The 70199-nt window shown below is 38.4% G+C and overlaps 8 protein-coding genes and 2 long non-coding RNA genes across 17 annotated transcripts in view; 2 read left to right on the top strand and 8 right to left on the bottom strand.

Moving 5' to 3' along the window:
• LOC137200438 (interferon-inducible GTPase 5-like) overlaps positions 1-12954 on the bottom strand; it is a 14464-nt gene extending 1510 nt beyond the window's left edge. Inside the window, exons 1-2 of one of the 2 annotated variants that reach the window (XM_067615259.1) lie at positions 12838-12954; positions 263-826 (exon numbers count right to left, since the gene is read on the bottom strand). In XM_067615259.1, the coding sequence (XP_067471360.1) occupies positions 263-818 (556 nt within the window). In that variant the 5' untranslated portion in view covers positions 819-826; positions 12838-12954. Of the gene's footprint in view, positions 1-262; positions 827-1317; positions 1565-12837 lie in introns of those variants that run through there. The other variant, XM_067615258.1, reaches the window with a different exon arrangement.
• The window catches only part of LOC137200437 (interferon-inducible GTPase 5-like), a 20552-nt gene extending 7593 nt beyond the window's left edge, over positions 1-12959 (bottom strand). The window contains exon 1 of the mRNA XM_067615257.1: positions 12838-12959. The gene's annotated coding sequence lies outside the window, so the exon portion shown is untranslated. The remainder of the gene's footprint in view (positions 1-12837) is intronic.
• Positions 1337-2323, top strand: LOC137200440 (uncharacterized). Its single transcript, XR_010931958.1, has 2 exons — positions 1337-1376; positions 2196-2323. It is a non-coding gene; the product is annotated as an uncharacterized lncRNA (long non-coding RNA).
• On the bottom strand, positions 3714-12968 carry LOC137200436 (interferon-inducible GTPase 5-like). Of its 2 annotated transcripts, none has more exons than XM_067615254.1 (3): positions 12838-12968; positions 4988-5551; positions 3714-4633 (listed from the first exon to the last, which is right to left on the bottom strand). In XM_067615254.1, exons 2-3 carry the CDS (start codon positions 5541-5543, stop codon positions 3996-3998), a joined length of 1194 nt encoding a protein of 397 aa, XP_067471355.1. In that variant the 5' UTR covers positions 5544-5551; positions 12838-12968; the 3' UTR covers positions 3714-3995. The 2 variants fall into 2 exon arrangements, with proteins under 2 accessions (XP_067471355.1, XP_067471356.1); XM_067615255.1 differs by lacking the exon at positions 12838-12968 and adding an exon at positions 6030-6307.
• A 1839-nt stretch (positions 12969-14807) lies between these two features.
• LOC137200439 (interferon-gamma-inducible GTPase 10-like) lies at positions 14808-16559 on the bottom strand. The gene is made up of 3 exons (XM_067615260.1): positions 16520-16559; positions 15477-16040; positions 14808-15117 (listed from the first exon to the last, which is right to left on the bottom strand). The coding sequence occupies exons 2-3, from the start codon at positions 16030-16032 to the stop codon at positions 14954-14956; spliced, it is 720 nt and encodes a 239-aa protein (XP_067471361.1). The 5' UTR covers positions 16033-16040; positions 16520-16559; the 3' UTR covers positions 14808-14953.
• Positions 16560-22675: 6116 nt separating this feature from the next.
• Positions 22676-25343, bottom strand: LOC137200435 (interferon-inducible GTPase 5-like). The gene is made up of 2 exons (XM_067615253.1): positions 24760-25343; positions 22676-24402 (listed from the first exon to the last, which is right to left on the bottom strand). Exons 1-2 carry the CDS (start codon positions 25316-25318, stop codon positions 23765-23767), a joined length of 1197 nt encoding a protein of 398 aa, XP_067471354.1. The 5' UTR covers positions 25319-25343; the 3' UTR covers positions 22676-23764.
• Positions 25344-29172: 3829 nt separating this feature from the next.
• LOC137199621 (homeodomain-interacting protein kinase 4-like) lies at positions 29173-33497 on the top strand. Its single transcript, XM_067614030.1, has 9 exons — positions 29173-29386; positions 29831-30027; positions 30140-30331; positions 30547-30728; positions 30883-31006; positions 31140-31259; positions 31337-31420; positions 31531-31703; positions 31817-33497. Exons 1-9 carry the CDS (start codon positions 29308-29310, stop codon positions 33039-33041), a joined length of 2376 nt encoding a protein of 791 aa, XP_067470131.1. The 5' UTR covers positions 29173-29307; the 3' UTR covers positions 33042-33497.
• Positions 33498-35083: 1586 nt separating this feature from the next.
• Positions 35084-44115, bottom strand: LOC137199355 (cilia- and flagella-associated protein 100-like). 5 transcript variants are annotated; one of them, XM_067613593.1, is made up of 15 exons: positions 44010-44114; positions 42066-42134; positions 41689-41789; positions 41352-41499; positions 41210-41274; positions 39613-39776; positions 39437-39517; positions 39067-39236; positions 38667-38751; positions 37610-37652; positions 37348-37502; positions 37037-37166; positions 36620-36825; positions 35856-35949; positions 35084-35476 (listed from the first exon to the last, which is right to left on the bottom strand). In XM_067613593.1, the coding sequence occupies exons 1-15, from the start codon at positions 44017-44019 to the stop codon at positions 35351-35353; spliced, it is 1647 nt and encodes a 548-aa protein (XP_067469694.1). In that variant the 5' UTR covers positions 44020-44114; the 3' UTR covers positions 35084-35350. The 5 variants fall into 5 exon arrangements, with proteins under 5 accessions (XP_067469694.1, XP_067469695.1, XP_067469697.1 ...); XM_067613594.1 differs by having other exon boundaries at positions 41689-41786; XM_067613596.1 differs by lacking the exon at positions 37610-37652 and having other exon boundaries at positions 37348-37536; positions 44010-44115.
• A 727-nt stretch (positions 44116-44842) lies between these two features.
• On the bottom strand, positions 44843-57895 carry mocs1 (molybdenum cofactor synthesis 1). Of its 2 annotated transcripts, none has more exons than XM_067613591.1 (11): positions 57572-57895; positions 56218-56326; positions 53134-53301; positions 51478-51642; positions 50235-50296; positions 49136-49247; positions 48537-48649; positions 47971-48081; positions 47440-47560; positions 47230-47277; positions 44843-46952 (listed from the first exon to the last, which is right to left on the bottom strand). In XM_067613591.1, the coding sequence occupies exons 1-11, from the start codon at positions 57776-57778 to the stop codon at positions 45820-45822; spliced, it is 2349 nt and encodes a 782-aa protein (XP_067469692.1). In that variant the 5' UTR covers positions 57779-57895; the 3' UTR covers positions 44843-45819. The 2 variants fall into 2 exon arrangements, with proteins under 2 accessions (XP_067469692.1, XP_067469693.1); XM_067613592.1 differs by having other exon boundaries at positions 46812-46952; positions 47215-47277; positions 57572-57893.
• Positions 57896-60328: 2433 nt separating this feature from the next.
• On the bottom strand, positions 60329-63268 carry LOC137199577 (uncharacterized). Its single transcript, XR_010931807.1, has 3 exons — positions 63213-63268; positions 62027-63078; positions 60329-61631 (listed from the first exon to the last, which is right to left on the bottom strand). It is a non-coding gene; the product is annotated as an uncharacterized lncRNA (long non-coding RNA).
• Positions 63269-70199: the final 6931 nt, after the last annotated feature.

Genomic DNA, 70199 nt, shown 5'->3' with positions numbered 1-70199 from the left:
TGCCAATAATAGTGTACAACTAATTTTACATATTTTCTAAACTTGATCTACAGCCGGTTAATACTCAGCCACCACTTCAAATCCTACAGTCACAATCTGTTATAGGTGGCACAAATTCAGAAATCCTCACAAAAAAATAGATCTAGTAAATATAAACAGACAAATAACATCAAGGTAAGAAGTACATTGAGGCAAACATGGGTCAAATGGTGTCTGCAGGGTGATTATTATATTTAAAAATAGTATTATAAAAGCCTCTTACCTTGAATGCAGTTTTCCCTGATTTGTGCCAGAGTCCTTTCTGCATTGACCTTCCCATGACTTCTTCCCTCATTGTGTATATCGTTGTCAATCTTTGAGCGAACAAAGTAGAACTTTTTCCCCATCTTCCGAATCTCCTGAGCGAGCTTCACATCATTTTCTCTGAAGCGAGTGTCAGAGATGATGATGAAGAAGTCAAACTTCTCAAATTCAACATGCTCCAGGTACTTGTAAGCAGGAAAGTTGGTGGTGCCAATACCAGGGAGATCCCATAATGTAACATTGGGATAGTTTGGATGGTGGTAAGATTTAACCTCTGAGGTGGTCTCTACACAACCAGTAGGGGCGGCTCCCTTGTCATTGTTTTTTATGCCTCTGAAGGCATTCACAAAGGTGGATTTACCAGAACCAGACTCTCCTGTGATGCCAATATGTAGTGGAATGTTATTCTGCTGATCCAAATACTCTTGGATCTTTGCAACTGCTACGTCATGTTCATTGTTCTGCAGTGCTTCCTTTATTTCTTCTATTGGTTCATAAGCAAGTGGATTATCCATAGCACTCCCTGAAGAATAAAGAAAACCAGAGCATCATCACACTGTTTTATTAAAGAATATATGAGCCCACCCTCACCTAATCATGCATAAAAACAGAATATCAAGCAAAGTAGATGCATTTAATAATACAACATATATTTTCCAAAAATAAAATCTTGTGTAGTCTGTACTGTGTAGGCTACAGTGTGGCTGTCACTAATCTTTAATGGTAAAACTTATGGCAAAACCATCAAAACATGAAAAAATGAATTCAGAACAGTCTTGATTTTGCCTCTGTTCCCTTAAAAGACCATTAACTCATGACATTACACTGTTGGCTCACTACATACCGGTACACAAAGACAGCACAAAGTGTTACATAGGAGAAAGCTGCAGTGATGAGCAAAGAAAAATATAAGCTAAAGCTGAATATTACTCAGTTGCCTCCTTAATATTGAAACAGATGCAACTTTAACAATCAAACAAGCACACTGTAAATAAATGTGAATACATGACTTACTGTATGAGGTACTTTGAACGTTAAGCCCTGTAGACAGTCATGAAGGAAAACGCCCTGCTGTATAAACAGGAAACTGACTACAGAGAAGGAAATGTGTACGTGTGAGCTGAACCCTGTGACTTCTGCAGGTCCGTATTACGTCAAAAAAACATCTATGTTGTCTTATAACTTACTCTGTTTTTGAGCTTCTTGTCAAATTACTTTGAAAGTATGTTTAGTCTGTCTGAAAAGGTTTATTGTGGTCTTTGTCATGCTGTCACGTCCTATCAGGACTTTTTCTGTTTTTTGGACTCTTTGTGTTTTTTTTCTTTTGACTTCCTTGGTTTTTGTTATCCTTCTGATGCCCTCAGACTTTTTCTGTTTTTAGTTGGACTTTTGAGGGGCTCTTTCATTTGTGTTGCTTTTGTTTCCTGGTTTTGGTTTTCTCTGTTCCCTTGTGTGTTCCTCCTGTGTTTTTTGTGTCACCTGTTTGTTTACTTTAGTTCCTGTTTTATTTTGTAATATTTCCTCCTTGTGTCTGGTCACTTTACTTCCTGTGTTTGATTATTTCATGTGTCTCACCTGTGTCTCCTTTCCCTCACCTGTGTTTCATTTGCAATCACTCCCTGTGTATTTATAGTCCAGTTTTCAGTGCGGTCTTTGTCGAGTTGTCTGCTTCTGTCCGATGTTCCTGTGTCACCTGCGTTCTGGTTCGTTCCGGTTCGTTCCCATGACTTTTTGCTTTTTCTTTAAAAAATATCTACATCGGATTGTCCCTGCCTACCGTCTCTGCATTTGGGTCCACCTGCTCCACTCACCCACCCTGACACATGCTGGTTTGAGCAAAATTACAAGTGACCAAAAATATGAATATATCGGGGGAAATTAATTCATACAAGAGATCAGAAAATAAGTACAGCTGTATATAAGAGACATGCTGAGAAAAGTTGCACCCAGTTTTAGAGGTTGTATAATTGTGAGGAGTCAGTATTTTTATGGTTGGAAAATAAAAAGTATCCTCCACTAAAAGATGTTCAGTTGGAAAAAAACAGCATTTTGTACATCATTCTTGATGGTCCTGTAAATTGTACCTCTATTTATTTGCCTTATTTAGTTTGCTATATTTTGTATGTACACACAGCATTACAACAAAATGTTATATTAAAAATATGAATAATTAAACTGTGGTCTGTGTATGATGAGTAGTTTTGAGACTTGTATAAGTATGAGAATCTTTTTTTTCATTTCTATAATTTCATTTTTGTTTTGTATTTTTCTCACCCTGTGTCTTTTGTAGGGTTACAATAAACTTTTGTCCCTTACAGCTGATTGTTTATTCTTTTCTTCACAATCATTTGTTGAGATGAGAGTTTGAGTCACACGTGTATCGACACAGAAGGGCTTGATGGTGTGTGTTTATACAGGTGGAGAGAAGAATTTCTAAACACTTGCAAAACATACGTTTTATGCTATGAAGTTGGATTCTGTGATATCGATAGAGATCCTCTTAATTTAGTCTTTGATCTATAATAGGGATAAAACTATTAGTCGCTTAATCAATTAGTCGATCAACAGAAATCATTCTACAACAGTTTTGATAATGGATTCATGCTTTTAAGTCATTCATCCAGAAAAAGGCCAAACATTCTGCTGGTTTTTCACTGGTTTCAGATATTTTACAGACCAAATGTGTAACCAGTTGCAAAAAAACCCCGACAGTTGCGTAATTGATAATATGAATAATTGTCACTTGCAGCCCTAGTTTATGATCTAGACTTGATAAACCTACATGTGGGGTGTTCACACACAAAAGGAAAAATGCAGTGGGAACAGTTACCGTGATGTAGTTTAATCAGTAGCAACACTTAATTGCTCCATTCTACCAGCATCAAGTCAGAAAGAGTATCATTGTAATGGTGAAAATGTTCCAAATAAAAGAAAACTCACAGTGGTGTTTCTGATATTCTGTCCAGCCCACACATGTAAATAGAAGTGGATTAAGTGTTGGTATTTTACCCACTGAAGAATGAGGAGGTGTAGTAACTCATCTTGTATTAGAATGCATTAGATGTATATACTTTTTTTAAATGACAAGTGTATATCATAAATAAAACCTACAATAACATGTTTATTAGTGACACTGATAAAATGACAATGAATAATAATGATAAATATCACAGTTAATATCTATATTTTCTGTTGATTGACGTTGTGCTGCAGTTCCCCAATGTGGCCACTGAGAGGAAGTGAAAACTCATCACAACATCAAATCCACAGACGACATCATGCCACATGATGTTTATTATTCATAAAGATACAGTTAATAGCCTGCTAAATATGAAAACAACAATGCATCACAAAAATGATTCAAAAAGCAAAGCAATCAAATATTTCAAAGGCTCTTTTGCATTGTACAGTTTTATATATGGAAAATAAGAAAAAAATCCCTATATTGAAATAATAAAGAGAGAAGTTTCAGTGTACTACCAAGCTGCAACAAGTTGACTGTCATGAGACCTGCATGGAGGCCATTTGATAGACTGAAAATATACTCAAATGTGCAGCTAGGATACAAAACTTGTCATAACTTGTCTTACAAAAAATGTCATGCAAATTTAATCACGAAAAATAATTCAAAAGCTCTTTTGTACAGTTTTAAATGTGCCATTAAATGTCATATTTCCATTCACCTTATGATATCACACTGAGATGTTCAAACCCAGGGCCCTTCTAAATACTCTCTGTGCATCATCAGCGAGCATGTTGAGAAACATATTCAGAGCTCTGTAGGTTGAGGCAAAAGAGAAGCCCATTGCAATTGGGATCCCAATCACTGGAATGAATCTGGACCCTTCCTCTGCTGCCATTAATGCAGTTGTGGTTGCAAATTGCAATAACAGCTTGATGATAAGATCAGAGGTTATTTTTGTTGCAGCCAGTGGTGAAATGATGACAGCCATCAGATCTTTTAATGGCACACCTGTGGTTTGAGCAAGTCTCTCCAGTGATGGGATATCAAGACCTAACCCAACTGCAAATTTTATAACAACACAAACTATCACACTTATGTCAACAGCAAAAGAAAGCCCAGGGACTGGTACTGCTGCTACAAGTGCAGATAGTGTGGCAGAGTATTTTATTTGTGACTTTAAAGCCTTTTTCTTCTTGTTGATGATCTCTAGGTTGACAGTGGGCATGGCCAACAGCAGCGCATTCCTCTTGTGTGCAGGAAGTTCTCTCTCTAAGGTCTTCTCTAACAGATGGAAATCATACAGGTGGAGATCAAAGCTGGACACCAGGAAGACTTGTGGAGCATCAACACCTTGTTCTTGAAGACCTGTGTCACAGATGGTTAAAAAGGGTTAATTCAGTAGAACAAATTGTTATCTCAAGCTTTTTTTTTTTTTTTGAAAATTTGCAAATTGCAAAGTGCCAATAATTGTGTACAACTAATTTTACATATTTTCTAAACTTGATCTACAGCCGGTTAATACTCAGCCACCACTTCAAATCCTACAGTCACAATCTGTTATAGGTGGCACAAATTCAGAAATCCTCACAAAAAATAGATCTAGTAAATATAAACAGACAAATAACATCAAGGTAAGAAGTACAACAAGGCAAACATGGATCAAATGGTGTCTGCAGGGTGATTATTATATTTAAAAATAGTATTATAAAAGCCTCTTACCTTGAATGCAGTTTTTCCTGATTTGTGCCAGAGTCCTTTCTGCATTGAACTCCCTCTGACTTCTTTCCTCATCCTGTAAGTTATGGTCAATCTTTGAGCGAACAAAGTAGAACTTTTTCCTCATCTTCTGAATCTCCTGAGCGAGCTTCACATCATTTTCTCTGAAGCGAGTGTCAGAGATGATGATGAAGAAGTCAAACTTCTCAAATTCAACATGCTCCAGGTACTTGTCAGCAGGAAATTTGGTGGTGCCAATACCAGGGAGATCCCATAATGTAACATTGGGATAGTTTGGATGGTGGTAAGGTGTAGCCTCTGAGGTGGTCTCTACACAACCAGTAGGGGCGGCTCTCTCATCCTTGTTGTCTATGCCTCTGAAGGCATTCACAAAGGTGGATTTACCAGAACCAGACTCTCCTGTGATGCCAATATGTAGTGGAATCTTATCCTGCTGATCCAAATACTCTTGGATCTTTGCAACTGCTACGTCATGTTCATTGTTCTGCAGTGCTTCCTTTATTTCTTCTATTGGTTCATGACCAAATGGATTATCCATAGCACTCCCTGAAGAATAAAGAAAACCAGAGCATCATCACACTGTTTTATTAAAGAATATATGAGCCCACCCTCACCTAATCATGCATAAAAATAGAATATCAAGCAAAGTAGATGCATTTAATAATACAACATATATTTTCCAAAAATAAAATCTTGTGTAGTCTGTACTGTGTAGGCTACAGTGTGGCTGTCACTAATCTTTAATGGTAAAACTTATGGCAAAACCATCAAAACATGAAAAAATGAATTCAGAACAGTCTTGATTTTGCCTCTGTTCCCTTAAAAGACCATTAACTCATGCCATTACACTGTTGGCTCACTACATACCGGTACACAAAGACAGCACAAAGTGTTACATAGGAGAAAGCTGCAGTGATGAGCAAAGGTCTTATAAGAAAAATATAAGCTAAAGCTGAATATTACTCAGTTGCCTCCTTAATATCGAAACAACTACACTGTAAATAAATGTGAATACACGACTTACCGTATGAGGTACTTTGAACGTTAAGCCCTGTAGACAGTCATGAAGGAAAACGCCCTGCTGTATAAACAGGAAACTGACTACAGAGAAGGAAACGTGTACATGTGAGCTGAACCCTGTGACTTCTGCAGGTCCGTATTACGTCAAAAAAACATCTATGTTGTCTTATAACTTACTCTGTTTTTGAGCTTCTTGTCAAAGTACTTTGAAAGTATGTTCAGTCTGTCTGAAAAGGTTTATTGTGGTCTTTGTCATGCTGTCACGTCCTACCAGGACTTTTTCTGTTTTGTGGACTCTGTGTTTTTGTTCTTTTGACTTCCTTGGTTTTTGTTATCCTTCTGATGCCCTCAGACTTTTTCTGTTTTTAGTTGGACTTTTTGAGGGGCTCTTTCATATGTGTTGCTTTTGTTTCCTGGTTTTGGTTTTCTCTGTTCCCTTGTGTGTTCCTCCTGTGTTTTTTGTGTCACCTGTTTGTTTACTTTAGTTCCTGTTTTATTTTGTAATATTTCCTCCTTGTGTCTGGTCACTTTACTTCCTGTGTTTGATTATTTCATGTGTCTCACCTGTGTCTCCTTTCCCTCACCTGTGTTTCATTTGCAATCACTCCCTGTGTATTTATAGTCCAGTTTTCAGTGCGGTCTTTGTCGAGTTGTCTGCTTCTGTCCGATGTTCCTGTGTCACCTGCGTTCTGGTTCGTTCCGGTTCGTTCCGGTTCGTTCCGGTTCGTTCCCATGACTTTTTGCTTTTTCTTTAAAAAATATCTACATCGGATTGTCCCTGCCTACCGTCTCTGCATTTGGGTCCACCTGCTCCACTCACCCACCCTGACACATGCTGGTTTGAGCAAAATTACAAGTGACCAAAAATATGAATATATCGGGGGAAATTAATTTATACAAGAGATCAGACAATAAGTACAGCTGTATATAAGAGACATGCTGAGAAAAGTTGCACCCAGTTTTAGAGGTTGTATAATTGTGAGGAGTCAGTATTTTTATGGTTGGAAAATAAAAAGTATCCTCCACTAAAAGATGTTCAGTTGGAAAAAAACTGCATTTTGTACATCATTCTTGATGGTCCTGTAAATTGTACCTCTATTTATTTGCCTTATTTAGTTTGCTATATTTTGTATGTACACACAGCATTACAACAAAATGTTATATTAAAAATATGAATAATTAAACTGTGGTCTGTGTATGATGAGTAGTTTTGAGACTTGTATAAGTATGAGAATCTTTTTTTTTCATTTCTATAATTTCATTTTTGTTTTGTATTTTTCTCACCCTGTGTCTTTTGTAGGGTTACAATAAACTTTTGTCCCTTACAGCTGATTGTTTATTCTTTTCTTCACAATCATTTGTTGAGATGAGAGTTTGAGTCACACGTGTATCGACACAGAAGGGCTTGATGGTGTGTGTTTATACAGGTGGAGAGAAGGATTTCTAAACACTTGCAAAACATACGTTTTATGCTATGAAGTTGGTTATGTGTTATGTGTTTATTATAAATGCTGACACAACTATATTTACACATATTATTACATATATTATATTGTATCATATTATATTATATTATATTTATTTTTACATTATTAAAGTTTTTAGATGACAAAAACGCATGACAGACACAAACACACCTGCTGCAGGTCACAACAGCGCCCTCTTGGCCCAGTTTAATAATATAGTATAATATATACAATATAATAATATAAAGAGTTTCATATAATGACAACACAGCCAATCTCAGCTCATTCTAATGAAGAATTTTATTTGAAAACCCAAAGATATTTATTTCAACAACATGATGTAAATAGTTGGCAAACATCATATTTCCTGTTTTACACTCTATCGAAAAATGCAGAAAGATTACCAAACTATGTTTTGCATCCAGTACTTATAGTCAATTTTATTGATAAAACCCAAACTCACAAATCACAGATTTGTCTCTAATATCTGTGTATCTTCTGTTAATTGACGTTGTGTTGCAGTTCCCCAATGTGGCCACTGAAAGGAAGTGAAAACTCATCACAGCATCAAATCCACAGACGACATCATGCCACAAGGGTTTATTATTCATAAAGATACAGTTAATAGCCTGCTGAATATGATTATTAATATTAGTATTGATACAAATTTTAATATTCTTCTTCTCATCAGTGTTACTAACAACAAAAACAACAATGCATCACAAAAATAATTCAAAGAGCAAAGCAATCAAATATTTCAAAGGCTCTTGCAGTATACACGGTATTATATATGGAAAATAAGATAAAAATCCCTATTTGAAATGTTGAAATGTTGAAAGTTTCAATGCACTAAGCTGCAACAAGTTGATTGTCAATAATGTTTGTATTAATTAGAGTAAGTTAGACCTGCATGGAGGCCATTTGATAGACTGAAAATGCGCTAGGATATAAAACTTAGATTTTGTTTACAGCACTTATTACAAGTATCATGCAAATTTACTTACTTTTTTTACAATCTTAAATGTGCCATTAAATGCCGTATTTCCATTCACCATATGATATCACACCGAGGTGTTCAAACCCAGGGCCTTCTTAAATACTCTCTGTGCATCGTCAGCGAGCATGTTGAGGAAAGTATTCAGACTGTTGTAGGTGGAGGCAAAAGAGAGGGCCATTGCAGCTGGTGGTCTCTACACAACCAGTAGGGGCGGCTCTCTCATCCCTGTTGTCTATGCCTCTGAAGGCATTCACAAAGGAGGATTTACCAGAACCAGACTCTCCTGTGATGCCAATATGTAGTGGAATCTTATTCTGCTGATCCAAATACTCTTGGATCTTTGCAGCTGCTTCTGCAGGTTCATTGTTCTGCAGTGCTTCCTTCATATCTTCTATTGGTTCATAACCAAATGGATTATCTATATCACTCCCTGAAGAATCAATCAATCAACCAATCAATTTTTATTTATATAGCGCCAAATCACAACAAAAGTCATCTCAAGGCACTTTTCACATAGAGCAGGTCAAGACCGTACTCTTTAAGAACCCAGCTCTTGGTGGGCGGCCATCTGCTTTGACCGGTTGGGTTGAGAGAGAGAAAGAGGGAAAGGGGGGGGGGGGGGCAGAATAACAACAATCATAACGACAACAGCATCAGCAACAGCAACAGCCAGGGAAGGATGCCAACAGGACTGTGAAGGACTGCGAAGGCTCGGCCCAGAACCCAGGGTTTCTTGCAAGATGAGAAAGCACAAAAAAAAAAAAAACTCCGGGGAAGAAGCAAAGTTAGTGACATGCATTGATGTTACATGAATGCATACAGATGGAGAGGAGGAGGACGAGAGAGGAGCTCAGTGCATCATGGGAAGTCCCCCAGCAGTCTAGGCCTATAGCAGCATAACTAAGGACTGATCCAAGGTGAGCCTGGTTGGCCTTAACTATAAGCTTTATCAAAAAGGAAAGTTTTAAGCCTACTCTTAAACATAGAGAGGGTGTCTGCACCCCGGACTGAATCTGGAAGATGGTTCCACAGAAGAGGAGCCTGATAGCTGAAGGCTCTGCCTCCCATTCTACTTTTAAAGACTGTAGGAACCACCAGTAAGCCTGCATTCTAGGAGCGCAGTGTTCTAGTGGGATAATACGGTACTATGAGCTCTTCAAGATATGATGGTGCCTGACCATTAAGGGCTTTGTAAGTTAGGAGAAGGATTTTAAATTCTATTCTAGATTTTACAGGAAGCCAATGTAGCGAAGCTAAAATGGGAGAAATGTGATCTCTTTTTCTAGTTTTAGTCAGTACACGTGCAGCTGCATTCTGGACCAGCTGGAGAGTCTTTGGAGACATGTTAGAGCAGCCTGTTAATAAGGAATTGCAATAATCCAGCCTAGAAGTAACAAATGCGTGGACTAGTTTTTCTGCATCTTTTTGGGACAGGATGTGCCTGATTTTTGCAATATTACGTAAGTGAAAAAAGGTAGTCCTTGAGATTTGATTTATGTGGGAGTTAAAGGACATATCCTGATCAAAGATAACTCCCAGATTCCTTACGGTGGTGCTGGAGGCCAGGGTAATGCCATCCAGAGTAGCTATATCATTAGATAATGTGTTTCTAAGGTGTTTAGGGCCAAGCACAATAACTTCAGTTTTATCTGAGTTTAGTAGTAAAAAATTGCAGGTCATCCAGGTCTTTATGTCCTTAAGGCATGCTTGGAGTTTGTTTAACTGATTGGTTTCATCAGGCTTCATTGATAAATATAACTGGGTATCATCTGCATAACAATGAAAATTTATGGAGTGTTTCCTAATAATATTACCTAAAGGAAGCATATACAAGGTGAATAGAATTGGTCCAAGTACAGAACCTTGTGGAACTCCGTGTCTAACTTTTGCCTTCACGGAGGATTCATCATTGACATGTACAAACTGAAATCGGTCTGATAAATAGGACTTAAACCAGCTTAATGCAGTTCCATTAATGCCAATTAAATGTTCCAGTCTCTGCAAAAGGATTTGATGGTCAATTGTGTTGAATCCGGCACTAAGATCTAACAGGACAAGTATGGAGACAAATCCTTTGTCCGATGCAGTAAGGAGGACATTTGTGACTTTCACCAGTGCTGTCTCTGTGCTATGATGTGCTCTAAATCCTGACTGAAAATCCTCAAATAAACTATTGTTATGTAGAAAGTCACATAACTGATTAGAGACTGCTTTTTCAAGGATCTTAGAGAGAAATGGAAGGTTAGATATAGGTCTATAATTGGCTAAAATGCCTGAATCAAGAGTAGGCTTCTTAAGAAGAGGTTTAATCACAGCTACTTTAAAGGATTGTGGTACATAGCCTGTTACTAAAGACAGATTGTTCATATCTAGTAAAGAAGTGCTAACTAAGGTTAAGGCTTCATTAAGCAACCTAGTTGGGATGGGGTCTAAGAGACAGGTTGATGGTTTAGCTGAACAAATCATTGAAGTAAGTTCAGAAAAGTTGACTGGAGAAAAACAGTCCAAATATATGTCAGGATTTACAGCTGTTTCTAAGGTGCCTGTGTTTGGGGAGAAAACGATGCCTGTTGAGGGGAGGAGGTGGTTAATTTTGTCTATAATAGTTAGAATTTTATCATTAAAGAAGCTCATAAAGTCATTACTACTGAGAGCTATAGGAATACATGGATCAATAGAGTTATGGCTCTTTGTCAGCCTGGCCAAAGTGCTGAAAAGGAACCTAGGGCTGTTTTTATTCTCTTCTATTAATGCTGAGTAATAGGCGGCTCTGGCATTACAGAGGACCTTCCTATGTGTTTTAAGACTATCTTGCCAGACTAAGCGAGATTCTTCCACTTTGGTGGAACGCCAAATCCTTTCCAATTTTTGTGATGTTTGCTTTAATTTGCGGGTTTGGGAGTTATACCATGGAGCTAACCTCTTATGTTTTATTATCTTCCTTTTTAAGGGGGCGATGGAGTCGAGTGTTATTCGTAATGAGCCTGCAGCACTATCAACAAGATTATCAATTTGGGAGTTAACATAACGTTAACATAAGAGTCCTCTGTAGTATTGAGACATGGCATTGAATTCAGTACTGATGGAATTACTTCCTTAAATTTATCTACACCACTATCAGATAGACATCTAGTGAGGACATTTTTGTCTAATGGTGTGTAATCCAGTAATAGGAATTCAAAAGTTATTAAAAATGATCTAATAAAACAGGATTTTGTGGAAAAATTATTAAATGTTCAATTTCAATCCCATAAATCAGAACAAGGTCTAGGGTGTGGTTAAGACAGTGAGTGGGATTATTTACACATTGAGAGAAGCCAACCGAGTCTAATAATGAGATAAATGCAGTACTGAGACTGTCATTATCGACGTCCACATGAATATTAAAATCACCTACTATAATTACTTTATCTGTACTAAGGACTAAGTTTGATAAAAACTCTGAGAATTCAGATAGGAATTCAGAGTACGGGCCAGGAGGACGGTACACTATAACAAATAGAACTGGCTGTAAAGTTTTCCAGGTTGGCTGATAGAGACTAAGAACAAGGCTTTCGAATGAGTTATAATAAAATTTAGGTCTAGGGTTGATGATTAGGCTTGAGTTGAAAATAGCTGCAACTCCTCCCCCTCGGCCAGTGTCTCGGGGAATGTGAGTATTAATATGACTGGGGGGAGTGGATTCATTCAGGCTGACATATTCTTCATGACACAGCCAGGTTTCAGTAAGACAGAATAAATCAATATGATGATCTGAGATTAAATCGTTTACTAATACAGCTTTAGATGACAGAGATCTAATGTTCAAGAGTCCACATTTAATTCTCTTATTTTGTTGTACTATTGCAGTAGTGGTTTTAATTTTTACTAGATTTTTATGAATGACTCTTCTTTTGTTTACTTTGGATTTAATTGATTTAAAAAATAAAAATAGAATATCAAGCAAAGTAGATGCATTTAATAATACAACATATATTTTCCAAAAATAAAATCTTTTGTAGTCTGTACTGTGTAGGCTACAGTGTGGCTGTCACTAATCTTTAATGGTAAAACTTTAATGGCAAAACCATCAAAACATGAAAAAATGAATTCAGAACAGTCTTGATTTTGCCTCTGTTCCCTTAAAAGACCATTAACTCATGACATTACACTGTTGGCTCACTACATACCGGTACACAAAGACAGCACAAAGTGTTACATAGGAGAAAGCTGCAGTGATGAGCAAAGGTCTTTTAAGAAAAATATAAGCTAAAGCTGAATATTACTCAGTTGCCTCCTTAATATCGAAACAGATGCAACTTTCACAATCAAACAAGCACACTGTAAATAAATGTGAATACATGACTCACCGTATGAGGTGCTTTGAACGTCACTATTCAAGACAAGAAAAGTTTAAATCCTATTACAGTGCTGGACAGTTTCACAATACAGAGTTAAGCCCTGTAGACAGTCATGAATGACAATGCCCTGCTGTTTATAGATATCACTTGTGATATCTATAAACACTTGCAGCCTTAGTCTATGATCTAGACTTGATTAACCTACATGTGGTGTTGACACACAAAAGGAAAAATGTAGTGGGAACAGTTACAGTGATTTAGTTCCATCAATAGCAAGAAACTCAAATGACCACACTTAATGTCTCCACTCTACCAGCATCAAGTCAGAAAGAGTAGCATTGTAATGGTGAAAATGTTCCAAATAAAAGAAAACTCACAGTGGTGTTTCTGATATTCTGTCCAGCCCACACATGTAAATAGAGGTGGATTTAATGCTGGTATTGAGCCCACTGAAGAATGTGGAGGTGTAGTAACTCATCCTGTATTAGAATGCATATATATCATAAATAAAACCTACAATAGTACTAATGTGTTTATTAGTGACACTGATAAAAACAACAATGAATAATAATGATAAACATCATAGTTAATATCTGTTTATTTTCTGTTGGTTGATGTTGTGTTGCAGTTCCCCACTGTGACCACTGGGAGACAGTGAAAACTCATCACAACATCAAACCCAAAGACGCCAACATTATTATAAATACATACATACATACATACAGATAATACAGACAGAAAGATAGATAGATAGCCTGCTCATCATGACATCAACACATGACATGTGTAAATAGCATTACATGGAACAGGTGTTCATAATCTTTGATAATTATGTGTTTATTATAAATGCTGACACAACTATATTTACACATATTATTACATATATTATATTGTATCATATTATATTATATTATAGTTACAACAACATACATTATTAAAGTGTTTAGATGACAAAAACGCATGACAGACACAAACACACCTGCTGCAGGACACAACAGCGCCCTCTTGGCCCAGTTTAATAATATAGTATAATATATACAATATAATAATATAAAGAGTTTCATATAATGACAACACAGCCAATCTCAGCTCATTCTAATGAAGAATTTTATTTGAAAACCCAAAGATATTTATTTCAACAACATGATGTAAATAGTTGGCAAACATCATATTTCCTGTTTTACACTCTATCAAAAAATGCAGAAAGATTACCAAACTATGTTTTGTATCCAGTACTTATAGTCAGTTTTATTGATAAAACCCAAACTCACAAATCACAGATTTGTCTCTAATATCTGTGTATCTTCTGTTGATTGATTTTGTGTTGCAGTTCCACAATGTGGCCACTGAGAGGAAGTGAAAACTCATCACAGCATCAAATCCACAGACGACATCATGCCACAAGGGTTTATTATTCATAAAGATACAGTTAATAGCCTGCTGAATATGATTATTAATATTAGTATTGATACAAATTTTAATATTCTTCTTCTCATCAGTGTTACTAACAACAAAAACAACAATGCATCACAAAAATAATTCAAAGAGCAAAGCAATCAAATATTTCAAAGGCTCTTTTGCATTATACACAGTTTTATATATGGAAAATAAGATAAAAATCCCTATTTGAAATGTTGAAATGTTGAAAGTTTCAATGCACTAAGCTGCAACAAGTTGATTGTCAATAATGTTTGTATTAATTAGAGTAAGTTAGACCTGCATGGAGGCCATTTGATAGACTGAAAATGTGCAGCTAGGATATAAAACTTAGATTTTGTTTACAGCACTTATTACAAGTATCATGCAAATTTACTTACTTTTTGTACAATCTTAAATGTGCCATTAAATGCCGTATTTCCATTCACCATATGATATCACACCGAGGTGTTCAAACCCAGGGCCTTCTTGAATACTCTCTGTGCATCGTCAGCGACCATGTTGAGGAAAGTATTCAGACTGTTGTAGGTGGAGGCAAAAGAGAGGGCCATTGCAGCTGGGATTCCAAATATTGGAATGATTCTGGATTCTTCTTCTGCTGCCATTAATGCAGCTCCACTTAGAGAAGAAGACAGTAGCTTAATGATAAACTCTTTGGTTATTTCTTTACCAGCCAGTGGTGATGTCATCACTGTTTTAAGATCATCCACAGGATTAACAGCAGAGCATTCCTCTTGTGTGCAGGAAGTTCTCTCTCTAAGGTCTCCTCTAACAGATGGAAATCATACAGGTGGAGATCAAAGCTGGACACCAGGAAGACCTGTGGAGCCTCAACACCTTGTTTTTGAAGACCTGTGTCACAGATGGTTAAAAAGGGTTAATTCAGTAGAACAAATTGTTATCTCAAGCTTTTTTTTTTTTTTTTTTTGAAAATTTGCAAATTGCAAAGTGCCAATAATTGTGTACAACTAATTTTACATATTTTCTAAACTTGATCTACAGCCGGTTAATACTCAGCCACCACTTCAAATCCTACAGTCACAATCTGTTATAGGTGGCACAAATTCAGAAATCCTCACAAAAGAATAGATCTAGTAAATATAAACAGACAAATAACATCAAGGTAAGAAGTACATCAAGGCAAACATGGGTCAAATGGTGTCTGCAGGGTGATTATTATATTTGAAAATAGTATTATAAAAGCCTCTTACCTTGAATGCAGTTTTCCCTGATTTGTGCCAGAGTCCTTTCTGCATTGAACTCCCTCTGACTTCTTTCCTCATTGCGTAGATCGTTGTCAATCTTTGAGTGAACAAAGTAGAACTTTTTCCCCATCTTCTGAATCTCCTGAGTGAGCTTCACATCATTTTCTCTGAAGCGAGTTGCAGAGATGATGATGAAGAAGTCAAACTTCTCAAATCCAACATGCTCCAGGTACTTGTCAGCAGGAAATTTGGTGGTGCCAATACCAGGGAGATCCCATAATGTAACATTGGGATAGTTTGGATGGTGGTAAGGTGTAACCTCTGAGGTGGTCTCTACACAACCAGTAGGGGCGGCTCTCTCATCCTTGTTGTCTATGCCTCTGAAGGCATTCACAAAGGTGGATTTACCAGAACCAGACTCTCCTGTGATGCCAATATGTAGTGGAATCTTATCCTGCTGATCCAAATACTCTTGGATCTTTGCAACTGCTACGTCATGTTCATTGTTCTGCAGTGCTTCCTTTATTTCTTCTATTGGTTCATGACCAAATGGATTATCCATAGCACTCCCTGAAGAATAAAGAAAACCAGAGCATCATCACACTGTTTTATTAAAGAATATATGAGCCCACCCTCACCTAATCATGCATAAAAATAGAATATCAAGCAAAGTAGATGCATTTAATAATACAACATATATTTTCCAAAAATAAAATCTTGTGTAGTCTGTACTGTGTAGGCTACAGTGTGGCTGTCACTAATCTTTAATGGTAAAACTTATGGCAAAACCATCAAAACATGAAAAAATGAATTCAGAACAGTCTTGATTTTGCCTCTGTTCCCTTAAAAGACCATTAACTCATGACATTACACTGTTGGCTCACTACATACCGGTACACAAAGACAGCACAAAGTGTTACATAGGAGAAAGCTGCAGTGATGAGCAAAGGTCTTATAAGAAAAATATAAGCTAAAGCTGAATATTACTCAGTTGCCTCCTTAATATCGAAACAACTACACTGTAAATAAATGTGAATACACGACTTACCGTATGAGGTACTTTGAACGTTAAGCCCTGTAGACAGTCATGAAGGAAAACGCCCTGCTGTATAAACAGGAAACTGACTACAGGAAACGTGTACATGTGAGCTGAACCCTGTGACTTCTGCAGGTCCGTATTCGGGCAAAAAAAAATCTATGTTGTCTTATAACTTACTCTGTTTTTGAGCTTCTTGTCAAAGTACTTTGAAAGTATGTTCAGTCTGTCTGAAAAGGTTTATTGTGGTCTTTGTCATGCTGTCACGTCCTATCAGGACTTTTTCTGTTTTTTGGACTCTTTGTGTTTTTGTTCTTTTGACTTCCTTGGTTTTTGTTATCCTTCTGATGCCCTCAGACTTTTTCTGTTTTTAGTTGGACTTTTTAGGGGCTCTTTCATATGTGTTGCTTTTGTTTCCTGGTTTTTTGGTTTTCTCTGTTCCCTTGTGTGTTCCTCCTGTGTTTTTTGTGTCACCTGTTTGTTTACTTTAGTTCCTGTTTTATTTTGTAATATTTCCTCCTTGTGTCTGGTCACTTTACTTCCTGTGTTTGATTATTTCATGTGTCTCATCTGTGTCTCGTTTCCCTCACCTGTGTTTCATTTGCAATCACTCCCTGTGTATTTATAGTCCAGTTTTCAGTGCGGTCTTTGTCGAGTTGTCTGCTTCTGTCTGATGTTCCTGTGTCACCTGCGTTCTGGTTTGTTCTCATGACTTTTTACTTTTTCATTAAAAAATATCTGCATTGGATTTTCCCTGCCTACCGTCTCTACATTTGGGTCCACCTGCTCCACTCACCCACCCTGACACATGCTGGTTTGAGCAAAATTACAAGTGACCAAAAATATGAATATATCGGGGGAAATTAATTTACACAAGAGATCAGAAAATAAGTACAGCTGTATATAAGAGACATGTTGAGAAAAGTTGCACCCAGTTTTAGAGGTTGTATAATTGTGAGGAGTCAGTATTTTTATGGTTGGAAAATAAAAAGTATCCTCCACCAAAAGATGTTCAGTTGGAAAAAAACAGCATTTTGTACATCATTCTTGATGGTCCTATAAATTGTACCTCTATTTATTTGCCTTATTTAGTTTGCTATATTTTGTATGTACACACAGCATTACAACAAAATGTTATATTAAAAATATGAATAATTAAACTGTGGTCCGTGTATGATGAGTAGTTTTGAGACTTGTATAAGAATGAGAATCTTTTTTTTTCATTTCTATAATTTTATTTTTGTTTTGTATTTTTCTCACCCTGTGTCTTTTGTAGGGTTACAATAAACTTTTGTCCCTTACAGCTGATTGTTTATTCTTTTCTTCACAATCATTTGTTGAGATGAGAGTTTGAGTCACACGTGTATTGACACAGAAGGGCTTGATGGTGTGTGTTTATACAGGTGGAGAGAAGGATTTCTAAACACTTGCAAAACATACGTTTTATGCTATGAAGTTGGTTATGTGATATCGATAGAGATCCTCTTAATTTAGTCTTTGATCTATAATAGGGATAAAACTATTAGTCGCTTAATCAATTAGTCGATCAACAGAAATCATTGTACAACAGTTTTGATAATGGATTCATGCTTTTAAGTCATTTATCCAGAAAAAGGCCAAACATTCTGCTGGTTTTTCACTGGTTTCAGATAATTTATAGACCAAATGTGTAACCAGTTGCAAAAAAACCCTGACAGTTGCGTAATTGATAATATGAATAATTGTCACTTGCAGCCCTAGTTTATGATCTAGACTTGATAAACCTACATGTGGGGTGTTCACACACAAAAGGAAAAATGCAGTGGGAACAGTTACCGTGATTTAGTTTAATCAGTAGCAACACTTAATTGCTCCATTCTATCAGCATCAAGTCAGAAAGAGTATCATTGTAATGGTGAAAATGTTCCAAATAAAAGAAAACTCACAGTGGTGTTTCTGATATTCTGTCCAGCCCACACATGTAAATAGAGGTGGATTAAGTGTTGGTATTTTACCCACTGAAGAATGAGGAGGTGTAGTAACTCATCTTGTATTAGAATGCATTAGATGATGCAGTGGTATATACTTTTTTTAAATGACAAGTGTATATCATAAATAAAACCTACAATAACATGTTTATTAGTGACACTGATAAAATGACAATGAATAATAATGATAAATATCACAGTTAATATCTATATTTTCTGTTGATTGACGTTGTGCTGCAGTTCCCCAATGTGGCCACTGAGAGGAAGTGAAAACTCATCACAACATCAAATCCACAGACGACATCATGCCACATGATGTTTATTATTCATAAAGATACAGTTAATAGCCTGCTAAATATGAAAACAACAATGCATCACAAAAATGATTCAAAAAGCAGATATCACTTGTGATATCTATAAATAGCAGGGCATTTGCAGCTGGTTTACAGGAAACTGACTACAGAGAAGGAAAGGTGTACATGTGAGCTGAACCCTGTGACCTCTGCAGGTCCTTATTAGGTCAAAAAAACATCTATGTTGTCTTATAACTTACTCTGTTTTTGAGCTTCTTGTCAAATTACTTTGAAAGTATGTTCAGTCTGTCTGAAAAGGTTTATTGTGGTCTTTGTCATGCTGTCACGTCCTACCAGGACTTTTTCTGTTTTTTGGACTCTGTGTTTTTGTTCTTTTGACTTCCTTGGTTTTTGTTATCCTTCTGATGCCCTCAGACTCTTTCTGTTTTTAGTTGGACTTTTTGAGGGGCTCTTTCATTTGTTTGTTGCTTTTGTTTCCTGGTTTTGGTTTTCTCTGTTCCCTTGTGTGTTCCTCCTGTGTTTTTTGTGTCACCTGTTTGTTTACTTTAGTTCCTGTTTTATTTTGTAATATTTCCTCCTTGTGTCTGGTCACTTTACTTCCTGTGTTTGATTATTTCATGTGTCTCACCTGTGTCTCGTTTCCCTCACCTGTGTTTCATTTGCAATCACTCCCTGTGTATTTATAGTGCAGTTTTCAGTGCGGTCTTTGTCGAGTTGTCTGCTTCTGTCCTGCTTCTGTCTGATGTTCCTGTGATGCCTGCGTTCCGGTTCGTTCCCATGACTTTTTGCTTTTTCATTAAAAAATATCTGCATTGGATTGTCCCTGCCTACCGTCTCTGCATTTGGGTCCACCTGCTCCACTCACCCACCCTGACACATGCTGGTTTGAGCAAGTGAAGTTACAAGTGACTAAAAATATGAATATATTTGGGGAAATTAATTTACACAAGAGATCAGAAAATAAGTACAGCTGTATATAAGAGACATGCTGTTTTCACCAAGTTACAACACCAGTGTTCTCATGAAACCAGTATTATGGCCAGACTAACCATTTAGGATGCCCCGGGGCAAAAACGTGCTATTGGGCCCCTACTGACCCCCCATCTACCACCCTCTATGCAATGTGCATGTACTTGCTGTCTCTAAGATCATGTCCACACTAAGCTGGCTTGTCACACAAGTGCCATTCCTGTTATTGTGTTTTATGGGCTTGTATATAACTGTCACTGTGATTGGACGTATTGGTGCCATCTTGTGATTCATCCTGTCAAGCATTTATAGTTCTACAAATTCTTAACATGATGCAGCATTTGACTTCAGCTCTTGGTACAATAACTCACCAATGTGTACTTCAGTGTGGCTGGCCTGTCGTCAGAGAGGTTTGATTAATTACCTGTGCACATTAAATCCCACTCCCCCCCCCCCCCCCCCCATAGCTTTAATTTATCCATAATCAGTTATTTCACAGACATCTCATCCTACCAGTGTCATAGTCCTTCAGTTTTGCCTCAAACTGAAGCAGAGAGAAGGCTGAAAAGGTTGTGATCTTTCAGTTCCCATGTTGCACACTTTAGAGATTAATTTGTAAACCAAATTGATTCAAATTTTGAAAAATCGGGAAAGTCCCTTAAGTCCTTAGGGAGAAAATGACATATGATTTCATATTCTTTAACCAGCGTCTCATGTATATTTGAGCTGTCCTATTTTCTAACCTCTGCTCCTTTGTCTTTCCAGTTAATCAGAGTTATTATATCAGACTTTGGCAGACCCTTTAAACTCTTAATCCAGAGCTTTAACCCGTATTGTAGTGCAGACTATTTACTGAGTATGGGGTATTGCAACATTGTCAGTATTATTACATGTTTGTGTTGTTACATGTTTGGATGTTTATTTGGCCATTGACTGGCTGTTTTTTGGAGTGTAAAGATGGAAATCAGAGGAATGAAATTAGTAGCTTGTTCAATGCACTTTTATTATGGGACATTTCCATTTGCGGCGCCATTTTTCAGGGCTTAGATCCCTTTGAATTTAGAAGGGTGCAAGAAAGGGTGGTGCAAAAAAAAACATGGTGTGAAGAGGAAAGAGAGGAAAAGGGCAAGTGAGGTTGGGGACTCCGGCTGGGCCGCTGGAAACACATATTAGTCAGTCTGTAGGATGACAGAGATGGACAGGACACAGACACAAAGAGATGACGCTACTGTACGCACAGTAACAGGAGTGTATTGAGTTTAAAGGCCTGTGTAAAAAAAAAAGAAAAAAAGAAAAAAAAGGGGGTTGGGGAGGGAGTTCTGATACCACCACATTTCTGTCACTTGGCGTCGACCTGCATGCCTAAAGAAGGGTGCACAAAGTGTGATGTGTTGACTTTGACCTTTGATAGAAAATTGCTTGCAATACGGAACACACCTGTTACACAACAATTTGTACTGCCTGAGAAAAGTTGCACCCAGTTTTAGAGGTTGTATAATTGTGAGGAGTCAGTATTTTTATGGTTGGAAAATAAAAAGTATCCTCCACCGAAAGATGTACAGTTGGAAAAAAAAAAGCATTTTGTACACCATTCTTGATGTTTGAGATAAGATTAAAAAAAAAAGATTAAAACATTGAGGAATGTTCCATTTTCCTGTAAATTGTACCTCTATTTATTTGCCTTATTTAGTTTGCTATATTTTGTATGTACACACAGCATTACAACAAAATGTTATATTAAAAATATGAATAATTAAACTGTGGTCCGTGTATGATGAGTAGTTTTGAGACTTGTATAAGAATGAGAATCTTTTTTTTCATTTCTATAATTTTATTTTTGTTTTGTATTTTTCTCACCCTGTGTCTTTTGTAGGGTTACAATAAACTTTTGTCCCTTACAGCTGATTGTTTATTCTTTTCTTCACAATCATTTGTTGAGATGAGAGTTTGAGTCACACATGTGTTGACACAGAAGGGCTTGATGGTGTGTGTTTATACAGGTGGAGAGAAGAATTTCTAAACACTTACAAAACATACGTTTTATGCTACGAAGTTGGATTCTGTGGTATCGATAGAGATCCTCTTAATTTAGTCTTTGATCTATAATAGGGATAAAACTATTAGTCGCTTAATCAATTAGTTGATCAACAGAAATCATTGTACAACAGTTTTGATAATGGATTCATGCTTTTAAGTCATTTATCCAGAAAAAGGCCAAATATTCTGCTGGTTTTTCACTGGTTTCAGATATTTTATAGACCAAATGTGTGACCAGTTAATCAAAAAAACAATTGACTGCTTAATTGATAATATGAATAACTCTCACTTGCAGCCTTAGTCTATGATCTAGACTTAATTAACCTACATGTGGTGTTGACACACAAAAGGAAAAATGTAGTGGGAACAGTTACAGTGATTTAGTTCCATCAATAGCAAGAAACTCAAATGACCACACTTAATGTCTCCATTCTACCAGCATCAAGTCAGAAAGAGTATCATTGTAATGGTGAAAATGTTCCAAATAAAAGAAAACTCACAGTGGTGTTTCTGATATTCTGTCCAGCCCACACATGTAAATAGAGGTGGATTTAATGCTGGTATTGAGCCCACTGAAGAATGTGGAGGTGTAGTAACTCATCCTGTATTAGAATGCATATATATCATGAATAAAACCTACAATAGTACTACTGTGTTTATTAGTGACACTGATAAAAACAACAATGAATAATAATGATAAACATCATAGTTAATATCTGTTTATTTTCTGTTGGGTGATGTTGTGTTGCAGTTCCCCACTGTGACCACTGGGAGACAGTGAAAACTCATCACAACATGAAACCCAATGACGCCAACATTACTATAAATACATACATACATACAGACAGACAGACAGACAGATAGATAGACAGACAGACAGATAGACATACAGATAGATAGATAGCCTGCTCATCATGACATCAACACATGACATGTGTAAATAGCATTACGTGGGACAGGTGTTCATAATCGTTGATAATTATGTGTTTATTATGCTGACACAATTATATTTACATGAACAACATACATTATTAAAGTGTTTAGATGACAAAAACGCATAACAGACACAAACACACCTGCTGCAGGTCACAACAGCGCCCTCTTGGCCCAGTTTAATAATATAGTATAATATATACAATATAATAATATAAAGAGTTTCATATAATGACAACACAGCCAATCTCAGCTCATTCTAATGAAGAATTTTATTTGAAAACCCAAAGATATTTATTTCAACAACATGATGTAAATAGTTGGCAAACATCATATTTCCTGTTTTACACTCTATCGAAAAATGCAGAAAGATTACCAAACTATGTTTTGTATCCAGTACTTATAGTCAATTTTATTGATAAAACCCAAACTCACAAATCACAGATTTGTCTCTAATATCTGTGTATCTTCTGTTGATTGATGTTGTGTTGCAGTTCCACAATGTGGCCACTGAGAGGAAGTGAAAACTCATCACAGCATCAAATCCACAGACGACATCATGCCACAAGGGTTTATTATTCATAAAGATACAGTTAATAGCCTGCTGAATATGATTATTAATATTAGTATTGATACAAATTTTAATATTCTTCTTCTCATCAGTGTTACTAACAACAAAAACAACAATGCATCACAAAAATAATTCAAAGAGCAAAGCAATCAAATATTTCAAAGGCTCTTTTGCATTATACGCAGTTTTATATATGGAAAATAAGATAAAAATCCCTATTTGAAATGTTGAAATGTTGAAAGTTTCAATGCACTAAGCTGCAACAAGTTGATTGTCAATAATGTTTGTATTAATTAGAGTAAGTTAGACCTGCATGGAGGCCATTTGATAGACTGAAAATGTGCAGCTAGGATATAAAACTTAGATTTTGTTTACAGCACTTATTACAAGTATCATGCAAATTTACTTACTTTTTGTACAATCTTAAATGTGCCATTAAATGCCGTATTTCCATTCACCATATGATATCACACCGAGGTGTTCAAACCCAGGGCCTTCTTGAATACTCTCTGTGCATCGTCAGCGACCATGTTGAGGAAAGTATTCAGACTGTTGTAGGTGGAGGTAAAAGAGAGGGCCATTGCAGCTGGGATTCCAAACATTGGAATGTATCTGGATCCTTCTTCTGCTGCCATTAATGCAGCTCCACTTACAGACAAAGACACTAGCTTAATGATAAGCTCTTTGGTTATTTCTTTACCAGCCAGTGGTGATGTCATCACTGCTTTAAGATCATCCACAGGCACACGTGCACTAAGAGCAAGTTTCTGCAATGACCCACTATCAAGACCAAAAGTAACTTGGTATTCTATGACAGCATTAGCCAGACTGGTCAGATCAATAGCAACAGAGAGCCCAGGAACTGGTACAGATGCTATGAGCGCAGACAAACATGCAAGATATTTTATTTTGGCCTGTAAAGCCTCTTTCTTCTTGTTGATGATCTCTTGGCTGACAGTGGGCATGGCCAACAGCAGAGCATTCCTCTTGTGTGCAGGAAGTTCTCTCTCTAAGGTCTCCTCTAACAGATGGAAATCATACAGGTGGAGATCAAAGCTGGACACCAGGAAGACCTGTGGAGCCTCAACACCTTGTTTTTGAAGACCTGTGTCACAGATGGTTAAAAAAGGTTAATTCAGTAGAACAAATTGTTATCTCAAGCTTTTTTTTTTTTTTTTTTGAAAATTTGCAAATTGCAAAGTGCCAATAATTGTGTACAACTAATTTTACATATTTTCTAAACTTGATCTACAGCCGGTTAATACTCAGCCACCACTTCAAATCCTACAGTCACAATCTGTTATAGGTGGCACAAATTCAGAAATCCTCACAAAAAATAGATCTAGTAAATATAAACAGACAAATAACATCAAGGTAAGAAGTACAACAAGGCAAACATGTGTCAAATGGTGTCTGCAGGGTGATTATTATATTTTAAAATAGTATTATAAAAGCCTCTTACCTTGAATGCAGTTTTTCCTGATTTGTGCCAGAGTCCTTTCTGCATTGAACTCCCTCTGACATCTTTCCTCATTGCGTAGATCGTTGTCAATCTTTGAGCGAACAAAGTAGAACTTTTTCTCCATCCTTCGAATCTCCTGAGCGAGCCTCACATCATTTTCTCTGAAGCGAGTGTCAGAGATGATGATGAAGAAGTCAAACTTCTCAAATCCAACATGCTCCAGGTACTTGTCAGCAGGAAAGTTGGTGGTGCCAATACCAGGGAGATCCCATAATGTAACATTGGGATAGTTTGGATGGTGGTAAGGTGTAACCTCTGAGGTGGTCTCTACACAACCAGTAGGGGCGGCTCTCTCATCCCTGTTGTCTATGCCTCTGAAGGCATTCACAAAGGTAGATTTACCAGAACCAGACTCTCCTGTGATGCCAATATTTAGTGGAATGTCGTTTAGTTTTTTCAAGTATTCTTGAACCTTTTCAGCTGCTGCAGCAGGGCCATTGTTTAGCAGCTCTTCTTTAATTTTTTCAATATCTGGATATGAATCAAATGGATCATCCATAGTGATCCTTGAAAAGAAGAGAAAAATGACATGAAAATCACTGCAATACGATTTTGGAATGAATATAACAGAATATACAAACTTACTTTGAACTGACAGAACAGACACATACAAAGCAGGGTGTCTTATCTTCCAAAAAAGAGTCAAGTGTGACATAAATTAATGTTTGATAATTGATTAAAAAAAATGTATCAGATTTATGTAGAATAATCTTAGAATTTACTTTGTATTCTATGTTTTGACTGAAACTGGTTATTTCTTTGAAATCTGTCAAAGTGATTCAACATTAAACTTGAACAAAGCAGCTACTCACCCAGGGTTCCTCCTGATGTCAGAACAGATGAGACTGGAGCAGAGACAACACTGGATTTACACAATATAAATTTAAATAGAGACCAGTAGAAGAGAACCTCTGCAGGTGTTAAACTCCTCTTTGAAGGTGAAGTCAGTCCTTTAGACAGATCAGTCTAAACATACTGCTGACATAAGCTGCATAAGCTGAATTTAAAGACAAACAGAAGGGAGGAGCCTGGTGTGCTTTTGTCTGTTTGACTTTCGATTTTACAGTCTCTGTTTTCATTTCTCGTTGATTGTGCTCTCTCTCTCTCTCTCTCTCTCTCTCTCTCTCTCTCTCTCTCTCTCTCTCGCCCCCCCCCCCCTCTCTCTCTCTCTCTCTCTCTCTCCTTCTCTCTCTCAATTAATTTTACATATTACATATACATATTAAATTCACAGATGTCATATAATAAGTTCTATATTATACTGATGCAGTCCATTCTTTGATTGTTATACAATACAATACAGTACAATGCAATTTAATACAATTTAATACAATGACCTAATACCATACAAATCCCTAATTTTTGGCATCTTTAAAGTGATTGTGAGTCCCTCAGGCTGTGGCAGGCAAAAACATATTTAGTAGAGGAGCTGCTGTCCCTTCACCCAGGGGAGCTGTCAGTTTCTCCTCTGGAGTTAACATTTGGAAGTTTGCTATATATATATATATATATATATATATATATATATATATATATACACACACACACACGTATACATAGACATGTTTGTGTGCGTGGGATGATTATTTAAAACAGGTTCTAGTAGTTTCCATTTTTAGTAGCTAGTATATCTTTCTCTATTTTATTAAATACACATGCAGTATGTCAGATTTTTTAAATGTGCTGGTCTCTTTAAACTTAATGAAAGTTCATGAACTACAGCTGATATGCAAATACAAAGTGAACAAAGCCTGACATGCCAGATAATTTCCATCTTCTGTTTCCTGGTCAGAGAATATGTTTTTGTTTCTGATGTACTGACAGTTTCTGCCCTGTTTGCATACCTGTGCTGCTGGATAATTATTGCCGCTCCCATAAGATAATTCCAGATCTTCTCACGCACCAGTGGATGTTGTCACTGAAACACAATACAAAAACAGATCATGCACACCTACAAGAAAATTTCAGTCATGTTGCCTTTCATACTGCATAGCAAGAGGCAGGTTTCAATGTTCTTATAATCTCCAGGTTATTTATTTATACCAACATCAGCAATGAGTTCATTAGAGCTGTATGATGTGGTAGGAAGATGCATTTGACAAACTTATCTATGTGGGCTGTTTTTATAAAAGTTAAAGGAACAATCATTTCTGACACATAATGGATCTATTTCTTTGGCACTGACACTTCACTTTTTCTTGTTCTGGGCAGCAAACAAATGTATACTTAATCAAAATTCTAAATTATATTCTTGAAGCCTATAACACACTGCAAAAGTCAGAGATAAGTATGAGTGGAATTAGGACATAGATCAAGTGAAGTTATCTTCCCATTAGTGGCACTACTAGAACAGGTCTTAACAAGAGTCTCTGGATGGAAACACTCATCAAACACAGGTGTAACTAGTATAACTAATAGCATAAGTACAGTAACTATGGTTGCAAAAATTGTGTGTGTCGTGGTGTTGTGCTTGCTGGCTATCTGGTGTTGGTATTAGGATGTTTCATTGGAACAGAGCTGCCATTTCTTCTAAGCTTTTTCTGCCATGTCAAAATGTTGGCTGTGAATAAGTTAAATCCATGTGTTTGTCCAACTTTCTAGCATCTGATGTGGAGGAGATGTGGGAACACTCATGCTTTTGTACATGCTAGAGCAACACCAGTCAGATTACAAGGAACAAATCTGAGAAATCACTATGTATTGAGTGCAGTTATCTTGTAGTTATGAAGAGGAATGAATAATGACAACCTAAAACTTCACCACCACATCACTGGACAGCACTAACATTACAGACCCACTGAAGCTCCAGTCTCCAGTCAAGAGCTGCACCATGAACCCTGTCAGAGAGACCACCAGTCTGCCAGCAGAGGACACTTTCTGGTGGTCCCATTACAAGACACAGTCATGTTCATAGCGTAGATCTGACTGGAGGAACCAAGTCTGTCATATTTAATGGAAAGGTGAGAGCTCCAAGCAGTGGCTTTTTGTGTTGATTTTAGATCAACACGCTTGATAAAAATTTTACAGCTCTTTCACATCTAGTTTTGTTTTAAAATAAACAAGATTAATTAGTCCTCACTTCTGGGCTCAGAAATATTTGACTAGTATAGACCAGCCCATCCCTAATAGTCCATGTGTATGTACATAAATGTGCTGAATTCAACCTTGTCTCCTGTTTGTGAAAAGAGCCTAGTCAAATAAAGATTAACATGCGCCCCATGTACAAAAAATGAAAGATCTTAATTTGCTCATCATGAGAAGATAAATCAAGGTATATGATATAAGCATTTTGGACCTCCCTATTAATTTCTATCAGAAGGCCAATTCAGCTACTCTGACCTGCAGTACTCCAGATGTAAAAGGATCTCTTGGTTAAGATCAGTGTTTTATATTGTGATAGCATGTGGTTAATACTGTAAACTACAATCAAATCAATAAACAGCAGTGATACTTAGATCATGGCTGAAATATTCCCAGTCTGACAGTGAAGGATGCAGCCTGCTTGTGTACAGACTCACATGCTCACATTAACAGATGGATGTTAGAGGAGAGACACTTTTAAGTATATATTGATTTGCTATTAAAATAAAAATAATCCCTCTCCTGGCACTGACTCCTATATTTTAATGCTATAGTTTCAACCAGAACTTCACCAAAACCCTATAACCCTAAATTAGCTGCCCCCTGTAGATCCACCCCTGCAGCTGTTGTAATGTCATTAGTTTTGCATGTTGTTTGTCCAAAGTACAGGACAAAATAAAATTTTGACTTGATGGTGGAGGTAGATGGAAAGAGTAGGGATGACTAAAATTATTAAGAGTATAATACATAATATAGTCTTAAGAATGTGAGTACCAAATTTCATAGCAATCCATTCAATAGTTATTGAGACACTTCGGTCTGGACCAAAGTGGTGGACTGACTGACATACAAGTTCAAAAAACACAATAAAAATGATTCTACAATTTCACTGACCAACAGTGACTCACTGACTAAAATATCTTGAGTTTATGTTGACTACAACTAGACTTAAAGAAACAATAATCACATGACTAAAATGTGACTATGGCTTATATACATTCTAGTTAAAAGCCTAAGTTAAATCAAAATCAGGTGCCAAAAACACTACACTTTGAAACAATATATGATAGTAACACATTTATATTGAAATAAACGAATGACCACAGAATACAAGAAATATGCTTCTCTTTATGGACACAAAGAATTTGATGGAATTAGGTCAACTGCATAAACCACAAACAATTTGTCTGTAACTCAAGTGATTGCCCACATTTCTCAAAAAACAAAAAACAAAAACAAACAAAAAAAACTGTCAAAGAATCTCCTAAATGTCTCTGGAATTGAACTGGTGTTTTGTTATGATGTCATTTAGAATCCTATTGTGCTGAAAACTGGTCAACTGGCCAGTTTTTATCCTGAGGCTTCACTACCTACAAACTGAGTTAGTTAACAAAGTTTCAGTGTGTTATGTTTGGAAAAACCTTGTTTTTTGACAAAATGTCATCAAGTTCAAGCTTAGACAGCTCTTCAGTGTCAAATAAAACCGGTAAGTAAACTGAAAACATACAAAGTGGTGGAGAGTAACTGAATACATTTACTCAAGTACTGTACTTAAGATGCATACTACTTTATGTCTACTCATGTTTTAGAGAAAAGTGTCTTTACATGTCTTTACATTTATTTGACAGTTGAAGCTGCTTGTTACTTTGCAGATCAACATTTTGAAAACCTACTGTACTATAGACTAAATTAAAGTACCCTTAATATATTTTGAAAAAGTTAAAATCAGCTATGACAATGCTGCTTACATGAAAATTAACCAGTGATAATAATACTGTAATATAATACATAATCAATAAAACTGACATTCAGCCTGCATACTGCAGGGCATACTGAATGTATTTGTGCATGATGTGTTGACCGATTGACTCCATGTTGCTACATATTCTCCTTTTCTCTCTATGTACTGCATTTCCATCACCACTCGCAGATAAAAAGAAACAATCGAAACACTTTAAGGTCCAAAGGCGCGACACCCTGCACAGTAACACAGGTCGCTACCTCGTCCTGGACTTCATTGGTGAAGGATGCTTCGGCAAAGTTGCCAAGTGTGTGAATTTAGTCACAGCAAAGTACGTAGCCCTGAAGATCCTAAAAACTGAGCATAGCGCAGACGCTAAAAGAGAGGTAGATCATCAAAGTCTTTTTGATGATTATGCTTTTTGACTTATATTATGTTTGGTCATTTATCAGCACTGATACCGTTCTGTGTCACTTGGTCATGGAATTTTCTGCACAGATCAACATGCTTGAAGTCGTGAGCGTTCTTGACCCCGTCAAAAAGAACATTGTATGGTTCTTCGAAAGGTTCGAGTATGAAGGTCATACCTGTCTAGCTTTTGAGATGCTAGACAGGAGTCTTTATCAGCTGATCACTGAGAGACATCGGAATCCACTGTCTCTCAGTGAGATACGGCCAATTGCAGAGCAGGTAAAGACTATGTGACTGTGATAATTCTATTAACAAGTTATAGCAATATATTCAGTAATGAATTACATATTAAAACTCATACATAACACAGAATGACAACTTTGTACATACATAAACAGAGAAAAATATTCAAAAATATCTTGTTGATCTGTATATGCCTGCACCCTGGTCAATAGTATCTTTAACCGTCCGCATTTCTTCCTCTGTCTCTGAAGTTGCTGATGGCCTTTGACGCCCTGAAGGGAATTGGAGTCATTCACTCTGACCTGAAGCCAGATAACATAATGCTGGTGAACCATCAAGAAGAGCCCTTCAAGGTTAAATTAATAGATTTTGGCCTATCTCGCACTACTTCTGAGGTGAAACATGGTATGAAAATCCAGCCTCTGGGTTACAGGTAGGTTCAATCTGCAAAGCTCATCTTTTAACATGTTTGCACTTTTGTGTTGCAGCTGTAAATGATCTCTTAGAAGTTATGTCAATCTTTCACACACATGCTGAATTTGACAATGTACTTAATAGAACTTTTGGCTCTTGTACGCTACAAACAGGGCACCTGAGGTCACCCTGGGCCTCCCCCTCTCTGAGGCAATTGACATGTGGGGTCTGGGCTGTGTGCTTACCTACTTGTATGTGGCCAAACACCCATTTGCAATAAACTGCGAGTATCAGATGGTAAATAACCCGGTATATGTAGACTTGGTTGCACAGCTTCTGACATACTGCTCCAGACATACTGCTCTAGACAAATGTCCAGAGACTTTATGTAGGATGTTGGCTGATGTGATTCTATATATTGTCTCACCAGATGAGGAACATCGTTGAGATACTGGGCCAGCCAGCTGACCACCTCCTCTTTGCTGGCAAATACAGCCAGAAGTTTTTCAGGCTTTCCCAGCACTTTGACTATGCAAAATGGTGGCTGAAGGTATTTAACTTTATATAACTTTGTTAATTTCCTTATCTTCTATGATGAAGTACCTGAAACTGATTTTGTTCTTGTAGACTCCAAGGGAATATAAGCTCACTACCTACATAGAGCCTAAAGTATGGAGGAGATCATTTAAATGTCTGGATGACTTGACAACAGTAAGTGGTCCATTTCATGAGTAAAGACTGAATTCATACCTACTTTCCCTGTCATTGAGAGACAGGAAGGAGATGACCTGAACAGCCATCTATTTTTTTTCCATATCCAGCTTTACCCAGAGACACAAGAGCCCATTGAATTAGAAGATCGGAGAACGTTCGTGGGCCTACTGAAATGTCTTCTGGACATGGATCCAGAGAGGAGAATCACTCCTGGGGAGGCTCTGAAACATCCATATGTCTCCATGGCTCATCTGGCTGATGAGATGGAGACCAGCTCATAGTAAGTGACTGTGTTTTGGTATCAGTAGGGAGGGATAGACACATGATTGGATGAATTTACAGATGTTTTTACAGACTGACTGATTGATCAATTTGATGTCATGTTTTATTCAGTGTGGACAAGTCCTTCAATAAAATGCTGGTCTGCCTGATGGATGATATGGAAGAGAAACTAATTGATAGTAAGGCCGCAGTTGAAGGTACTCCAGCCATCATGTGTTCAAATGACAAAGGCTCAGCTGCTCCTCACTCCCAGGACATCATTTCAAACACGCCTTCCTCAATTGATGGAGCAAAAGTTGTTGGAGTTGTAAATACTGGTGGCTCAGCTGAAGCAGGAACAGCTGCTGATGGGTCAAGTGACCAAGATGCAGCTACGACTGGTCCAACTAAAGAAGGATCAGCTGCCGCAAGTACTGGTTTAGCTCCAGAGGGACAAGCCGCTGATGGGGTAAAGGACCAAGATAAAGCTAGTACTGGTCCAAGTAAGGAAGGATCAGCTTTCGCCAGGAATGATTTAGCTCCAGAGGGACCAGGTGTTGCTGGGGCAAAGGACCAAGATGAAGCTAGTACCGGTCCAATTAAAGAGGGATCAGCTGCTGATGGGTCAAGTGACCAGGAGGTAGCAACGACTGGTCCAACTAAAGAGGGATCAGCTGTCGCCAATACCGGTTTAGCTCCTGAGGGACCAACTGCTGATGGGGCAAAGGACCAAGATGAAGCTAGTACTGGTCCAAGTAAAGAGGGATCAGCTTCTGATGAGTCAAGTGACCATGAGGCAACCACCACTGGTACAACTAAAGAAGGATCAGCCGCTGCCATGACTATATCAGCTACAGAGGGACCAGTTGCTGAATGGGCAAAGGACCAAGATGAAGCTAGTGCAGGTCCAACTAAACAGGGATCAGCTGCTGAAGGGTTTAGTGACCAGGAGGCAGCCATGGCTGGTAAAAGTAAAGAGAGATTAGCCACTGCCAGTACTCATTTAGCTCCAGAGGGACCCGCTGTTGCTGGAGCAAAGGACCAAGATGAAGCTAGTACTGGTCCAACTAAAGAGGGAACAGCCACCGCCATGACCGTATCACCTCCGCAGGAACCAGCTGTTGATTGGGCAAAGGACCAAGATGTAGCCTTGACTGGCCTGGCTGAGGAGACAGCGGCCAACTACGGGTCACCTGATGATGATGCACCTGTAAAATGCGGATGCGGAAATTCTTCGGCAGGGTTATTCGGACCCTGCCGAAGAATTTCAGCTACAAGACCAGCTCTTTCTTCAACCCCCCAGGAATGCTGGCTAACAAAGACATCAGTGATATTTACACCATCCTACAAACAGTAACAATAGAGATAAGAACCCAACCGGTCAAGGCAGATGGCCGCCCACTTAGAGCCTGGTTCTGCTCGAGGATTCTTCCTGTTAAAGGGAAGTTTTTCCTTGCCGCTGTCGCCAAGTGCTTGCTCATGGGGGAACATTGGGTCTCTGTGAAAATAAGAGCACAATGTAGACCTGTTCTATGTGAAAAGTGCCCTGAGATAACTTCTGTTGTGATTTGGCGCCATATAAATAAAAATTGAATTGAATTGAATTAAATTAGCTATAGTATCAGTAATAAATGTGTATGTATGAACTTGTTGGTGTTTCTTGTGCTTGCATCTCAGTCACTTAACCTTAAAAATAACAATCATAATTCTAATTGACCTCCTTTGTGGCCAACAAGGCAGACTATTTCCCTTTTATCAAAAACATACTCTAATGCAAGTTATGTTGCTGGATGAATAATTTCATATTTGAGTCATGCACAATAAAAATTCCTATTCCTAAAAGCTGTTTGAGTGCACAAATTCTTATACATCTCAATGAACTTTTTTGAACTGATGTCAATAAAAAGCATAGTCAGTAGATTTTTAGTATTCAGTAATAACTCAGATGCTGAAATACTAGTTAAAAGACAGAACTGATCTTACTGATCTGTCAAATGCAGAACAACAACACAACCATATGTGCCTGCGTATGCATACATTTAATTCATGCATGCTGAACAAGTGAGAAACATGTATATGTAAAGCAATCCAGAAATATTTATTTTAAATTGAGTATAATAAGCACATTTGGAGTTCAAGAACATACCTTTAACTCTGCATTGCCTTTTTCCCCATATGAGGCATTTAAACATGAGGCCAAAAATGGATTCAAAACATTACTTTGGGTGTGCATATACAACTCTACAGCTCCTCTGTCTGAATTTCTGGCAATAGCAGATGGTAAAAAAGAGTGAAAGGTCAACAGAAAAATATCTGTTTGTATTCTTCGGTGAACCCAAAGAGATTCTTTAACTGAAAAAGGAACATTTTACCCAGAAAAATTCCAAAATTCTTTAATGTATTATTGTTGTTCTCAATGCAGCTCACATTTCAGTTAAATGGCATTCAATGCATGGCAGTTCGGGACCTCAACATTGTTCACACTGGAGCCAGATACGTGTCACTTACAAGACTGAATGTGAACCATCAACATGAAAAGATTGGATCTGACTAAAAAATCAGAATTGAGCATCAAGGCCTGTAATGTGAGCGTAGGCTAAGTTTCTATGAAGTCCACTGCAACCAGTACTACTGTGATGGAATGACACTTACACACAGTAATTATATTAGTTTTTGGTAATTTCATTGAACACAGTGTTATTTAGGAACATGTGAGCACAATACAAAATAAAATATTAAAGCTTAAAGCTTAAAGCTTAAAGCTAGCTTAAAGCAAATGTTTTCTATGACATTAAATAGTCAAGATGAAATAAGCAACAAAAAAACTCACCTTAATTACTATGTATTATGAATTTACCGCTCTAAAACTAAAACTCAGCTAATCTGCTTCATCAGGTCTTTGTGGATGTAGTTTGATCATATCTGACTGATAGTGCTGGAAATTCTATACTGGTACTGCTAGAACTTGATATTGTCAGACATTTGTTTATATCAGAAATATCTCCATGTCGTGGAACAAATGAGACATAATGACTATCTGGAATTCTGGTAGGAAAATGTGTTTGGTAAGTCGATCTACATATGATCATTTTAGACAGCAATCAGCTTTAAAATACTGAACATTCATTAATAATATAATATTATTGCTGTTATTATGATTTAGTTCATATCCTAAATCCTGGGCACAACACGGTTATGACTTTGTGTTTTATAACATATTAATGGCCTTACATATAGTGAAGAACACATTGTGGCTTATCTAGAATGGACTCTTAAAGTTAGGACTTGGGACACGCCTGTCCTGACTTGAGATTTGACTGTAGACTTGTGACTTGCTAAATGCAATGACTTGATTCAACCTCTGCCAGAACCAGTAGTACAGAAGTGAGTCTATTCATGTTATGTAAGTAAAATATTTATTTACAAGGACATAGTTGTAAAGAAAGTCAGAGTGCTTCACAAGATCCATCAGCTCTGTCTTTCATTTATTCAAATTTTGTACACACCTTCAAAATAATGGTTAAAAGTATTTCTGGAAGGCTGATAAGTATTCACACAGTCGAGATATCTCACAGTAACTTGTCTTGGTGGAATAATTGCAGTGGTATTTTTTTTACTGTTTTTGCTTTGCGTGGTATATAAAATGTCCCATTTCTTCATCTCGTCTTACTGTACGTCCTCGGTGGTGAAAAGGTAAGCATAGAGCTTGTCCTCGGCAGGGGTGATGTCCTCATCGCTGACTTTGATCTTCTGCTCAACGGGGATGCATCTGGGCATGAGCTTTCTTCCTCTCTGAAAGAAAAAAAGGCTGAAGTTTAAGCCTTGCCTCTGGATTGTTTCTAACTGTAACTTAAATCACTGAGGATGACTGTTTTGACTCAATGTCAGAGGAGAAGAAAAAATACTGCTCACAGCAGTAGTATTATTAAGGTTTCTAAAAATTACAACTACATTTCCCATAAACCCGGTTTAAACATGAGGAAGAACATTATCCTCTTTCCATACTGCTGCAATGCATTCAAGAAGATTTCCAGGTTTACTGGTTTTCAGATTTATTGATGTTAAATTTTGATGTGTGGTATAATGTTTAATAGTAGAAAACATACAGTAATAGAACATTTAAAGAGTAGCATAAATCTATTATGGATCCATTTTTAAATCAAAGACTCACCATTTTCTTGGCGTCACCCATGGATCTTTCCATGCACTTCTTCATCCTTTCTCTCTGTTTCTCCTTCTCCAGCCTCAGCTTTTCTTCATACAGTCTGGATAAAGCATGCAGGATGAGAGTTTTCATTTTATATGCTCTTTGGGGAAACATCTCTATTTAGAGTTCTTTATATTACCATGAGTTTACATTGTATATTGGATTTTCAGCAATGCATTAAAAAGCCTGTCTGAAATGTCCATCCATGCTAAGACTCCCACAAACTGGAACCATTGCTGTGATGCGTTACTAATCAGCTGACACTGTCCAGATTTGACTAAAACATTAAAACACTACACTAATTTTACACTTATACCTGGTTGCATTCACTTTTTATTATTTACATAAGACAGGTGATGGAAAAAAAAATCAAGTAATACAAATTGAAGTGAGAAAATATCATTTAAAGTGCAAATATTCTGTACTTTAACCATTTTATATATTAGTTAGAGGGATATACAACATAATCAACAGCTGCTTTGCATTTTGTACCATTATTACACAAGAGCAAAAAATCTGTTAAAGCCGATTTAATCCATTTAGAAAATCTGGGTATTTTTTAAGTCAGAAAAAGAGATTATGAGCCTGACACCATAAAAGGAAATATACCATGTACTCACTAATATGCCAGGTTTTCAATGGCATCATATCTACCCAGCATGAAAAAATAGGCTTCTTTGTTCCACGGCTGGGGAGCAGTGGGTTAGATGACTGTCAGTGAGACAAACCTGGTCCTCCTCTCACTGTCCCTGAGCTGCCTCAGCACTTCCAAGCCTTCTTCAGGGATGCTGTCAATGTCCTGCTGCAGTAAAGACATACGGTACTCAATGCTGGACAGCTTCTCTAAGGTACTGAGGTTGGTCAGCCGGCTGGCCACATTGCAACGATGTACTTCTGTCACCTTCACACCAAGAGCATCCAACATCACATCATCCTGCAGGCAAGGAGAAGAGGTGGGATAGTTAAAAAAAAAAAAAAAAGTGGGGGGGGGGGTGAGACCAGCTAGGATCACTAAAAAATAGCATGCTCTGTACAGTTTCCTGATGCCTGTTGTGATCCATTTAAAGTTGTCAAGTGCAGCTTTTAGATTCAAAATAGGGTGATGTTGGAAAAAATGTAGACAAACATATATTCTGCTTCTTTACCTTGTCCTCAGTTTTGACTGAGACATGGAGCTGAACCATCTGTTTGAGCTTGGCAGCTCTCTCCTCCTCAATGTTGACTTTCTCCTTCATATCAGTGATCTGTGGTGTTAACCTCTCTTCATCCCTTATCCTACAACCATAAAACACAGTGTTACAACTGTTTTGGTTGTTGTGAAGTTATATCATGTCATATGTACTTTTACATACTTACTCTCTAACACTTTTTACAAGGTTGTTTTTGTATTTATGCTGTATCCTCTTATGCTGTATGTTCTTAAGTGCACTTTGCTAATGATAAATATGAGGCTTACATTTTCCTCTTGCTGATCTTGATGAGCTGCAGGAGCTCCTCCAGTGAATCATTCCTTCTGGTGGAGTTCTGAATGAGGGACAGGTTCTGGTCTGTCAGCTCCATAACCAGATCTAGGAGCTGCTGTGGATCAAAGAAGTACAACTCCAGCTTCTCCTGCAGGAGTGGAGATGACACCACATGGTGAGTACTGCAAATAAACACGCAAGATAAAAAGAGATAATACTTCAGTGAACTGTGATTTTAGGTTCAGGGAAACTGACCTCATGTCCTGAGTTGTTGTTATTCAGGTTAGAATTTTTGACCCTGAAATGCAACAGAAAGAGACTAACGTGATGATATTTGTGGGGGAAAGTAGGTAGGTGCTGTTGGTAACACTTCATAATTCAGCCTGCGATTTACAGTGTAATTTCGTTGTATGAATCATGTACCTATAAAATACTTACGGGTTCCTATTCTAACTAAATGTAGGTGCAGTGGAAGAAAACAAGACTAGTTTTTTTGAAAATAATGGGTACCTACTGGGTCCAGTACTGGGAGACAAAACTGAGGTTTGGGGAAAAAGGTGTTAATAACACTGATATTCTGCGGAACCTATAAAGTACTTATTATAATTATGATATGCAATGAAAACTGGCGGCTTTAGGAAAATCTCTCCACACTCAGATGGAGGGATGTGGAAAATATATTGGTTATGTTCCCAAACTGATGACAGGGGTATTCACCAATGCTGAGCAACAGCAATGTAATTTTGTGGTAAAGAGCCTGGAGAAAAGAGGTGCAGATCTTAGAATAATGAGAGAACTGTCAATCACTTATGGAGTAAAGAAACATACTTATTATATAGAGGCAATGGGTTACAGGTTAAACACCAGCCCTTTTTACCCTCTAATTACACACTAGATTTGAGAAATTTTCCCAAAACCCCTTTTATTACCTTACTGTACCCCTGCAGTTTTGGCAGCATACTGTATATGTGAAATACATTATACCATAATTACTTTTTACGTTCTGTAGAACATCTTATTATTTTTTTCCCAGTACTGTACTCTATAGATATAAAAATACTTGACTTAATACTAACAAAAAGAAAAAAGCCTGATTCATACAACAAAATCACACTGTAAATCATGGGCTGAATTACAAACCATCAACTTTTTGGGGTTTTTTTGTCTAATGTTGAACAACAAATGGAAATCCTTATTGACTGTATTATTTACCACGACATCGTTGTACATGAATTCACAAGATAAAAACAAGATGTGCAGCATAACATTCATTAGTCTCATCACTGAGGTGTGTGTGTTGGTGTTTCCTTACAGTGTGTGGCTGTGTGTTGAGGACAGCTGGGGCTCTCTGGTGGAAGACATGGCTTCACCTGGACTAGACTCGTCACACTCCAAACCTGTGTGCATGTTATCATTGAGATCACAAGATGTGGATTTCTGATCCATCAATCCTGACCAGTCTTGTTCAATCTGTCTCTAGTGAGTCTCCCAGTATTATGGCAGAGCAATATTAAACCGATGGAGTACCCTTTTAAGAGATTCCCAGTTCCCATACACAAAGACTATGGGAACTGAGTTTGCAATAATCATCTGATTCGTACTGGAAAAGATGACATAGTGTGGATCAGACTTGATTTTTAATAAAAGAGCAATATTAGTGGGGGGTAACCAACATTACACTGGCCCTTATGATCCATCTATTTATCACTTACCCTGCCCAGCTGCTGACTGTGGCTCCCTGTTCTGCTCATCCACAGCGTCAGACAGGACTTCAGCTTTCAAAAGTTCCTGGGCCTCCTGCCACTCCGGAGGAGACAGCTTGAACAAAATGTTGTTGTATCTCGTATAGTCATTCAGAATTTCATCAATATTGGCTTGTTCACTATGAGGAAGAAAGAGCCACATAACATGCCACTGCATCCCACTGCAAAACAGTCATTGCAGATTAATACCTGCAAAGTTACTCATTTTTTCTAAATTATTTGCCTAGCTCCTATTGGTTGATGAATTTATGAACATAAAATATGGACAATGTACACATACTGTATATATGTTGAATTCACAATATTATTGTAGTACTACCTTTTTGTTGTCCCTATTTCATCATTTAATTTCTCAATGACACCATTCTTCTCCTGTTTGAACCTGCTCCCTTCTTCAAAACTGATGTCAGAGAAAAAAAATTACAATAATGGAAACAGAATACTTTATTTAATTCACTCTTAAATCACATTGATAAGGAATCCACTACTGCTTACAGTGTTTTTGCCTCCATAGATTTCTTCTGACTCCTCCTGAACATCTCCTCACAGTTGTAATTCTCCCTCTCAATGAGTAGTTCAAACTTTTTCACACGTCGTTTCTTCACTGGAATGACCTTGGTCAGCCTCATAATCTCTGGCTTCCTCTTACTCAGACATATCTGATAATGGAAGGATGAAGATGAATGGAATATTTCAGATAATTAAGGAGATTAAGGAAAAGAAGATACTTTTATACTGTTTAAAACTTACAAATTATTCTTTAATTTGCCTCTGTTATGTAAATATCTTTTTGATGATCGGTTGCTTTGGTAAGACCTATCATGTTTGAACTCATATTTGTTCTGTAATGTCTGATTTGCACCACTTGCAGTCTTTGACTTCACATGTTCATGCTAAAAAGTAACGATGTAAAAAGTGAGAATTTATGTTCAAACTATCCCATTTTTTATTTTTAAAGGAATATTTTGACATTTTTGAAAATACACTTAAACGCCTTCTTGCCAAGTCAGATACGAAGATCAAAATCACTCTCAAATCTGTCCGTTAGATATAAATCTACGACCAGTTAGCTTAGCTTAGCTTAGCATAAAGACTGGAAACAGGAGGAAACATCTGGCCAAGCTCTGTCCAAAGATAACCAAATCCACCAAGCAGCACCTCCAACGCTTACTAACTAAGACATTATATCTCATTTGTTTATCCAAAGAAAAACTTTTACTTTTACTAACATAATGCATTGACTCCCAGGAGTCTTTGTGACAACAAGACACCACAAAGTCTCCATAAAGTCACTGCACCCAGCCAAGAAATAGTCCTGCATATAACCCACAACACTCTCCTGGCTGCAGCTTCATACATAACGGACAGATATGAGACTGATATCAATCTTCTCATCTAACTCAGAGAAAATGAATAAGAATAGTTTCCCTAAATGTCAAACTATTCTTTAGGTCAAGCTTCAGTTGATCTACCAACAGTAGTGGAGAAAATATAAACTTTTTGGACAGTATTCCGTGGCGGCACAACCAGCCAAGCTGCTCTGTGATAGTTTGGTATTTTCCAAACTTGAAATTCATTTTGCCCAGCAAGAGTTTTGTTATAGTGATGCAGTGAAAAGGGAGTTGTTAGTATTTTGGTGTAAATTTGGTCTTAGAAGCAGCACTGAAAACAGACACCTTTAGAACCAGGACTCCGTTGGTAATTTGGTGATTCTGTCCACAAGATAAAACTAGATACTTGGTGGAAAAGTACAGAAATAAGATAATAGTGATTCCAAATTAAGCACTCAACAACCAGTAGATGCATTTAAATCAGCATAAGAACAAGAAAAGTTGAATGTGATTAGAGCCGGATCATTAAAGCTGTCTATACTGATGCATAAATCCATAAGGGTGATTCTATATTATCTGTTATTCACAGCTGCTTTATACTCAATGAAAACATTCTCCTTCAGCAGCCGTCTTAAGGCACCCTCTGATTTGTACTCTGCCTCACTCAGCCCTTTTACACTTGAACATACATTAGCAGGAGCTACCGCTTTATACGGGTCATCGTTTTTGTGTCATTGAAATAAGCCACTCGAGTAATTTACCTCCAGCTCTAGCCATTGCTTTTCAATGGACATTACGTGATGTCTTCTGTCTCTGATCATTTTTTCTAGGGACAGAGGACAGATACAGTAAGTCTTAACACTAAAGTAAACAATCATGTTCAAGCAACATATGTAGACTCACGGTCGTCTATCTTGTCGTCTAACATTTTCAGGCCAGATCTGGCTTGACTTTGATTAGAGAGAGCTGTGTTATTCTCCATTTGTTGTGAATTTTCCATCATATCCTTTTCCTCTTCTTCCCCTCCCAGTTGTTTCACCAGGTCTTCTGTCTTTTCATCAACAGAACAACAGAGATAATTTACACAACTATTGAGCATAGAGGAGGACAACAGTATAAATTCATCATCTATCATCATTCTTCACTATTTGTTGACACTGTGTAAGACAAAGTAATATGCAGAGGATGTAAAACTAGTCATGATTTGTACAAACACAGTTCTGCTTAAACACACACCAACCTCTTCTTGGTGCCTTTCCTCCTTTATAATCTCTAGTGACATGCTGTTACTGTCTGGCACATTGACCTGGCTCTGTTCTGTCTTCCTCGTTCCCAACTCTACTGTACATACAGCAGGAATGAAAAAAATGCTTTTTATACAAAAAAAAACAAATAGCAGATTGTTTTCTATTGTTAGCTGCATAGTTTTCTCTCTGTCTTTTTCTTCCAGATGTATCAATATCTTTCAGTCTCTGAAAGAAAAAGCACTATCAATCTCTGATACAAAATCTCTGGTCATTTGTTGAAAGTATAATGTTTATAATAGTAGAAATCATTCAAATTGAGTAGTCAGATGGTTTCTTATTTATGAAGTATGACATGATGACAGATACTTACCTGGCTGAGGTGCTGACATCTCTGAGATTGCTTTTGGCAAGCGCTGTGCTGTCTCTGTATTTAATTTGACTGCACATTGTGGAAACAATACAAATTGAAACCTATTTGTGGCTGACAAATATCTGAACTGTATGTTTATATTAATCTAATTCACATATAACAGGTAAATTGTCTGACTGTCTTAAAGAGTTAAAAACTGAACTACTGAGTTTTTAGAATCAATTTCAAAATTTTACTAATTAGCTAACCTACAGTATATCAAGGCATGAGGCCCTCTGGCAGGGGCCTCTGGTTGTTCTCACATCAAGACAAGTGATTAGTGGTGACTGACCCTCTGCTGTTAAAGAACAGGTTCACAATTTTTCAAGTCTGTCTTAAAACAATAGTCGGGTGCCCAAATGAACACTGAAATAGATTTTTCTTGCCATAATTATCATAATCATTCCTCCTGTCCATACTGACCATTAGAAGATCCCTTCATAATGCACTTATGATGTAAGTGATGGGGGACAAAATCCACAGTCCTCCTTCTGTGCAAAAGTTTATCTGAAGCTAATATGAAGCTTCAGCCGTCCAAATAAGTCAAATCAAGTAGATATCTTTCAATGCTACAGTCTGTTTAGTCCTTTTTTTGTTACAATGCTTCCACTAAAATGACTGTGTGGACACACTGTGGATTTTTGGCCCCATCACTTACACTGAAAGCACATTTGAAGGTGATCTTTTAATAGTGAGTATGAACAGGAGGAATGATTACAGTGAGGAAAACCTCTTTCACTGTTCATAAGAACACCTGATTGTTGTCTTAAGACAAACTTGAAAAATTGTGAACCTATCCTTTAGGGCTCCTCAGGGTCGCCTGCCAGAGGAATGAAGGCTTTCTACATCAGTGTCAACCTTGGTCTGGTCTTTAACCATATTCTTGACATATTGCTGCATATTCCCAAACACAAGCTTAACCTAGTTCCAGTGGTGGAAAGTAACCAAGTACATTTACTCAAGTACTGTACTTTAGTACAATTTTGAGGTACTTGTACTTTACTTGAGCATTTTCATTGTTATGCTACTTTTCTTCCACATCACTATATTTCAAAGGGAAATATTGTACATTCTACTCCTCTACATTTATTTGACAGCTTTAGTTACTTGTTACTGTTACTTGTGTAGAGGTGTGTGTGGTTATTCTGCAGAAGCCTGGGGCCATATGCATAAAACTCTGCGTATGAGCAAAGCAGAAATATGCAGACGCATTATTTTTCGTCAGATTTATAAAGCTACGCGTACGTATGGTTGATTTATAAACCTCAGTCATTGAGGAAATGGGTACACGTACACGAGCCTCATTTCAACTCCCACAATGAGCCTTAAATGGATGAAAACACGCACTGAACCCGACCATTACGCGCGGCTGTGCGGCTCTTTATAACGTCCATATCGTTAATTCATCACATGGACTGTAAACCTTCGTCAGCAGTGATATCTCAGAGATGTAATAATAATTTGCAGCGCTCACATCTTAACCGATTTTACAAGCTGTGGCACAAGCTGGGATAAAAATAAAAAGAATCTTAACAGCAAAATAAAAAGTTGACTCCTGTGTAAATCAAATGATAACATTAATCTCACAAACTAATGAATCAATGCTCCTTAATAAATGCGACTTTGATTGGCATTTTACAAATCTGTGTAAACGCAAAAACAATCACACAATCAGTGTAGGCGGTTATTAACATAAACAAACAACAAACATGTAGAGCAAGTATTTAGTTGCTCTTCTTGATAAATTCACCAAGTGGCAGCAGAAGTTAGCGCTAGTTTTGTTTTGAAAAGTGCAACACAGTAAATATGAATATAACAAAACAATTCAAAACTTCTGTATATTTAGGTAGCAATAGTTTAAGTTAGCATAACCTAGGTTGTCGCATTGTTAAATTGTCTACTTACCGTCTGACATTACTCTTCATAACAATCTTCAAACGTTGGTCTTCAAACCGGGCTGTTTGTAAAGTAGTTTTCGTTTTGCGAACTGTTGTCATGGTAACTGCTACCTTAGTTGTAAACAAATAAAAACCAAAAATAAATAACTAAATTTTTAACACTGCTGAATCCATTTTAATAACAATAAATCAGCCAACATTCATATTGAACAGATATTTGGAATAAGAAGAGCTAAATAAAAGTGATCTTGTTTTGGTTACTGATATACATTTATAAAGGAAAGATTTTTCTTTTTTCAATTGAGGCAAACATCAGATAAAACACCATGCAGCATACTGTATGTCTGACAGAAAAAAATAGTGTGTCTCTTTTTGTCGGCATTGTCAGAAAAAAAAACCTCCACCATTCTCACTTACTTCCCTTATCTTTCAGACACTGCAAAAAGAGATCATCAGAGGTACCGTAGAATGTTTTAATTTTCTTTTAGTTATTGGACATTGAGGCATAGTGAGCTTTGTTGGGTGCAAATTGTCTCAATGCTTTCCCTCAGGACTCCTGCTGCATTTCATCTCAATTGATTTAATGGCAAAGATGTAGAGTGAATGCAATCCACCATTTGATATGATACAAAAAATAGTAAAACTTCTACAAATTCTACAAATGGCAACTAGTGGTGTGCAGTGCAGAACAGAGAGGATAACACCAACAATAATACTGACTATATGAATGTGACATAGAATACAAGGATGCTGCATCAGATATCATTTCACCAGCCAGTTCAATCATATTAGGAAATAAACATTTCCATAGAATTATACAATTTAACATGAAAGCAACAATTTGACACAATCAAGTTTATTCTGGGGGGAAAGCAGGGAGAAAAATCAAAAAAACCAAGACTAGTGTAGTGTATTAGCCACCATATGAACAGGTGGCACCTTATACAAATGGTGGATATTATCCTCATCATCCTCTCCACCTGTACCGTGGTATGCGTACAAATATCCAGTGTTTCCAGAATACAACGGAGGTAGAAGGAATAGAACAAAAACTAAATAAAAGCCAGTAAATGTCTACCTTAAAGTAAATTCGAATGATCATATTAAAACATTCATAGTGCTGTTAATTACTGCAATGCAAAGCAGGTAAGTAGAGGAATATGTACAGTTGATGTTTCACAGTTAAGACGTGAGGGGAGAACCTGAAAACATACAGTACATTCCTCTGCTCTCGTTACGCTGCTGCTGCTGCTGCTACTTCCTTCTGTGCCAGCTTCAAAGTCAGGCACCAGGACATCATTCTAAATTGAATTCTTCAGATAAAAGACAAACATTCAACGTTAGCAACATGAGGCTGTCCTCAGTCTGTTCTTCACTTCCAGGGATGTTTTGTGACTAATACTGGAGCACCCTCTTGAGACACAAAGAGACACTGTAGTCCTACATCTGTGCACTTGTTGCACTGATGTTAGATATACATTACCGGAAATAAATGTATGACACTGAAATTAATTCTCATTTCTCATTTGCAAAGCTAAATCAAAGTAAACATGGACACTGTTTAGTCAACATGATTCATATTGTGTGGGATTAAGTGTCACTGGAGTAAGCAATCCAGTAAACTCCTGGCAGAGGTCGGCAGGATGGGATTAGGATGGGTTATGTGATTATAACATCTTTCAAATCATTCTCATGGTGTAATTTCGTTTGTTTGTAGAAAAATATGATAATTCTGGTGAAACTTGGCGCAGTCTGCGTGCTGCTTACAATTAATTCATTCAGTTTTTCTGTGTTGGATTCATTGGTAGGGGAGGAGGTCAAGACTGACGATGAAAGTCCCTCTTTCCGCCGGTCTTACTGACCAGCTTTATGTCCGTAATGATGATGTCATGGCTCACAGCCTTGCACATGTCATAGAGAGTCAGCGCTGCTACAGAAACGGCTGTCAAAGCCTCCATCTCAACTCCTGTCCTGCCTGTGGTGTGACACGATGCTGTGATGACTGCTGCGTTCTGCAGCTCGTCCAGGTCAAAGGTGACTGAGGCGTGGTCTAAGGGGAGCGGGTGGCAGAGCGGGATGAGGGCTGAGGTCTGCTTGGAAGCCATGATGCCGGCCAACTGTGCCACAGCCAATGCGTCGCCCTTAACCAGCTGGTTATCCCGAAGCAGCCGGAAGGCAGTGGGGCCCAAGATGACGGTGGCGCAGGCTGTGGCTGCTCGGCGTGTGGGAAGTTTCCCGCCAACATCCACCATGGTGGCTCGGCCTTGGGCGTCTGTGTGTGTCAGCTGGGCTTCGGTGGTGTCATCTAGGTCAGGGTTGCAGGCACTTGAGCCTGACTTGGTCTGATCTCTCGCAGATTGTCTGAGTTTGACACCGGGGTCTTCGCTGGAAGTTTGATTGTGACACTGTCGAACACTGTGGTGATTAAGATTTATTTTGGCATTCATTAGTTGTGTGCAAAAGCTAGGTGTTCCTGGGGTCCTTAGTAAGTGGCTCTTCAGAGCATTAGGACCCCTGGTTTGTGCGTACCTGAGACAGTCTTCTTTAACATAGCTCATGACATTTGAGCGTGTAGCATAATGTACAGTCTTAGTGTGACAACTGGGGAAAGTTAGACTACTATCAAACTCAGAAGAGTGACGGGAGGCTACATGGTGGAGGTTTTCCATCTCATTAGGTTTCTCTTTGCTGATATGTGACTGAAGATGGGTAACCCCACTCTTTAAAGTTCTAGAGCAGCAAACAGGGGCTGCTTGTGTTGAAGCAGTGCAGTCTGGAAGGCACAAAACACCCTCTCTGTTTAGGACTCTCCTGCTGCCTGAATGGCACATGAGAGGTACTGTTGTTGGAGAGAGGAATGTGTTGTTTGTAAGCTGGGAAACAATGGGGAGAGCCCTCTGACTGTCTTGCGACTTTGGCAGAGAAGACAAAGGCCTTTGGCATGTGGCGCCTGTTGGATATAGATAACATTAGTCAAATACACTGTTTAATAAAGAAATTCATATTTAGGTGAAGGTGTATTATTTGCAGTTCATACAAATGTTTGTGATTCTTATTAGTTCAAATGTAAATGCATTCTAAAGGTGTATAATCTACTGTGAAAAGGCTGTGAATGTGGAAAACAACTTGCTAGCCCATGATGATCATAAGATCATAAATAAACTATAACAGAGAAGTGTCAGAATACAGTGGTGTGAGAGATTTGTACGTACAGCCATGTCACCCACCAATGAGGATCATAGGCCTGTTCTTCATTTGGGAGATGCTGAACATGCCTGAAGAGAGGAGGAGGATGAAATTACATTCCAGTAGAATATGACAATCTGGGTTTTGCAGATTACAAAGCAGGAACAATATACGAATGAGAGGGCAGTAAATGTGCAACAGGTATGCAGGTGGTATATATATATATATAAAGTAAGTGTACACAAGTCTACCTGCATGTTGTTTCTTCTTCCTGCCCACAGCAGCCCCGATGATTTGCAGCAGCTCTTCATCTGATGCCCCAGAGCGCAAGACATCCCTGAGGGACACCTCTGAGTTACCGAACAAACACACCTGAATGAGGACAGAGAGGAAGAAGTGTTAAATACTATAGTACACACACCCAGGCACAGTATGTATGCTTCATTAAAGGACCAGTGTGTAACATTTAGGGGGATCAATTGGCAGAAATATTGGCAGAAATGGAATATACTATTAATAAATATGTTTTAATTAGTGTATAATCACCCACCATGTTTCTACAGTAGCCCAGAACAGACAAACCAAACACAGGCTCTAGAGAAGGCCTTTCACATTTTCGTGGCCATCGTAGGTTCTCCTACACCCTTGTAAGGGGAGGGGGAGGGTTATTCAGTTGGTTGCAATCTGCAACCTCACCACTAGATGCCACTAAATCTTACACACTGGTCCTTTAACACACATTAAAACATTAAAATGTCCTTGAAGCACAGCTGTAGCTTTACCTTGAGGTTGCCGTCTGCAGTGATGCGTAAGCGGTTGCAGGAGCCACAGAAATGGTCAGACATGGAGGTGATGAAGCCCACTTGACCTTTGAAGCCTGGCACTTTAAAAGTCTGTTGAAAGACAAAATAAAGCATCAGACAAGTGTCACTGAGAAAGATCTAGGATTTGGATAATATGTTTGTCTGAGATGTGGCCCAAAAAAAAAAGGTTAAATGACCATTAATGTAGAAAGTTTTAGACCAACATGAATCTGGTGTGCACTACTTATAATGACTCTTACTGTCTGACCAACAGTAAAAACTCCACTAAGACACTCAATTTGAAATGATATGAAACAGAAAATAAGCAAATTCTCATATTCAAGAATCTGTAAGCAGGAAATGTTGATTCACTTGATAAAAAAATAGAACAGTCAAAAGATGATTTTTTTAAGAATCATAAATAACAAGAATGAACAGTGCCATCATCATCTGTTCTTCATGAAAATCAGGAGGCTGAATAAATCATCTGCCAGTGTTAAGCTCCACACGGGATCAAACTAATGTTCCAGTTGGAAGAAATTGACCTTGGCTGTGTCTGTGTGTCCAGTTTGAAGCATTTCTAGGTGGGGCCACTGCTGCTTGATGTGGTCCAACATCTCCTGGTAGCTCACCATCTTCTTAAAGTTCCACTTGTTGCCTGCAGAGAGGAGAAGAGGCAATGTGGGTCAGTGTGGGGTGTAGCATATCACAAGCTACAGGCATCTTTTGGGTCATCAATTAATTCAACAACCAGGAATTTCTGCCAAACCTTCAGACAGCAGCACATCAGTACTATTTCTGCAAGTAAATCTGAACAGATGACATTTTCTTCACAGAGGGAAAAGGGAGCAAAACAAGACAAATACTGTTGTTCTATTTTAAAAGCTTAAAATTTTCTTGGTTCCACAAGAAAACACTGATTATTTCTGAACATTGTTTGTCAAATATTCAGCTGGTTGATTTAACTTCAAACCTGCTTCAGGAGTCATGTGCATTGTATGCAGCGTTACTCTGCATTTTTTTGCATTTTTATTTTCATAAATAATGTAAGCAAATCCCTCAGTACTATAATGTGACCATAAACTTGTTTTCAGATACCTTTGCAGACCTGCATAGTAACACATAGTGGGAAGAGTGCACTTACCATCGAAGGGCATGTATTCGATGAAGCGCACCTGCAGAGGCTTCTTCTCTGTCAGCGCCACAAAGTCCAGCAGCTCGTCTTCATTGAGGCCTCGCATGACCACACAGTTGACCTACAGAGGGCAGCACACAACAATGCGTCACTCTGAGGAACATTGTTCAAGGACCAGAAATGAACTGTGATTCAGAGTTTTTAAAGATTATGATTCCTGCAGAGTCTTATTATCTCAGGGATTTGATTAAGAATGTGAACTTTTAAAACAGCAGCAGTAATCTTAAACTTTTTTTTCCCAAAGCTGATCTTGTTCTGACCTCCTTCTGACACAGTTTGAAATCACTCAGTCCTTCACTCAGACTAAACTGACAACTGAACCATGATGTTTTATGGGATCTTTGCATTCCAGAAACACAGCAGTAGCAACACTTCATATAATCACACTAAAGGTCTCATGAGGGGAGCCAGGTTGTGTGTGTGTGTGTCTGTTTAGATGTTTGTTTATTCTCTTAAACCTGCACAGTGTGAAGTGGAACTGGGGTAGGCAGTCATTAGTCACATACAGAAAATGAGGAAGTAGCAGAGAGAGGCTCAGCTTTTGTGGGTAAAATGTCAGGACACAAATAAAATACTTTATTCAGCAATTTTTGAACAACACTGTGCTGCCAATAACAGCCATTTTTTCTTTACTCTAATAAAGCAGACACTCATCCTTTAATATTTGCTGCTGGTTCTAACAGTGTCTTGACAACAGTCGTAAGTGCAACATGGGGAGAATTCACATTTTAGAGCACCATGCTGTATTTTTTCTATCCAACTATGCTTCTGTTACCACAATACATGTATAATATTTCTAGCAGTAAAAAATCTTCCATATTACATATCCATCTGTCCATATCGGAAAAGTTCCAATAAATATGTCATAATTTAATACTAACGAAAAAAGACAGATGCAAGAAACAGGAATGTTAAAAACAGAGCAGAAAAAGCGACAAATGAAAGAGATTTTAAAACAAATAGTAAATAAATGATCTTTAATGCTGTGGGTGAAATTATAGTCAATGTTTCTAAGTAAAAGCAAGTTTGAAAAGATGAACAAAAATACCTTGACAGGGTTGTAACCCATTTCGATGGCCTTATCAATGCCCTCCATGACCTTGTGGAACCCTGGGGAGAAAAAAAAGACACTATCAACACTTTATCTTTGAATTCCGTGCAACAAGTTCAGATCTAAAGAGGAGATTGTGTTTTAGGTGAAAAAGCATTGAGTAATACCACTGGCTCGAGATCATCTTAAGATCAGAGTTGAGTGATGTACGAGCTTGGCTTTCTCTGCTCACTGCATTTTAACATCTGACTAAGTCCACGATTCACCACAAACCACTGATATGAACACATCCACAACTAATCTCTCAGCAGCAGCCAGAGCCTTTAACAGTAAGCTGCCAAGGTTACCCCCATCATTTGTTTTCATCTGCGCAAAACCCACAAATCCAGGCAGACTTGCACAGGATGAAAGCATCAATGCAGCAGGTGAGGCTTATGTTTAGTCTGGCATTCTCATAACAGCGATTGAATGTCACATAGGCTGTACTTAAAGCCCTGAATATGTTTATTAAAGGCTGAGAAACAAGATTCCTTTCAGTCTCTACCTATAATATCTAATGTTTGCTAAACCTAATACCTAAAAATCAGGTGTTGTGGAAGAAGACTGGCTCAGACGTTGCTTTTTTCCACATGCCAGAATGTTTTTTTCTCTCACTTATCTCCTAATCTCAGTCGGCCCATCTGTGTCTGCCTTCCACATGCCAACCACCCACAGCTCTGCCCTGCTGTCACCTCCCCTCCCCGTTTGTTTAAGGTTTACAGGCTCCTTCTGTAAACTAGTGGGATTGACCGACAACAGCAGCAGCATACATATACACAGTGTTGATTTAGGCTGTCAACAACTTGTGGTTTTGGACAAAGACAGAGAACTGCAACAGCAGAGCCAAATGAACACCATTACACTATTTTCTAGAGGAAAAATAAACTGCAGACTAAACATCACCAGTTAATTGGAGTGTGATGAAACCTTAACACTGAGACAGCAGCAAGGACAGTATACAACTTGACATTTGTTCTCTTGATTCCACCTAAGACACTGCTGCAGGTAAGTATACTTAAGCTACAATTATCTATTCTAAGATTATCTTGTAGTAGCGCATCAAAAACAGTTTCTGTCCTTGTACTATTGTCTCTCTTTCTTACATCAACTATTTAACATTGTAAGCTTTAATCCCTTGCAGGTGACATTACAGGTCAAATGCTATATAAGGTGTTTTAAAACAACAGCAATTTTCCCCTACCTTTCCGCCTAACAATGAACTCAAATTTGGCAGGGACCAGTGAATCCAGGCTGATGTTAATCAGGTCGAGGCCGGCATCTTTCAGCTTAGGCAGAAGCCTGGCCAGGTTCATGCCATTAGTCGTTACGGCGATGGTTTTCAGACCCTCCAACTTCCTCAATTCTGCTGTAGAGGGAGAGTAAACAGGAAAAGAAAACAGGAACAAGAGAAGAGAGTGAGACGCAGGAAGATTAAAAGATGGGGGAATGTGGGGACATGAGGTGGACATTACCGTGGAGACCCATGCATCAGCTGTTAGTGAGTTCAAATTTTTACCTATTTACTAAGTGGAGGTTTAAACCTAGTAACTGCCGGGGGTAAGGCAGTTGCGTAGCTAACTAAGATAAGAAAGCTGAAAATAAAATCTGCCTTGCTGATAGGCTGCCTTTTTTAATAATGATGCTAACTGGAGACATTTTAAATTATATGTTACAAAAATGAAAAAAAACACATTATGCTAATAATGTCAAACTAAATGACCATCTATTATTAGTTAGGTTAGCTTAATTTGATATTTCCCACCCACTCTAAACTGCATAAATGCTACTGACTCTGACATTAGAGTACAAAGGATTGGGATTCAAGTTTAATATATCACTAGGCCCCATAAAACTGCTGTTTCTGGAAGTTATGTTGCAGTTTGTGAGGCTACAATAACTTCCAGTTTATAGTTAATTGCTAGCTAGTAGTTACTTAGAACGTATGGACGACTTTACACACAGTTGGTGCAAGCCTCTCCAGATGATGTAGTCAGGCCAGCACCACTGCATAAACTTAGTGACTGAAACAATGAATGTACATCTGTTTGCTGCATTTTAGCACAAAGGTTTGAAATTGATATGAGAAAAAGCTTTACATAGCCAAATGTCATGGATGTGTTTAACAGTACATACATACTCTATGTACATACTCAACATACACAGTAGATCAAGGGTCTGGTTTCTACTTTATGCAAATTATTCAGTCCAATAAACCTTGATGAGGGTCATGTGAGGTCACAGTGGTTGTCAGTCAGGTGACACAGTGATAATTGCTTATCTTTATAGAGCTGCTGGCAGCCTGTGGTCTTCTTTCTACAAAGACATTTTCCATTGGTTACACTGCATTGCTTTGTTCATTCATGTCATGCTTTAATGTCGGTCCCATGAGCACTGTTCACAGAACGTGACCCCACTGTGGTCAAGACTGCAACGGTTAATTTACAAATCAGGCTGTAAAATTAAAATGCTGTGATAATACCTCATTAGACTGAGCATATAGCTGCACTGTAACAAATCATTTCCCTTTCACATGTATGTCTTAGCCTGAAGGCATGCATGGAAAATCAGTTCTCCACCTCACTTGTCTCTCCTCATGTCACTTGCTCCAAAAAAGCTCTAGTCTAGTTGACAGTGTAAGCCAATGAATCACTGATAGCCATGGATAGCAAATGTTGAGTCCTTCCTCTGAAAAGACTGTCAATTGGTCATATGGTAAACTGCAAAAAGCAGTTTGTGCTCGCCACAACTTGGTTGCAAGTGTTGAAACAACTCAAAATCACAGCCAAAACTGCTCTCTGTGTCCAGGCTCTCTGACATGAACAGCCCCTATCCCCTCCATCTTTTACTAGTTCCTTACCAATGATATCCAGCACATCAGGTCTGATGAGGGGCTCTCCTCCAGTCAGGCGGATTTTGTCCACCCCCTCCTGGACGAAGAGGCGGGCCAGGGTCAGTACCTCCGAGGTGGACAGCAGCTGGCCCCGTGGCGTCAGCTTCACCCCCTCCTCTGGCATGCAGTACTGACCTGAAAATGAGATGAGATAGCAACAGAGATATAACGTGCTATTCAACAGTTGCCTTTATCCTACAGTATCACATATTTCTTAATATGTGAGGTTCTGGTGAATCCTTCATGGAAAGTGCCACAGAGGTGGATCTATTCACCAACATGACTTACTGAGAATGTGGAAAAATTATAAAAATATGAAACCAGACATGTTAAAGTCTATGTATTCTGATGAAAACTATTGTTTGATGAGTGTTTTCTGTAGTCACCATTCACCTATTCTAAAAAATGCAATTTGTACAAATATCAATAAAAGTTTGGGATATAATTGAGTCATTTAACTGTATCTGATATGTATAAAGGTAAAGTCAGTCATTCTGGAGAAAGATTGTTGATATTTGAACTACACATCCCAACAAATACACCCCTCTCCTCATGCTCCTTCAGAAGCTCCATCCCCCAAATTCATGGACGCACATTGCAAAGAGAACGCCCAAAAGACAAATATGGCGAAATCCAGAGTGATGCGTCAGCTGTAGAGTCACTTCTGTTCCTCTCACACATTATCACAAGCAGAAAAAAAAAATTGTCTCATGTGAGCACAACAGTCCAGCCACACTCTCCACCTCTCTGCAGCCTCCTCACTTCTCACTCGACCTGCGTCTCTGTCCACAGAAGCAGCCGTCTGTCAGCTGCAGCTCCTGGAGAGCCGCACAAACTACCTTCACCAGACTGACTGACAGCACAGATTTACTGAACCAAAATAGTTTGCATGTCGTCTACAGGGGAAGACATCACTGATACAGTTAATAAGTTGAAAACACACATACAGGGGGATATTTGTGTAATTTAAACAGCTGCCTGCTCAGATTACACTTCACTAAATGTGACAGAAACAGACTCAGAGCATAAAAAAACATGGGGGTGTCTGTGAGAACAACCCCTGCTGATTGGCTGGAATAGTGTTGTGTGGCTGGGTCTGAGCCACTTTGTTTGTTTCTCATTAACAGAGCCAGTGTTGTGTATGAACACAGAACAGCAGCTAGCGGACCGTGAGGAGACATTCCCTGAATTTGACAAAAAATGTATTTAACAATCTTTTTCCACAATGACCAACTCTATCTTCCAGGGTTGGACTCTCAGATATTACTGCTCCACTTTGCTTTCCATGGACATATTATCAGGTGTGGCCTGAATGTATGACAATAATGTCTTTACTTTCAAGATAATACTGCCACTGGTGATGAACACATTTATCTGACCAACGCCCGACCAACCCAGGATGAACACCGATAAGGACCCACCTAATATGACTTTGTGTACATTTCATTTTTCTGTCATTTCTCTCATTTTTTAAAGAGTAATAAATTATAAGCAGCCAGGAAATGGACTGATGTTACATTCACCAAATACATGGTAGTTTATCTGTCCAGTAACTTAGGTCCTGCTTACACCTGCCTAACACGCATCTTGGGTGATCCGATCACAAGTGGACAGCTTTAAGTGCGTAAGTTCACACCTGGCATTAGAATGCATCTTCACATGCGTCTCGAGTGAGCACTTGTGATCTGATCTCACTTCCCCGCTCCATTTGAAAAGACCAAATGCGGTGCAGAGGAGAGCAAAACTCAGGAGAGACGCAGCAGCCAGACATTTCTTCGATAGGAGCGGCCTAGATTGTCACTGAAATGAGTATAGCTGGTCCAAAGCTCAGTCCACCTTAAATGAGCTTGGTCAGGTTAGGCTAACCCACTGTCAGGGCTAACTCCCTTCACTTTAATCAGCAGGTGGCAAGCAAGACACGGGAACTTGGCTTGGGTCTTGAGGAGTTGTAGCATTTATTCACTGACAAATATCCTAAACTGTAAACACACTGCACTGCTACCTTCACAGCTATACTGCTAACTTCATACTCTCTGCTCCAGCCCTCTTGTTGTTTCACACTTTAATATGACACCGTTGGCAAGTGAATGAGTACATAGTTCAGCTTAGGCAGAGGACGTCAGTTGAGTAGGCGGTCCTTCAATGTGGCCCAAGACATATTCAGTACACACTGCTACAAGAATGTGGCCATATGCGGCCCAGACCACCTCCGAATGTGGTCTGAGCGATTGGATCTCAGTGCGTCTAGGGTGCGTTCTCACCTGTACTTAGAGCTGTCCACTTGTGATCAAATCACCTGAGATGCATTTTAATGCCAGGTGTGAACAGGGTTATATACTGTTTTCAAGTTGATGTGATAAAGTTCCCAAAGATTTTTACACATTTAACCCTATTTTTCAGTATTTAATCACATGCAACATGCAGACAGTGTAACATTTATTTTGTTTCTATGAAAATCTCTTATGCCTCTCATTTCTTACGCTACAAGTACTGATTTGGATAAATTGAACTCTGCTACTGCTGCATATAATTTCACAAACAAGATGTCATTCCATTTCAGTGCATTGACAATGAATCCAAAGAACATCACTGAGCAAAAGCAAGAACTAAAAGGGGCCTTGACCTTGAGAAAGATAAGAAAAGGAGCTTCAGGCAAGGTTATCCTCTTCAGGTAAAAGCCAGTCCATTTTGAAAGACTATGTTCAAAACATCACTTTCCATGTTCTGCTGCAATTTCCTCTTTTTGTAGCAGGGTGTCATAAAGTTTGGAAGGACAGTTCTTCCAACATGAAATAAGTCCTGCTTTCTTGTCGGGAATTAACCCACTGCTGAAGATAGGAACAATTAATCCCCACCAGATCTTCTAAAGCTGATCCTGACCTCTATAAAAGAGAGAATACAACGCTGCCTGCTGCAGTGAATCTAACATTGTGTTTTTAGTAATGGAATCAGTAGGATCATTATAACAAACCGTGGTTGCTACAAGCTATGTCAGCAGCGTGGAAAATAAACCAAAGAAGCTGCGGACACAGTGGGATCAGATCTACTCACAGCGCAGGTTGCATTTCTCGGTCAGGGAGATGCGCAGGTAGCTGTGTCTCCGGCCAAAGTTGTCAGTCAAGAATGCTGAAAAGGGTATGCTGTGGTCTCTGAGCCTCTCCTGGGGAAAAGAAAGACAACTGATCTGACAAATGGAAATAGATGGTATGAAGGGAACAGTTGCAGTGCCATGTCATTAAAACCCAAATTTATTCAGTCAACATACCATAAGAGTCATTTTATTCTCATGCCATTTGAAATGATATCAGTGCCTTATTCTGAAAACAGTTCAACTATTTAGGGTTTGTGCAAGGTATGAAATGCAGGGATTTGTGTAACACCTGAATTGTCTACATTTAAATAAACGTATCAATAGATCACAAGGCGTCGCTAAGTCAGCCATACTGAGGGAGCTGCACATGGCTTTGTAAAAGGCTCATGACCTTTGACTGTCAACAGTGGGTTGCTGTTATGTCAGAAGTTATACACACAAAGGCAAACACGTGAGTAATCAGTTAGTAAGACACACTAATGTTAATTACAGGACCCACCCTGATCCTGACTCCTAATGCATCCACTTTATATTCTTAATGTCTGTTATCTCAGGCTAATGTTATGAACCCACTGCTCCTTAAAACACACCCCTAAAATGTTTCTTTGTTCATTCACCCTGTCACTGATAGTTCAAGTGCCTGCCAGGCAAACAGACAAAGCAACTTGTAAAACAATGAATTTCACATTGCCATGGCTGACTGTCATTTGCAGTACAGCAGGATAGCAACAGTCAACTTCTGAGGTTTAGTAGAGCTTAATTTATGCTCTGACATGCAAGAAAAACTGTATGCATGTTATTTCTAGAATAAAACTATACGCTTACATTACTGGTTAGTAAGGACATCAAATTTGCCTGCAATGACAGCTAAACTGGTGGATAAGTGAACAGTGCCTCAAGACACGTTATGAGATTAATTTATGTCATCTCAGGATTATCCCCATTTGATTTGTATAGATTTAGGACTGAACTGTTGATAGTGGTGATAATAGGGATAAGTAGACCTGCACTATCATTAAAACAGCAATTGCTAGAATCCTTGGTGATGAATCTCTATCAGGGAAAATAAACTAGTGTAAAGTTGCAGTATGCTAGCGTCCCACAAAACCCCTTTACTTGACAGCACCAGTGCTGCACAGTCACTAACTTGCTGGTTTAATATTTAGTCCCTGACAGTGTTTAAACTGGGCCTTTACCGGGCCTTAAACTGGACAACACAACTTGTCACCTATGCCTCTACTCATGAACTAGCGTTAGTTAATAACTCAGGTACTAGCCAGTAATGAGACAACAGTGATTTGAGCAGTGTATTACCTGTCTTGACCTGGTTTTCGGAGAAGCGGCGAAGTTGGCAGCAGCTGAAGTCGAGTCTCCAAGTGCAAGTTCATTTTCCTTGTGCGTAGCACTGGAATAGAGTCTCTGAATGTTTCCATTAACGCACTGTACGAGGACTTTTCTGAAATGTGTCACATTCTTGTGTCTGTCAAACAGGCGGCAGCACATGCTGGCGTTAGTAGCCATGGTGATATCTTCCTACAGCTCCAGACTCCTCTGAGGCTGTTGTTGTTAACGGAACTCTCGGTGTGAACCGCTCTGCAGTAAAACATGTCAGATAGACCGGAGACTGACAGGGGAGCACGAGGGGCGGGGTGACGTCAGCCAATCGTACTGAATTATGCAAGCACTATTGCATGCTGGGTAGTGGAGTCCTGAGCGCAGATGCAGTCTTTGTGACACAAATGTGCCGGATTTGTGACATAGAGACGACCTACATAACTATTCATGCGACACTAGTTTTTGTTCGTGTTCTTTGTTTTTGTCAGATGTGTTAAAATTGTACATATTTCTATTTAAATTTCATTTGCATTTACCGAAATTAAACTCAGTATTTGATTAATCTGGAAACCATCCAACCCCCGGAGTAAGGGTCCAGAATTGCATAGTTCTGAAATTTCCTGTGTGTGGTTGCATTGGTCTTACACACATTTCATAGTCGAAGTGGTAGACGTTATCTTTCCAGATAGGTGAGAGGTGAGACTCTGGAACCAGTAAAATGTTTATGGATCATTTTATGGTGTGTATAAAGTTCCTACATTAATAACTATGATTAACCTGTGGTGTGCATTGACCAAGCACCTTAGCTGACCTATAGAGAGAGGCAGTGCCATGACAGGCTGGATTCTGGCTTTATTGTCTTCTTCTGAAAAGTATAAAGAAGTTCTTTGTTTTCCTTTTAAAGAATAATGAGAGAAATTGTAGAAATAAAAAATATTGTTTGCATCCTCTTTTACAGTCCACCTCTATCTAATTTGCTGTTCATCAACCCCACTGGCAGTTTAAGGTGATCATGTGAAAGGCCCCTGGCTACACTTTGTGTGGGCTCCCTCACATTACCACAAAAAGGAGAGCCATGTATTTCATTAACATTTTGGGGGCAATAGCTTGCTGGAAATAGAGGAAACAGGATTAGGTCACCATGAGGCTCTTACAGTTTGAGTTTACATTCATCACTTCAAATCATTTCAAATTACCACAAATTACTTGCCATAAAGTGATCTTGGGAACTTAAGGGCCTCCTGATGATCCAGCCTCGCTTTCTATGTGCAGCCCCAAGTCTACATTAAAGGTGATATTTATGTGAAAAAATAGAACATTAGATATATCGCAGTTTTAACCTTTTCCTATTTGCCCGCAGGCAAACATGTGACGACGTAATCCTGTTATGTCCTGACCTGGAATTCAATACTTAGGTCACTTGATGACAAATGAACCATCTCCATAACAACTGAGCAAACTCCCTCTGCTGATGAAGGCCGTGAAATGTGATTGAAAGCCCTGGAAAATTTCCAGTAAGTGGATTTTTTTGTGTTAAGATTTTCTTGTCAAACGACAAGGTCAATAATGAACCCTTAAGTGGTGATGTTTTAAAATCACTATACATTAACTATATATTATACTATAACTATACATTATGTGCACATATATTCAAATATACAGCAGAAATCTGTACATTTACATGCTTGATTTGGGGCAGTTTTCAAAACATTACAGCATTATTGTGTACTTACTGTCAAACTAGCTTATAGCCTGCTTGTAGTCCTAGTTAAGGCAGTATTTCAAGCAAAAAATGTCTGACCCAAAAACTAGTTTAACTCAGGAAAGAAATAGGAGAAACTCTGCTATGGCTGCAGGTTTTTATAGCAAGCAGCTGTGTACTGTATTTGGTGTTGTTGATCACCACTCTGTCTTATCACCGGGAAGAGACTGTTTGCAATATATGATGTATCCACAAGATGGGGGTACACGCTTGAATTTGGTTTGTGGACTATGTTTAATCAGAATATGCAGGGTGATTTATCAGATACACAAAAACAACATTTTGTTATTGGAGAAATGTTTTAAAATCAGCATAATCAACATAACTCTTGTATACATGATAGAAAATGACAGTTTCTGTGTAAAATGAACATTGTGTGGAGGAGGGTATCAAGTTGACTAGTCTTGCTATTAAATACCTGTATGTCAAAGCATTTGTGCTAATACCACTGCAGTTATTTTACCTTTTTATATTAATATAATCCTGAACAATCCAGTCCATATTTGTGAAAAGTAACAACTCTTTCTCCCAAAGCTATAAATAGGAGAACCAAGTGTTGGATCTGCAAAGTGTTTCTGTTTTCTGATGAGGGGTATTGTATTCTAATCAACACACCATGTTTAGACAAAATATCTGTTTGTCTGTAATATATATTTTGCAGTAGCCCCGCTGAGATCAGCCCTGCCAATAAATATCTCAGTTTCTACAATAGGTACCTTTTGAAAATTATCAACCCCATTTACATCTTAACCACAGTTAAGTGTGAAAATGTGAAAATGTGTGCGTGTGTGTGTGTGTGTGTGTGTGTGTGTGTGTGTGTGTGTGTGTGTGTGTGTGTGTGCTAAGCACCAAAAACCTTGTTATACAGAGTGTTTTGCTTCAGATAATCTATTTATGATATCAAAACTATGGACCACAAAATTGATAATCTGCTGAGTCTGTGTTTTATTTAAATTACGTGCAGTAAGATGAGATGCACTCTAGAGAGAAAACCAAACTTATTTACTGTGTTGGGGAAACTACTTTGAAAGCATAGCTTTGCAAGCAACCAATTACTTCACACTAGAAGAAGTTGAACCACAGCAAAGCTACCCTGGGGAGAAATCTAATTTGGTTAACTAAAGCTACTTAGAAAAAGTTCAAACTACTTAGTAAGAAAAATTATCAAATTGACAATGAACATGTGATGCCACTCAATTGAGTTTATTGCAAAAAGTGCCCACTTGTTCACAGGTCATACATAAACCAAAAAAAAAAAAAAAACACTATACATTCAAAGTGCAAGGAATGTCAGTGACCTTGAATCAGACACCTGCCTTCCAGAAACTAGAGTCCAGGTGGTTGCATGCTTCTAAAACAGCTTGCGACAACTGAACATTTGCTAATAAATAGTAATAATCAATACTAATGACTAATTGACACCTATTATACTCAAGTTTAGTTTTATAAATTCAGATTCAAAACATTAAAAACTACAGCCAAATATTTTTCACAGGTGAGCTGACAATCCAGCTTCCTGGTATACCTGTGAGACCTAAACCTGTCCTAAACAAAACAATCACACCTGGCTGTTCACAAGGAAAAAATTGCGAGGAATGTTATATTTTTGTTGTAAACAAATCTGGATTTTGTATTATCTAACTAAATCTAAAACAGTAAAAAATAAATTGAAAAATTAACTTGCACTGTTTTAGGCCGTTTGACCGACTTGAGCACAGGTCTAATAAAGTGGGCCTGTTTTGTAACATCTGACTTGTACAATATTAACAACTAAAACAGTCTTTAACTTGCACCTTTTTAGACAGCATGAACCCTGGTCTAAACAATGGGCCTATCTTTTTACTTGTCAGAGCAGAATCTCTCGTTTATATGACACATGAGCAGTCTCTCAAAGTTCTTTTCCACCAGGCGTTACTGTTTGGCACTGAAAATGTCCTTGCCAACGCTGAAAAGCTGCTCACACGCAGCACTGGCTAGTATTGAACCTTCTAAAGACTTTTCACATGTTTGGCAGAGATGAGAACACAGTTAGTGGGGATGTATCTTCAGGGAGATTTCCGCCTTTTCTACTTTGTCATCTTTCTTCCTCGGAAAGAAAGAAGTGATGTCATCCCCACTTGCTGTTTCCTCTTCCTCTGTTGTTGGAGATGCTGAAGGTGTTTGCAGCCACCTCACCTCTTCTCTCAGACGTGTCTCTATGCCTCTCTTCCGTTTCGTTGGTACGTATCGCTCGCAGTTGCCATTAGGCACTTGATGCTTTCAAACACATACCCAAACCTGAGAACAGATTAAGTATATTTTATTAATACAAGAGAAATTTATGAGTATCTTACAGAAACCTCTAAAAATGGTTACGTATAAAACATTCATTTAAGCAATAATCATAAAGAGACAAATAAGACAAAAAAAGGAAATGACGAGTAAAATAGGTAGTATGTTTACAGGTTTCCCAATCCCCCAGTCTGTGTAGGTTTCTATGTGTGTGTGTGTGTGTGTTTGTGTGTGTGTGTGTGCGCATGTGTGGGAGAGGGTACGGCATGTGTGTGTGCATGTGTGTCCAAGTCTGGATTTCACGTTCTAATATGACCTCAAAATTCTCTTGCACTACAACACATGCTGAGAGAGAGTATATTGTACACTTGTTTCAGTACTGCTATATTAATAACATTTACCGTGACATATTCACTGCGTCACACGTCTTCCCTGCTTGTTTGGAGCCTTCCACACATATCATCCAGGTCTCCTTCTCCTGCTGTGGTGATTCTCTTCAGTCTCTCCAGGGCGTTGTAGGTCGAGTTCCAGCAAGTTACATTTAGAATGACCAACTGGTTTCCAAGTATTTCCTGGATGATGTCTGGAGCCTGCGTGCTGCGGCTCTGTTTGTTCCAGAGGGCTTGACATTTCCACAGGGTGGATGGATATTTTTTCTGAATGGCTCTGAAATTTTGGCAGCCTCTTTTGCATCTTTGGTTGCCACAAGGTTCAGTGTGTGACTGGCATATCTCTAGTGTTGTGGTAAGTGATAATCCTCCTCTCCAGGATCATTGATGATGTTTGTCACTTCGGTGAAAATCAAGTCTCTGTCATCTTCCTCTTCCTCCCTCTCATCACTGTCTTGCATGTTGGCATCAACTTGGAAAGCCTCTACAAAGTTAGACCCATTGTCTGTGGTTGTGAGACTAACCTCGTGCTTGATCTTAAAATCTTTATATATGTCTTCCAGCATACCAGCTGAAACATCGAATGTATGTCTCCCTATGATTCTACGGCAAGAAAGAGGTTCAGACTGAATCTGGAGTGTTTTTTGGTTGATCCGATGAACAGTGACCCCCAAAAAGCTTCTGTTGTTGGTTGACCATGTATCAGTATTTGTTGCTATGTGTTCTTGCTGAGAGAGTAGAGCAGAGGTTTCTGCATATGTGCACAGACTCATCTTCCACCATCTTCACAAGTGTCTGCCTTCCAGGTACCAACTCATGGAGATAATCTTTAACCTCTGGTCTCTCAACAATGCTGAGTGGATAGAGGCCTTGCACAACAAACCTGAGGGTTAGTTTGTTGAGTTTTGCCTGGGACACAGCAGCACTTGCCTTGTGAGAAAGTGTGCCATTGTACAGGGCTGCTCCCTAGCAGATCCAGACTCATCACCTGAAGACAGCTGTGGTCTTTTACAGAATTCCTACAGCTGTCCTTCCATCTCCTCTCATTTGTGTGGATGCCTCTTCTAATAATAAAAGAAAAACATATTTTGAATATGAGTTAACATAGAATAGCATGGCATTTACAATGGTCCATAGAATTACCCTTTATATCACCAGATCAACTTTAAATCAAAGTGTGTGCTGTTACAATATTAACCTTAGGTGGAAAAAGAACAGCAAGCCAACCGCAGCCAAGCCAGACCTTTATTTGAATGACTCTGGCTAAGCTATTGGATTGATTGCAGACACCCTTGTCAGCAAACACAGGTGATTGTAATCAAATACTAGGTGATTACATAAAAAACTGGTCCCTTGCATTGTGCCATATTGTATGGGCGGCAAAACATATCATGAGAATAGTATGACTACGTCAGCTAACATTAGCTAATGTTTGCTTTATGTCAGCAAACCCGGCATTAGCTGGTTAGCAACATGTTAGTTTTTGATAGAACTTAATTGTTGTCCGACAAACTAACACTACAGACGTTATTCAATTAGACTAACGTTAATGTTCATGGAATTAAATCACTTGCCTGTATTTAACATTACAATGTGGCTTACTTATCTAAACTTTGCTAAATTAGCTAGTAAAGTCAATGTTAATATACTCACCTTTATATATGTTCTTAGATTTGTGTTTGACATCTTTGCCGTAGAGAATGTATTTACTCTTGGCTTGCATAGCGCTCTCAAGTTAAAAACAATGTATAGACTCATACAAAAGTAATCCCTCTCAACCATCACTTATGACCCACTAGAAGTGTGTGGTGGTGTATTTATCTGCAGAGACCTTGCCCTCTGCCTGTATTTTTTTATTATTTTGCTGTGTCCGTGATGCTTCTGAGCATTTTTTTGTGTGTCTGCTTGACCAAAGGCGGGGCTGAGCGGAGAGGTCACAACGAACAGGATTAAAGTCTGTGTTCACACAAAATACAGCAATACAGCACCTTCCTGCAGGGTTGTGTGGAGGTGTGGGTATGTTTATTTGTGCTTTAGAATGTAACCTCTGGGAAACAATTAGAAAATAACATTTTATTTATCTGTTTCACTGCTTTGTTCTCACCAGCGCCATTTGCTGTCTTCATTCACTCTCTAGTTTCTCTCTATTCACTCTCTTTTTGCTGCTCTCGCTCTCTTTCTCTCTCTCTCTCTCTCACACTCGTTTGTTGACCCAGTGAAGAGGGGCCAACTTTCCCACCAACCAACAAATCCTGCATAGTATACCTTTAAGTATGGCCATGGTGATTCTTCCTCAGGCTGAGATTCGGGGGATTTATCTATGATGACGCTGTTGCTGTGTGAACACTGAGCAACGCCTGCCCTTTTGCACATGTGCAGCACAGTGTGTGTCAAGTGTGTGGTGGTGGCTACCTCACGAATGCATTTCCTTTTTTTGGGGCGGTGCTGGTGAAAAGGGGTTCAATTACAGTAGAGAAACACTGTAAAATAAAAATAAAAATCATTAGTTTCATTGCCTTTAATTGTTTGTAGTTTTGGTAGTTAACTACAAAAAATGGCAACAAAAAAAAAGTAATTTAACTTCTTAAATCACTATGCAATTACGAATGTAGTTGAACTACCAGCAAGCTACTGCAAAATGTTGTTAACTACTAGTTTTATTACATGTGGTTCACTACTTCCCAACACTGCTTATCTGGTGTTCACAGTGTCATACTGGATGCATCAGTTTCTTTCCTGATGGGCCCTAGAGAAGAGATTATTTTTCGGAACCGTACTCTATCTGACTCACTGCACATGGCAATAAACCCACAGGCCATCAGAGGGGATTTTGTTGTGGAGTCATTCAGGAGTTAACATCTAGGGTCAGCGCAGAGGCCCAGCAGTGGGTGGCAGGGGGCTGTCACAGGTCACAGGGCTCCAGCAGAGCTGAACAATGAACCAACATGTTATTCCTTGTATCATATAACTACATTTTTTAATTTAAAGTTAAATTGATTTATTGACTGTCAGTCTGGAAACAAGGCTTCATTTTCTGTCATTTCATAGTCACGGCCTTGAAACTTGGTAGGGACGATGTCATCTTGGTGTTGGACCCATTTAAAGTGCACAGTGAACGATACACCACCAAATTTAGAACATTTTATAAATATCCCTCATTCATCTTTTATTAATTTAAGGAAATTATTGAATTCTTGAGCTTTTACTGAATATTATTTTCATTTTCTGAAACACCTCTACTAGATTAAATGTGCTGGTACTATACACAACACAATAAAACGTTAATATGATATGTTATATGAATAGAATAGGATATAAAGAGGCAGATATATGAAAGAGGCAGTTCATGGTGTATCACAACAGTCTTTGTTGCCCATTCTTGCATATTGCCTCCCCTATTTTGCTGAAATGCATCCTTATTTTCTAATAGCCATAATAATACGTTACACACAACAAAACACAGGTGACCAGAGAAATTTATTGCAGGACATTTACATTTTGTTAATAAACATGGGCAAACTTGACATTTGTTATCACTGCTTTGTTGCAAATGTTGTCTCTCCTTTGTGTAGGTGGACAGGTTATTGATCATAAAGGTTATTGACTACATAGTTATCGATCAGCTTTTGTTTCCACACTGCACTGCATATTCCCAAAAGCCCTCTCTATCATTGATGGCTTATGCAAGTTTTCTATTGCCTTTCACCACTCTCCTTTTAGCACCTGAAATGCATCCAGCTCCGCGGGTTGCTTCAGCTGGGCAGCCGAGCATGAAATCACAGCCAACCTGTGAAACATGCTGATTTCTTTGGTCCATGTGAATCTCGCAACAATTTACCTTGCTTTCTTTTTTTGTTTTTTGGGTTGTTTTTTTTTCAGCTCTGAAACTGGGCACTCTGCTAACTGAATGTCTTTTTGTCACTGCGTTTTTAGGAGTTGTCAGCCATGTGAAAAACAGCACTTAAGACAGATAATGTTGGTATGAGCTCATGCAGAATGTCACCGCTGCCATTTAAAATGCATGTTTTACACCCTGCAGTTTTTAATGTACAGTTTTGTTTTTTTATAAATGGCCATGACAACTGTGTCAGTGTATTTATTATTGACAACAAGGAACACAGTTAAAGGCTTGAGGCTTAAGAAAAACTCTTAAATTAATTTTACAATATGGCAACTTTAACAAAAAAAGCTGTTAAATGCCCCTTTTACACCTGCCAGTAGTGTTATGATCTGTATGTAGTGATATTCAGTCTGGATTTGAACCATTAAATGTCTGACACATGGATGGTGTTGCTGTGGTCTTGCGAGGTGTGAGGAGTACATTAGCAAAAATGAACAAAGTGCCAACCAGAGCTGGAATCAAAGAGCTTTTAGATAAAGATTAACGATTTTGAAGTGGTGCATTGCTTTCCTGCTTATCCTTGAATGCCACCCAGACTCTGATCTTCATTTTATTTTACCATAATTTTGCTGCCAACTAGCAACCACAATTCCCTGCAGAATGATGCCAACAGGCAAAAAGTGTTAGGTAGTCTGCAGGCCTGTTAGTTCCCTTGAATGGTTGGAATGGCAGTGGTAATTATCCTGTCATGACACAGCTATTAAACAGAGGTATTTAAAGCCAGGGCCGATCGTGAAAGAGATTCCTCAAATGATAGGCTCACTCCCCACTCTTGTCCAGCAGTATTCTCTCCTATTCTGTGTGGGCGTAATTTACTATTGAAATAGAGGGAACATGAATTTGCATATGGCTAACAAGTGGTTTTACACTGTAACAGCTACAATAATCTCTGGAGTTGTTTGTCTGAGCAATGTGTAATTGGGGAGATTAAATATATTCATCTTGTCCTTCAATTTAATGCTTAACTGAAGAAAAAAATATCTTAAAATGGATCATGTATCGGTTTAATTCTTACAGTTTAGACCAGTACATCCAGTTTTCAGAGCACATGTGCAATGCATGTTTGGGGTGTGTGGGGGTTGTAAACATTCATTCGTTGACATATCATCACTTTATGAAGTTGATATAGCAAAAATATTTACACATCCAGCAGACACAGAGCAACATTAACATTCATTTACAATTGCGCTTTTGTCCATGTGACAAATGTAAGTGCAAAATTCACTCTCCTTTTCCTTTCAGCTCTATTTTGCTCTTACGAACTCCAGAGGTAAATATCTGGTTCACCAGCTAGTTGTTAATTGTCTGCCTGCTGTTTGGTGCTGGGCAGGTAACACACTGTATGTTTTTAAAGCCTTTTTCACCAAAAAGAATTTCCTGCTGTGGCTGAATGACACTAAAGAGAGTGGTGAGAGTGAATCACAACATTAAAGTTAAAGAGGCTAAAATGCTGTGTTAAACTGAGGGGAACTTCAGAGTCAGGAGACATTTCTATGTGGATTTGTCACCTTGAGCAACCCCATTCCTATTACACATAACGATTTGATCTAGTGTTAATATAATGATATTGTTTAGAGCAGATTTAACTTGAAGAAACTTATGCTTTTGCACAAAATGTATTCACTCAAAACTGACTAATAAGTGAGTCTGAATAACTGTCTTAATGCGGATGAAACTTATTTTTGTGGATTTGTTCCTTGGCAGGGGCCGCACTGAAAATTACCCATGACATTCATCTTCTGCAGGTCAGGTTGATATCTGCTCGCTAAATGCAGGGTGCCAGTTAAAATCATTTCTGCCCTCAAGCAGGAACTCATTGTGGTGTAGGCATCAGTGAGTCTTGCTCAGTAAGCAGGTGGTGCAGGTCTGTGAGGCTATTTAGTCATTAGTCATCAGCATTTGTCATGCCATTTGGGATGCATGGATCCTCCACGTTTTTTGCTTACATGGTGGAGGAAGTTGGGCATCCTCCTGTTCCCCACTGATAGAAATCTGGCAGCTTTGTAGTTTTGATGCATGCATCACACTCAATGCCAGCCCAAGATGTGGAGAATTAGTTATTTAATGGTGCAAACAGCCACGAATAATAAGGATAGCATCTTTAAATGACATGATGACACTTGAAGCAGATGTGTTTTAGCCAGTCTGGTAGGAGTATGGTGCTCTTTTACTCAGTCATGTCTTTGATTCATAAGGGCGTAAAAAGCAGTGCAGCAATTAAGTGCTTTTAAGACTCTAAAGATAAGCTCATATTATACATGTACTAATATTCCATTCTCTTTCATTCAAATGCATGTGGTTGACAGAAAAAAAGTATCCACATCCATCTTTTCCTTTGAGTTCAACTTTTGTGAACTCCAAACTAAATACACATGGCCAAGTCGCTTACTGAAATCGTCTCAATCATTTTAATGAGAGAAAAAGTCTGTAGAAGATTGTGGGAAGTTGAGCATTTCAATTATTCAAGTCTCCAAAGTAGAGCTCAGGTTCAATATGTGCAAAATTCTGGAGCAACAATTGAGAGACAAAATAGGGTATAGTTTCTTTGACTGACAGCTGAAAAAAAAACAACACTAGCCACTGGCCTCACAGGATAAAAACATGATGGATGAATTCATCATTGCAGTCTCCAGTTTCCCTGTTTTATATGATTTATCTCTTAAATACAGAAAACCTGAAATGAGAAGGAAGATGATTGGGCAGCAGTGACTGAGATTGTCACAATGGATGATGGATGGAGAGACAATCTGATGTTTATGAAATTATATCAGTCTGACTAATAGCAACCTGGCATTGTCAACTCAACACTCATTACATGCCCACAAAGTGTCTAAAATCATTGGTGGTTTTTAGCATTGGGAGCAATGCTAATGCATTCACCATTTACCAGAAGCACCAGGTAGAGAAGAAGAGTTATATATGCTCATTTTAAAGAGACTGACATGCCACTTGCTTTTCTTACAATGTATTTAAGAGACAGTAAGGACAACAGAAAGAGTGCGCCATTGTTCTATGACCAGTGGAGCAACCCCCTGATCTGTACGTGTCAAGGTCACTGGGGCATCCACTGATGGGAATGCATCAACAGCAGCCACTGAAATATGTAAGGAGATACACTACAACTATAATCATGTGTGTAATTACATGGTATGATGCCTGTTTAGAGATTTATTGTAGAATGGCTAGAAGGTGACTTTCATCTGTATGCCTCTAAGCCACATCACCAATAATTTTTCAGGAACAATGGCTGCTCTGAGATAAAACCTGTTAATAGGATGGTTTTGTACTGCTACAGATTGGATACCAGCCACATTCTCAACATGGTACTCATCTGCTTTTCAGTATCAGAAAATTGAGAATATTCACGTACACTAACTAGCTAACTCATTTAGACTGTAATTGTGAACAGCCCAGTGGAAAAAAATAATGTTCACGTAAGCTTCCTATTTGTAATTCAAGTCTGAGATATTGGAAATTTCTGACATCTACGACAAACAACTACACAAAAGGAATGAATAAACCAGAGGAAAAACTGCCAGTGCCAGTGGCAATTTAGTCTCGCAATAGGCTACCAGACAATCTCCCTGCCTATCAATCATCTGGGGATTTCTAAATGCAAGGTAGTTGCTTGAACAGCGGCATGAATGGCTGCTAAAAAAACCTATGCCCCTTACATTTTGTCAAGGACACCCCTTGCTGGAAATGATGCTCTCCCCCCATTCTCCTCCATAGTGAACTGCATGTCATTGCCCCAATATGAAGGGCCGCCCTTAAGACTTTGGATTTGTTCTGCACGAGGGGTTTTTTTGTAAAACTTTCCAATTGTTTCCACCCAGTTTTAACAATGAAAGCTGGGAGATTGTCCTCAGTTAGTGAAGCGTTTAGAGACTGACCTATGAGTCTAGTGGCAAATTCACATAAATAACATCCCATATTAACTCTAATTCAGTTGATTCAGCTAATTAAAAAGTAGCTGTAGACAATTTGTTTGTAAATGGTTTCACTTGTTGACGAAGCACCTCAAATATAACACAATAAAAAAGTTCTTCGTTTTGGCTATATGGTATGAATACATGACTAGCAATGGGGATGAACATCTTGAAATAATGCATGAATGCTCCCAAGTCAGAATAACAGAGGTTTTTCTCTTCTTTCCATTCTGCCGTTCTCATTATGTGAATGCAGCATAAGTACATCTCACACTGTACCTTACAGGGTGATCATTCAAAGTAGCATGGCAAGGAAACTTCCTTTCTACTGGGGTACCACAAGGATCAATGCTTG

This window comes from Thunnus thynnus, chromosome 16, assembly GCF_963924715.1.
Source record: "Thunnus thynnus chromosome 16, fThuThy2.1, whole genome shotgun sequence".
Classification (NCBI taxonomy): Eukaryota; Metazoa; Chordata; class Actinopteri; order Scombriformes; family Scombridae; genus Thunnus; species Thunnus thynnus.
Note: the sequence above shows the minus strand (reverse complement) of the source record. Positions and strands in the feature narration are given on the sequence as shown.

Coding starts and splice junctions, on each gene's coding strand:
- LOC137200436 (XM_067615254.1), bottom strand. CDS start 5,543: ATGGATAATCCATTTGGTCATGAACCAATAGAAGAAATAAAGGAAGCA. Junction 4,634..4,987: donor CAGGAAAAACTGCATTCAAG/GTAAGAGGCTTT, acceptor TCTGTGACACAG/GTCTTCAAGAACAAGGTGTT.
- mocs1 (XM_067613591.1), bottom strand. CDS start 57,778: ATGGCTACTAACGCCAGCATGTGCTGCCGCCTGTTTGACAGACACAAG. Junction 53,302..56,217: donor CGAGAAATGCAACCTGCGCT/GTGAGTAGATCT, acceptor TCTCATTTTCAG/GTCAGTACTGCATGCCAGAG. Junction 49,248..50,234: donor TGGGTTACAACCCTGTCAAG/GTATTTTTGTTC, acceptor TGCCCTCTGTAG/GTCAACTGTGTGGTCATGCG.
- LOC137199355 (XM_067613593.1), bottom strand. Junction 41,790..42,065: donor GATGTCAGCACCTCAGCCAG/GTAAGTATCTGT, acceptor CTGTATGTACAG/TAGAGTTGGGAACGAGGAAG. Junction 36,826..37,036: donor CAGTCAAAACTGAGGACAAG/GTAAAGAAGCAG, acceptor CCTTGCCTGCAG/GATGATGTGATGTTGGATGC.
- LOC137199621 (XM_067614030.1), top strand. CDS start 29,308: ATGTTTGGAAAAACCTTGTTTTTTGACAAAATGTCATCAAGTTCAAGC. Junction 30,729..30,882: donor ATCCAGCCTCTGGGTTACAG/GTAGGTTCAATC, acceptor CGCTACAAACAG/GGCACCTGAGGTCACCCTGG. Junction 31,704..31,816: donor GAGATGGAGACCAGCTCATA/GTAAGTGACTGT, acceptor TGTTTTATTCAG/TGTGGACAAGTCCTTCAATA.
- LOC137200439 (XM_067615260.1), bottom strand. CDS start 16,032: ATGGATAATCCATTTGGTCATGAACCAATAGAAGAAATAAAGGAAGCA. Junction 15,118..15,476: donor CAGGGAAAACTGCATTCAAG/GTAAGAGGCTTT, acceptor TCTGTGACACAG/GTCTTCAAAAACAAGGTGTT.
- LOC137200435 (XM_067615253.1), bottom strand. CDS start 25,318: ATGGATGATCCATTTGATTCATATCCAGATATTGAAAAAATTAAAGAA. Junction 24,403..24,759: donor CAGGAAAAACTGCATTCAAG/GTAAGAGGCTTT, acceptor TCTGTGACACAG/GTCTTCAAAAACAAGGTGTT.